General features: G+C 52.6%; 1 protein-coding gene across 1 annotated transcript; it reads left to right on the top strand.

The window, feature by feature from the left end:
• The first annotated feature begins 38,194 nt into the window (after positions 1 to 38,194).
• On the top strand, positions 38,195 to 71,775 carry LOC137537303 (uncharacterized). Its single transcript, XM_068259379.1, has 6 exons — positions 38,195 to 38,271; positions 38,358 to 38,591; positions 44,165 to 44,271; positions 44,361 to 44,480; positions 71,418 to 71,515; positions 71,626 to 71,775. The coding sequence occupies exons 1-6, from the start codon at positions 38,195 to 38,197 to the stop codon at positions 71,773 to 71,775; spliced, it is 786 nt and encodes a 261-aa protein (XP_068115480.1).
• The last annotated feature ends 314 nt before the right edge of the window (positions 71,776 to 72,089 follow it).

The following is a 72,089-nucleotide window of genomic DNA, read 5'->3' as shown; positions in this document are numbered from 1 at the left end:
GTAATCTGCTTCTTGAATGACGCTTGTCAGATCTGGACGAGTAGTATTGTGGTGGAGAAGATTTTCTTGTAGCTTTTCTTCTCTTCATCTGTCCGTCCTTGCCACTTCTCTGTGGTTCTTCTTCTGGGCTGTAAAGATAGTAGTCATATTAAGGACAACTGAGGGACACCTACCTATCAACATTTTGCTGGTCTCTCGATTGGCGCAGCAGTGTCAGAAGGATCAGCAAGTAAGACTGGGCTGAAAGTGATAGAAAAAGACAGATAGAAGAGTATAGAAAAGATAAACATTTAACCTAGTAAGCTACCCCTTATGACTTACTTTCCAACATGAGAAATGTCTGCTTCCATATCTGAAGCCAGCGAGCTATGGACGGCTGAGGCAGAGCCTGCACTGTCAGAAGCTGGGGAGTCTGACATGGTGGCAGTGCTCCACGCCGCTATGCTGGGTTTAAATAAACCTCTATGTTCCCCTGGATCTACAGATCCTTCCCCTCAGCTGCTCACAATTACTTGCCGCCAATCAGGGAAGTTAGGAGCGAGGTGGGACGTGCCAGCCAATCCTTTCAGTTAGCTGCACAAGCCCCGCCCCTCGCCATCACCACGGAAACCGCCAATGGAAGCTTACTTCCTATGTGGCCAATCGCATGCGTCCAAATGGTCGCATACTCTCCGCCCATTATGACATCATGCGCTCCACCAGCGGTCGGTGGTGGAGCGCACGCCCAACGCACGAGGAAACCCGACGGTACCTAGCAGCCTGATGCCTTCCACAGAGCAGTACAGAGGGAAGGCAGGAGGAAACCCAACCATACCTAGCAGCCTGATGCCTTCCACAGAGCAGTACAGAGGGAAGGTACGAGGAAACCCGACCGTACCTAGCAGCCTGATGCCTTCCACAGAGCAGAACAGAAGGAAGGCAGGAGGAAACCCGACCGTACCTAGCAGCCTGATGCCTTCCACAGAGCAGAACAGAGGGAAGGCAGGAGGAAACCTGACCGTACCTAGCAGCCTGATGCCTTCCACTGAGCAGTACAGAGGGAAGGCAGGAGGAAACCCAACCGTACCTAGCAGCCTGATGCCTTCCACAGAGCAGAACAGAAGGAAGGCAGGAGGAAACCCGACCGTACCTAGCAGCCTGATGCCTTCCACAGAGCAGAACAGAGGGAAGGCAGGAGGAAACCTGACCGTACCTAGCAGCCTGATGCCTTCCACTGAGCAGTACAGAGGGAAGGCAGGAGGAAACCCGACCGTACCTAGCAGCCTGATGCCTTCCACAGAGCAGAACAGAGGGAAGGCAGGAGGAAACCCGACCGTACCTAGCAGCCTGATGCCTTCCACAGAGCAGAACAGAAGGAAGGCAGGAGGAAACCCGACCGTACCTAGCAGCCTGATGCCTTCCACAGAGCAGAACAGAGGGAAGGCAGGAGGAAACCCGACCGTACCTAGCAGCCTGATGCCTTCCACAGAGCAGAACAGAAGGAAGGCAGGAGGAAACCCGACCGTACCTAGCAGCCTGATGCCTTCCACAGAGCAGAACAGAGGGAAGGCAGGAGGAAACCCGACCGTACCTAGCAGCCTGATGCCTTCCACAGAGCAGAACAGAGGGAAGGCAGGAGGAAACCCGACCGTACCTAGCAGCCTGATGCCTTCCACAGAGCAGAACAGAAGGAAGGCAGGAGGAAACCTGACCGTACCTAGCAGCCTGATGCCTTCCACAGAGCAGTACAGAGGGAAGGCACGAGGAAACCCAACCGTACCTAGCAGCCTGATGCCTTCCACAGAGCAGAACAGAGGGAAGGCAGGAGGAAACCCGACCGTACCTAGCAGCCTGATGCCCTCCACAGAGCAGAACAGAAGGAAGGCAGGAGGAAACCCGACCGTACCTAGCAGCCTGATGCCTTCCAAAGAGCAGAACAGAGGGAAGGCAGGAGGAAACCCGACCGTACCTAGCAGCCTGATGCCTTCCACAGAACAGAAGGAAGGCAGGAGGAAACCCGACCGTACCTAGCAGCCTAATGCCTTCCACAGAGCAGTACAGAAGGAAGGCAGGAGGAAACCCGACCGTACCTAGCAGCCTGAAGCCTTCCACAGAGCAGAACAGAAGGAAGGCAGGAGGAAACCCGACCGTACCTAGCAGCCTGATGCCTTCCACAGAGCAGAACAGAGGGAAGGCAGGAGGAAACCCGACTGTACCTAGCAGCCTGATGCCTTCCACAGAGCAGTACAGAGGGAAGGCAGGAGGAAACCCGACCGTACCTAGCAGCCTGATGCCTTCCACAGAGCAGAACAGAAGGAAGGCAGGAGGAAACCCGACCGTACCTAGCAGCCTGATGCCTTCCACAGAGCAGAACAGAGGGAAGGCAGGAGGAAACCCAACCGTACCTAGCAGCCTGATGCCTTCCACAGAGCAGAACAGAAGGAAGGCAGGAGGAAACCCGACCGTACCTAGCAGCCTGATGCCTTCCACAGAGCAGAACAGAGGGAAGGCAGGAGGAAACCCAACCGTACCTAGCAGCCTGATGCCTTCCACAGAGCAGAACAGAAGGAAGGCAGGAGGAAACCCGACCGTACCTAGCAGCCTGATGCCTTCCACAGAGCAGAACAGAGGAAAGGCAGGAGGAAACCTGACCGTACCTAGCAGCCTGATGCCTTCCACTGAGCAGTACAGAGGGAAGGCAGGAGGAAACCCAACCGTACCTAGCAGCCTGATGCCTTCCACAGAGCAGAACAGAAGGAAGGCAGGAGGAAACCCGACCGTACCTAGCAGCCTGATGCCTTCCACAGAGCAGAACAGAGGGAAGGCAGGAGGAAACCCGACCGTACCTAGCAGCCTGATGCCTTCCACAGAGCAGTACAGAGGGAAGGCAGGAGGAAACCCGACCGTACCTAGCAGCCTGATGCCTTCCACAGAGCAGAACAGAGGGAAAGCAGGAGGAAACCTGACCGTACTTAGCAGCCTGATGCCTTCCACTGAGCAGTACAGAGGGAAGGCAGGAGGAAACCCGACCGTACCTAGCAGCCTGATGCCTTCCACAGAGCAGAACAGAGGGAAGGCAGGAGGAAACCCGACCGTACCTAGCAGCCTGATGCCTTCCACAGAGCAGAACAGAAGGAAGGCAGGAGGAAACCCGACCGTACCTAGCAGCCTGATGCCTTCCACAGAGAAAAACAGAGGGAAGGCAGGAGGAAACCCGACCGTACCTAGCAGCCTGATGCCTTCCACAGAGCAGAACAGAGGGAAGGCAGGAGGAAACCCGACCGTACCTAGCAGCCTGATGCCTTCCACAGAGCAGAACAGAGGGAAGGCAGGAGGAAACCCGACCGTACCTAGCAGCCTGATGCCTTCCACAGAGCAGAACAGAGGGAAGGCAGGAGGAAACCCGACCGTACCTAGCAGCCTGATGCCTTCCACAGAGCAGAACAGAAGGAAGGCAGGAGGAAACCTGACCGTACCTAGCAGCCTGATGCCTTCCACAGAGCAGTACAGAGGGAAGGCACGAGGAAACCCAACCGTACCTAGCAGCCTGATGCCTTCCACAGAGCAGAACAGAGGGAAGGCAGGAGGAAACCCGACCGTACCTAGCAGCCTGATGCCCTCCACAGAGCAGAACAGAAGGAAGGCAGGAGGAAACCCGACCGTACCTAGCAGCCTGATGCCTTCCACAGAGCAGAACAGAAGGAAGGCAGGAGGAAACCCGACCGTACCTAGCAGCCTAATGCCTTCCACAGAGCAGTACAGAAGGAAGGCAGGAGGAAACCCGACCGTACCTAGCAGCCTGAAGCCTTCCACAGAGCAGAACAGAAGGAAGGCAGGAGGAAACCCGACCGTACCTAGCAGCCTGATGCCTTCCACAGAGCAGAACAGAGGGAAGGCAGGAGGAAACCCGACTGTACCTAGCAGCCTGATGCCTTCCACAGAGCAGTACAGAGGGAAGGCAGGAGGAAACCCGACCGTACCTAGCAGCCTGATGCCTTCCACAGAGCAGTACAGAGGGAAGGCAGGAGGAAACCCAACCGTACCTAGCAGCCTGATGCCTTCCACAGAGCAGAACAGAAGGAAGGCAGGAGGAAACCCGACCGTACCTAGCAGCCTGATGCCTTCCACAGAGCAGAACAGAGGGAAGGCAGGAGGAAACCTGACCGTACCTAGCAGCCTGATGCCTTCCACTGAGCAGTACAGAGGGAAGGCAGGAGGAAACCCGACCGTACCTAGCAGCCTGATGCCTTCCACAGAGCAGAACAGAGGGAAGGCAGGAGGAAACCCGACCGTACCTAGCAGCCTGATGCCTTCCACAGAGCAGAACAGAAGGAAGGCAGGAGGAAACCCGACCGTACCTAGCAGCCTGATGCCTTCCACAGAGCAGAACAGAAGGAAGGCAGGAGGAAACCCGACCGTACCTAGCAGCCTGATGCCTTCCACAGAGTAGAACAGAGGGAAGGCAGGAGGAAACCCGACCGTACCTAGCAGCCTGATGCCTTCCACAGAGCAGAACAGAAGGAAGGCAGGAGGAAACCCGACCGTACCTAGCAGCCTGATGCCTTCCACAGAGCAGAACAGAGGGAAGGCAGGAGGAAACCCGACCGTACCTAGCAGCCTGATGCCTTCCACAGAGCAGAACAGAGGGAAGGCAGGAGGAAACCCGACCGTACCTAGCAGCCTGATGCCTTCCACAGAGCAGAACAGAGGGAAGGCAGGAGGAAACCCGACCGTACCTAGCAGCCTGATGCCTTCCACAGAGCAGAACAGAGGGAAGGCAGGAGGAAACCCGACCGTACCTAGCAGCCTGATGCCTTCCACAGAGCAGAACAGAAGGAAGGCAGGAGGAAACCTGACCGTACCTAGCAGCCTGATGCCTTCCACAGAGCAGTACAGAGGGAAGGCACAAGGAAACCCAACCGTACCTAGCAGCCTGATGCCTTCCACAGAGCAGAACAGAGGGAAGGCAGGAGGAAACCCGACCGTACCTAGCAGCCTGATGCCCTCCACAGAGCAGAACAGAAGGAAGGCAGGAGGAAACCCGACCGTACCTAGCAGCCTGATGCCTTCCAAAGAGCAGAACAGAGGGAAGGCAGGAGGAAACCCGACCGTACCTAGCAGCCTGATGCCTTCCACAGAGCAGTACAGAAGGAAGGCAGGAGGAAACCCGACCGTACCTAGCAGCCTGAAGCCTTCCACAGAGCAGAACAGAAGGAAGGCAGGAGGAAACCCGACCGTACCTAGCAGCCTGATGCCTTCCACAGAGCAGAACAGAGGGAAGGCAGGAGGAAACCCGACTGTACCTAGCAGCCTGATGCCTTCCACAGAGCAGTACAGAGGGAAGGCAGGAGGAAACCCGACCGTACCTAGCAGCCTGATGCCTTCCACAGAGCAGAACAGAAGGAAGGCAGGAGGAAACCCGACCGTACCTAGCAGCCTGATGCCTTCCACAGAGCAGAACAGAGGGAAGGCAGGAGGAAACCCGACCGTACCTAGCAGCCTGATGCCTTCCACAGAGCAGTACAGAGGGAAGGCAGGAGGAAACCCGACCGTACCTAGCAGCCTGATGCCTTCCACAGAGCAGTACAGAGGGAAGGCAGGAGGAAACCCGACCGTACCTAGCAGCCTGATGCCTTCCACAGAGCAGAACAGAGGGAAGGCAGGAGGAAACCCGACCGTACCTAGCAGCCTGATGCCTTCCACAGAGCAGAACAGAGGGAAGGCAGGAGGAAACCCGACCGTACCTAGCAGCCTGATGCCTTCCACAGAGCAGTACAGAAGGAAGGCAGGAGGAAACCTGACCGTACCTAGCAGCCTGATGCCTTCCACAGAGCAGTACAGAGGGAAGGCAGGAGGAAACCCGACCGTACCTAGCAGCCTGATGCCTTCCACAGAGCAGAACAGAAGGAAGGCAGGAGAAAACCCGACCGTACCTAGCAGCCTGATGCCTTCCACAGAGCAGAACAGAAGGAGGGCAGGAGGAAACCCGACCGTACCTAGCAGCCTGATGCCTTCCACAGAGCAGAACAGAGGGAAGGCAGGAGGAAACCCGACCGTACCTAGCAGCCTGATGCCTTCCACTGAGCAGAACAGAGGGAAGGCAGGAGGAAACCTGACCGTACCTAGCAGCCTGATGCCTTCCACAGAGCAGAAAAGAGGGAAGGCAGGAGGAAACCCGACTGTACCTAGCAGCCTGATGCCTTCCACAGAGCAGAACAGAGGGAAGGCAGGAGGAAACCCGTCCGTACCTAGCAGCCTGATGCCTTCCACAGAGCAGAACAGAAGGAAGGCAGGAGGAAACCCGACCGTACCTAGCAGCCTGATGCCTTCAAAGAGCAGTACAGAAGGAAGGCACGAGGAAACCCGACCGTACCTAGCAGCCTGATGCCTTCCACAGAGCAGTACAGAGGGAAGGCAGGAGGAAACCCGACCATACCTAGCAGCCTGATGCCTTCCACAGAGCAGTACAGAGGGAAGGCACGAGGAAACCCGACCGTACCTAGCAGCCTGATGCCTTCCACAGAGCAGAACAGAAGGAAGGCAGGAGGAAACCTGACCGTACCTAGCAGCCTGATGCCTTCCACAGAGCAGAACAGAGGGAAGGCAGGAGGAAACCCGACCATACCTAGCAGCCTGATGCCTTCCACAGAGCAGTACAGAAGGAAGGCAGGAGGAAACCCGACCGTACCTAGCAGCCTGATGCCTTCCACAGAGCAGTACAGAGGGAAGGCAGGAGGAAACCCGACCGTACCTAGCAGCCTGATGCCTTCCACAGAGCAGAACAGAGGGAAGGCACAAGGAAACCCGACCGTACCTAGCAGCCTGATGCCTTCCACAGAGCAGAACAGAAGGAAGGCAGGAGAAAACCCGACCGTACCTAGCAGCCTGATGCCTTCCACAGAGCAGAACAGAGGGAAGGCAGGAGGAAACCCGACCGTACCTAGCAGCATGATGCCTTCCACAGAGCAGAACAGAGGGAAGGCAGGAGGAAACCCGACCGTACCTAGCAGCCTGATGCCTTCCACAGAGCAGAACAGAAGGAAGGCAGGAGGAAACCCGACCGTACCTAGCAGCCTGATGCCTTCCACAGAGCAGAACAGAGGGAAGGCAGGAGGAAACCCGACCGTACCTAGCAGCATGATGCCTTCCACAGAGCAGAACAGAGGGAAGGCACAAGGAAACCCGACCGTACCTAGCAGCCTGATGCCTTCCACAGAGCAGAACAGAAGGAAGGCAGGAGGAAACCCGACCGTACCTAGCAGCCTGATGCCTTCCACAGAGCAGAACAGAAGGAAGGCACGAGGAAACCCGACCGTACCTAGCAGCCTGATGCCTTCCACTGAGCAGAACAGAGGGAAGGCAGGAGGAAACCCGACCGTACCTAGCAGCCTGATGCCTTCCACAGAGCAGTACAGAGGGAAGGCAGGAGGAAACCCGACCGTACCTAGCAGCCTGATGCCTTCCACAGAGCAGAACAGAGAGAAGGCAGGAGGAAACCCGACCGTACCTAGCAGCCTGATGCCTTCCACAGAGCAGTACAGAGGGAAGGCAGGAGGAAACCCCACAGTACCTAGCAGCCTGATGCCTTCCACAGAGCAGAACAGAGGGAAGGCAGGAGGAAACCCGACCGTACCTAGCAGCCTGATGCCTTCCACAGAGCAGAACAGAGGGAAGGCAGGAGGAAACCCGACCGTACCTAGCAGCGTGATGCCTTCCACAGAGCAGTACAGAGGGAAGGCACGAGGAAACCCGACCGTACCTAGCAGCCTGATGCCTTGCACAGAGCAGTACAGAGGGAAGGCAGGAGGAAACCCGACCGTACCTAGCAGCCTGATGCCTTCCACAGAGTAGTACAGAGGGAAGGCAGGAGGAAACCCGACCGTACCTAGCAGCCTGATGCCTTCCACAGAGCAGAACAGAGGGAAGGCATGAGGAAACCCAACCGTACCTAGCAGCCTGATGCCTTCCACAGAGCAGAACAGAAGGAAGGCAGGAGGAAACCCGTCCGTACCTAGCAGCCTGATGCCTTCCACAGAGCAGTACAGAGGGAAGGCAGGAGGAAACCCGACCGTACCTAGCAGCCTGATGCCTTCCACAGAGCAGAACAGAGAGAAGGCAGGAGGAAACCCGACCGTACCTAGCAGCCTGATGCCTTCCACAGAGCAGTACAGAGGGAAGGCAGGAGGAAACCCCACAGTACCTAGCAGCCTGATGCCTTCCACAGAGCAGTACAGAAGGAAGGCAGGAGGAAACCCGACCGTACCTAGCAGCCTGATGCCTTCCACAGAGCAGAACAGAAGGAAGGCAGGAGGAAACCCGACCGTACCTAGCAGCCTGATGCCTTCCACAGAGCAGAATAGAGGGAAGGCAGGAGGAAACCCGACCGTACCTAGCAGCCTGATGCCTTCCACAGAGCAGTACAGAGGGAAGGCATGAGGAAACCCGACCGTACCTAGCAGCCTGATGCCTTCCACAGAGCAGTACAGAAGGAAGGCACGAGGAAACCCGACCGTACCTAGCAGCCTGATGCCTTCCACAGAGCAGAACAGAAGGAAGGCAGGAGGAAACCCGACCGTACCTAGCAGCCTGATGCCTTCCACAGAGCAGAAAAGAAGGAAGGCAGGAGGAAACACGACCGTACCTAGCAGCCTGATGCCTTCCACAGAGCAGTACAGAAGGAAGGCAGGAGGAAACCCGACCGTACCTAGCAGCCTGATGCCTTCCACAGAGCAGAACAGAGGGAAGGCAGGAGGAAACCCGACCGTACCTAGCAGCCTGATGCCTTCCACAGAGCAGTACAGAGGGAAGGCAGGAGGAAACCCGACCGTACCTAGCAGCCTGATGCCTTCCACAGAGAAGAACAGAGGGAAGGCACGAGGAAACCCGACCGTACCTAGCAGCATGATGCCTTCCACAGAGCAGAACAGAAGGAAGGCAGGAGGAAACCCGACCGTACCTAGCAGCCTGATGCCTTCCACAGAGCAGAACAGAGGGAAGGCAGGAGGAAACCCGACCGTACCTAGCAGCCTGATGCCTTCCACAGAGCAGAACAGAGGGAAGGCAGGAGGAAACCCGACCGTACCTAGCAGCCTGATGCCTTCCACAGAGCAGAACAGAGGGAAGGCAGGAGGAAACCCGACCGTACCTAGCAGCCTGATGCCTTCCACAGAGCAGAACAGAGGGAAGGCAGGAGGAAACCCGACTGTACCTAGCAGCCTGATGCCTTCCACAGAGCAGAACAGAGGGAAGGCAGGAGGAAACCCGTCCGTACCTAGGAGCCTGATGCCTTCCACAGAGCAGAACAGAAGGAAGGCAGGAGGAAACCCGACCGTACCTAGCAGCCTGATGCCTTCAAAGAGCAGTACAGACGGAAGGCACGAGGAAACCCGACCGTACCTAGCAGCCTGATGCCTTCCACAGAGCAGTACAGCGGGAAGGCAGGAGGAAACCCGACCATACCTAGCAGCCTGATGCCTTCCACAGAGCAGTACAGAGGGAAGGCAGGAGGAAACCCGACCGTACCTAGCAGCCTGATGCCTTCCACAGAGCAGTACAGAGGGAAGGCAGGAGGAAACCCGACCGTACCTAGCAGCCTGATGCCTTCCACAGAGCAGTACAGAGGGAAGGCAGGAGGAAACCCGACCGTACCTAGCAGCCTGATGCCTTCCACAGAGCAGTACAGAGGGAAGGCAGGAGGAAACCCGACCGTACCTAGCAGCCTGATGCCTTCCACAGAGCAGTACAGAGGGAAGGCAGGAGGAAACCCGACCGTACCTAGCAGCCTGATGCCTTCCACAGAGCAGTACAGAGGGAAGGCACGAGGAAACCCGACCGTACCTAGCAGCCTGATGCCTTCCACAGAGCAGAACAGAAGGAAGGCAGGAGGAAACCCGACCGTACCTAGCAGCCTGATGCCTTCCACACAGCAGAACAGAGGGAAGGCAGGAGGAAACCCGACCGTACCTAGCAGCCTGATGCCTTCCACAGAGCAGAACAGAGGGAAGGCACGAGGAAACCCGACCGTACCTAGCAGCCTGATGCCTTCCACAGAGCAGAACAGAGGGAAGGCAGCAGGAAACCCGACCGTACCTAGCAGCCTGATGCCTTCCACAGAGCAGTACAGAAGGAAGGCAGGAGGAAACCCGACCGTACCTAGCAGCCTGATGCCTTCCACAGAGCAGAACAGAAGGAAGGCAGGAGAAAACCCGACCGTACCTAGCAGCCTGATGCCTTCCACAGAGCAGAACAGAGGGAAGGCAGGAGGAAACCAGACCGTACCTAGCAGCCTGATGCCTTCCACAGAGCAGAACAGAGGGAAGGCAGGAGGAAACCCGACCGTACCTAGCAGCCTGATGCCTTCCACAGAGCAGTACAGAGGGAAGGCACGAGGAAACCCGACCGTACCTAGCAGCCTGATGCCTTCCACAGAGCAGAACAGAAGGAAGGCAGGAGGAAACCCGACCGTACCTAGCAGCCTGATGCCTTCCACAGAGCAGAACAGAGGGAAGGCACAAGGAAACCCGACCGTACCTAGCAGCCTGATGCCTTCCACAGAGCAGTACAGAGGGAAGGCAGGAGGAAACCCGACCGTACCTAGCAGCCTGATGCCTTCCACAGAGCAGAACAGAGGGAAGGCAGGAGGAAACCCGACCGTACCTAGCAGCCTGATGCCTTCCACAGAGCAGTACAGAGGGAAGGCAGGAGGAAACCCGACCGTACCTAGCAGCCTGATGCCTTCCACAGAGCAGAACAGAGGGAAGGCAGGAGGAAACCCGACCGTACCTAGCAGCCTGATGCCTTCCACAGAGCAGAACAGAGGGAAGGCAGGAGGAAACCCGACCGTACCTAGCAGCCTGATGCCTTCCACAGAGCAGTACAGAAGGAAGGCAGGAGGAAACCCGACCGTACCTAGCAGCCTGATGCCTTCCACAGAGCAGAACAGAGGGAAGGCAGGAGGAAACCCGACCGTACCTAGCAGCCTGATGCCTTCCACAGAGCAGAACAGAAGGAAGGCAGGAGGAAACCCGACCGTACCTAGCAGCCTGATGCCTTCCACTGAGCAGAACAGAAGGAAGGCAGGAGGAAACCCGACCGTACCTAGCAGCCTGATGCCTTCCACAGAGCAGTACAGAGGGAAGGCAGGAGGAAACCCGACCGTACCTAGCAGCCTGATGCCTTCCACAGAGCAGAACAGAGGGAAGGCAGGAGGAAACCCGACCGTACCTAGCAGCCTGATGCCTTCCACAGAGCAGTACAGAGGGAAGGCAGGAGGAAACCCCACAGTACCTAGCAGCCTGATGCCTTCCACAGAGCAGTACAGAAGGAAGGCAGGAGGAAACCCGACCGTACCTAGCAGCCTGATGCCTTCCACAGAGCAGAACAGAAGGAAGGCAGGAGGAAACCCGACCGTACCTAGCAGCCTGATGCCTTCCACAGAGCAGAACAGAGGGAAGGCAGGAGGAAACCCGACCGTACCTAGCAGCCTGATGCCTTCCACAGAGCAGTACAGAGAGAAGGCATGAGGAAACCCGACCGTACCTAGCAGCCTGATGCCTTCCACAGAGCAGTACAGAAGGAAGGCAGGAGGAAACCTGACCGTACCTAGCAGCCTGATGCCTTCCACAGAGCAGAACAGAGGGAAGGCAGGAGGAAACCCGACCGTACCTAGCAGCCTGATGCCTTCCACAGAGCAGAACAGAGGGAAGGCAGGAGGAAACCTGACCGTACCTAGCAGCCTGATGCCTTCCACAGAGCAGTACAGAAGGAAGGCAGGAGGAAACACGACCGTACCTAGCAGCCTGATGCCTTCCACAGAGCAGTACAGAAGGAAGGCACGAGGAAACCCGACCGTACCTAGCAGCCTAATGCCTTCCACAGAGCAGAACAGAGGGAAGGCAGGAGGAAACCCGACCGTACCTAGCAGCCTGATGCCTTCCACAGAGCAGAACAGAGGGAAGGCAGGAGGAAACCCGACCGTACCTAGCAGCCTGATGCCTTCCACAGAGCAGTACAGAGAGAAGGCATGAGGAAACCCGACCGTACCTAGCAGCCTGATGCCTTCCACAGAGCAGAACAGAGGGAAGGCAGGAGGAAACCCGACCGTACCTAGCAGCCTAATGCCTTCCACAGAGCAGTACAGAAGGAAGGCAGGAGGAAACCCGACCGTACCTAGCAGCCTGATGCCTTCCACAGAGCAGAACAGAGGGAAGGCAGGAGGAAACCCGACCGTACCTAGCAGCCTGATGCCTTCCACAGAGCAGAACAGAAGGAAGGCAGGAGGAAACCCGACCGTACCTAGCAGCCTGATGCCTTCCACAGAGCAGAACAGAGGGAAGGCAGGAGGAAACCCGACCGTACCTAGCAGCCTGATGCCTTCCACAGAGCATAACAGAGGGAAGGCAGGAGGAAACCCGACCTTACCTAGCAGCCTGATGCCTTCCACAGAGCAGAACAGAGGGAAGGCAGGAGGAAACCCGACCGTACCTAGCAGCCTGATGCCTTCCACAGAGCAGAACAGAGGGAAGGCAGGAGGAAACCCGACTGTACCTAGCAGCCTGATGCCTTCCACAGAGCAGAACAGAGGGAAGGCAGGAGGAAACCCGTCCGTACCTAGGAGCCTGATGCCTTCCACAGAGCAGAACAGAAGGAAGGCAGGAGGAAACCCGACCGTACCTAGCAGCCTGATGCCTTCAAAGAGCAGTACAGAAGGAAGGCACGAGGAAACCCGACCGTACCTAGCAGCCTGATGCCTTCCACAGAGCAGTACAGCGGGAAGGCAGGAGGAAACCCGACCATACCTAGCAGCCTGATGCCTTCCACAGAGCAGTACAGAGGGAAGGCAGGAGGAAACCCGACCGTACCTAGCAGCCTGATGCCTTCCACAGAGCAGTACAGAGGGAAGGCAGGAGGAAACCCGACCGTACCTAGCAGCCTGATGCCTTCCACAGAGCAGTACAGAGGGAAGGCAGGAGGAAACCCGACCGTACCTAGCAGCCTGATGCCTTCCACAGAGCAGTACAGAGGGAAGGCAGGAGGAAACCCGACCGTACCTAGCAGCCTGATGCCTTCCACAGAGCAGTACAGAGGGAAGGCAGGAGGAAACCCGACCGTACCTAGCAGCCTGATGCCTTCCACAGAGCAGTACAGAGGGAAGGCACGAGGAAACCCGACCGTACCTAGCAGCCTGATGCCTTCCACAGAGCAGAACAGAAGGAAGGCAGGAGGAAACCCGACCGTACCTAGCAGCCTGATGCCTTCCACACAGCAGAACAGAGGGAAGGCAGGAGGAAACCCGACCGTACCTAGCAGCCTGATGCCTTCCACAGAGCAGAACAGAGGGAAGGCACGAGGAAACCCGACCGTACCTAGCAGCCTGATGCCTTCCACAGAGCAGAACAGAGGGAAGGCAGCAGGAAACCCGACCGTACCTAGCAGCCTGATGCCTTCCACAGAGCAGTACAGAAGGAAGGCAGGAGGAAACCCGACCGTACCTAGCAGCCTGATGCCTTCCACAGAGCAGAACAGAAGGAAGGCAGGAGAAAACCCGACCGTACCTAGCAGCCTGATGCCTTCCACAGAGCAGAACAGAGGGAAGGCAGGAGGAAACCAGACCGTACCTAGCAGCCTGATGCCTTCCACAGAGCAGAACAGAGGGAAGGCAGGAGGAAACCCGACCGTACCTAGCAGCCTGATGCCTTCCACAGAGCAGTACAGAGGGAAGGCACGAGGAAACCCGACCGTACCTAGCAGCCTGATGCCTTCCACAGAGCAGAACAGAAGGAAGGCAGGAGGAAACCCGACCGTACCTAGCAGCCTGATGCCTTCCACAGAGCAGAACAGAGGGAAGGCACAAGGAAACCCGACCGTACCTAGCAGCCTGATGCCTTCCACAGAGCAGTACAGAGGGAAGGCAGGAGGAAACCCGACCGTACCTAGCAGCCTGATGCCTTCCACAGAGCAGAACAGAGGGAAGGCAGGAGGAAACCCGACCGTACCTAGCAGCCTGATGCCTTCCACAGAGCAGTACAGAGGGAAGGCAGGAGGAAACCCGACCGTACCTAGCAGCCTGATGCCTTCCACAGAGCAGAACAGAGGGAAGGCAGGAGGAAACCCGACCGTACCTAGCAGCCTGATGCCTTCCACAGAGCAGTACAGAAGGAAGGCAGGAGGAAACCCGACCGTACCTAGCAGCCTGATGCCTTCCACAGAGCAGAACAGAGGGAAGGCAGGAGGAAACCCGACCGTACCTAGCAGCCTGATGCCTTCCACAGAGCAGAACAGAAGGAAGGCAGGAGGAAACCCGACCGTACCTAGCAGCCTGATGCCTTCCACTGAGCAGAACAGAAGGAAGGCAGGAGGAAACCCGACCGTACCTAGCAGCCTGATGCCTTCCACAGAGCAGTACAGAGGGAAGGCAGGAGGAAACCCGACCGTACCTAGCAGCCTGATGCCTTCCACAGAGCAGAACAGAGGGAAGGCAGGAGGAAACCCGACCGTACCTAGCAGCCTGATGCCTTCCACAGAGCAGTACAGAGGGAAGGCAGGAGGAAACCCCACAGTACCTAGCAGCCTGATGCCTTCCACAGAGCAGTACAGAAGGAAGGCAGGAGGAAACCCGACCGTACCTAGCAGCCTGATGCCTTCCACAGAGCAGAACAGAAGGAAGGCAGGAGGAAACCCGACCGTACCTAGCAGCCTGATGCCTTCCACAGAGCAGAACAGAGGGAAGGCAGGAGGAAACCCGACCGTACCTAGCAGCCTGATGCCTTCCACAGAGCAGTACAGAGAGAAGGCATGAGGAAACCCGACCGTACCTAGCAGCCTGATGCCTTCCACAGAGCAGTACAGAAGGAAGGCAGGAGGAAACACGACCGTACCTAGCAGCCTGATGCCTTCCACAGAGCAGTACAGAAGGAAGGCACGAGGAAACCCGACCGTACCTAGCAGCCTAATGCCTTCCACAGAGCAGAACAGAGGGAAGGCAGGAGGAAACCCGACCGTACCTAGCAGCCTGATGCCTTCCACAGAGCAGAACAGAGGGAAGGCAGGAGGAAACCCGACCGTACCTAGCAGCCTGATGCCTTCCACAGAGCAGTACAGAGAGAAGGCATGAGGAAACCCGACCGTACCTAGCAGCCTGATGCCTTCCACAGAGCAGAACAGAGGGAAGGCAGGAGGAAACCCGACCGTACCTAGCAGCCTAATGCCTTCCACAGAGCAGTACAGAAGGAAGGCAGGAGGAAACCTGACCGTACCTAGCAGCCTGATGCCTTCCACAGAGCAGTACAGAGGGAAGGCAGGAGGAAACCCGACCGTACTTAGCAGCCTGATGCCTTCCACAGAGCAGAACAGAAGGAAGGCAGGAGGAAACCCGACCGTACCTAGCAGCCTGATGCCTTCCACAGAGCAGAACAGAAGGAAGGCAGGAGGAAACCCGACCGTACCTAGCAGCCTGATGCCTTCCACAGAGCAGAACAGAAGGAAGGCAGGAGGAAACCTGACCGTACCTAGCAGCCTGATGCCTTCCACAGAGCAGAACAGAAGGAAGGCAGGAGGAAACCCGACCGTACCTAGCAGCCTGATGCCTTCCACAGAGCAGAACAGAGGGAAGGCAGGAGGAAACCCGACCGTACCTAGCAGCCTGATGCCTTCCACAGAGCAGTACAGAGGGAAGGCAGGAGGAAACCCGACCATACCTAGCAGCCTGATGCCTTCCACAGAGCAGTACAGAGGGAAGGCACGAGGAAACCCGACCGTACCTAGCAGCCTGATGCCTTCCACAGAGCAGAACAGAAGGAAGGCAGGAGGAAACCCGACCGTACCTAGCAGCCTGATGCCTTCCACAGAGCAGAACAGAGGGAAGGCACGAGGAAACCCGACCGTACCTAGCAGCCTGATGCCTTCCACAGAGCAGAACAGAGGGAAGGCAGCAGGAAACCCGACCGTACCTAGCAGCCTGATGCCTTCCACAGAGCAGTACAGAAGGAAGGCAGGAGGAAACCCGACCGTACCTAGCAGCCTGATGCCTTCCACAGAGCAGAACAGAAGGAAGGCAGGAGAAAACCCGACCGTACCTAGCAGCCTGATGCCTTCCACAGAGCAGAACAGAGGGAAGGCAGGAGGAAACCCGACCGTACCTAGCAGCCTGATGCCTTCCACAGAGCAGAACAGAGGGAAGGCAGGAGGAAACCCGACCGTACCTAGCAGCCTGATGCCTTCCACAGAGCAGTACAGAGGGAAGGCAGGAGGAAACCCCACAGTACCTAGCAGCCTGATGCCTTCCACAGAGCAGTACAGAAGGAAGGCAGGAGGAAACCCGACCGTACCTAGCAGCCTGATGCCTTCCACAGAGCAGAACAGAAGGAAGGCAGGAGGAAACCCGACCGTACCTAGCAGCCTGATGCCTTCCACAGAGCAGAACAGAAGGAAGGCACGAGGAAACCCGACCGTACCTAGCAGCCTGATGCCTTCCACAGAGCAGAACAGAGGGAAGGCAGGAGGAAACCTGACCGTACCTAGCAGCCTGATGCCTTCCACAGAGCAGTACAGAAGGAAGGCAGGAGGAAACACGACCGTACCTAGCAGCCTGATGCCTTCCACAGAGCAGTACAGAAGGAAGGCACGAGGAAACCCGACCGTACCTAGCAGCCTGATACCTTCCACAGAGCAGTACAGAGGGAAGGCAGGAGGAAACCCGACCGTACCTAGCAGCCTGATGCCTTCCACAGAGCAGTACAGAGGGAGGCCAGGAGGAAACCCGACCGTACCTAGCAGCCTGATGCCTTCCACAGAGCAGTACAGAGGGAAGGCAGGAGGAAACCCGACCGTACCTAGCAGCCTGATGCCTTCCACAGAGCAGAACAGAGGGAAGGCAGGAGGAAACCCGACCGTACCTAGCAGCCTGATGCCTTCCACAGAGCAGAACAGAAGGAAGGCAGGAGAAAACCCGACCGTACCTAGCAGCCTGATGCCTTCCACAGAGCAGTACAGAGGGAAGGCAGGAGGAAACCCGACCGTACCTAGCAGCCTGATGCCTTCCACAGAGCAGAACAGAAGGAAGGCAGGAGGAAACCCGACCGTACCTAGCAGCCTGATGCCTTCCACAGAGCAGAACAGAGGGAAGGCAGGAGGAAACCTGACCGTACCTAGCAGCCTGATGCCTTCCACAGAGCAGAACAGAGGGAAGGCATGAGGAAACCCGACCGTACCTAGCAGCCTAATGCCTTTCACAGAGCAGTACAGAGGGAAGGCAGGAGGAAACCCGACCGTACCTAGCAGCCTGATGTCTTCCACAGAGCAGTACAGAAGGAAGGAAGGAGGAAACCCGACCGTACCTAGCAGCCTGATGCCTTCCACAGAGCAGAACAGAAGGAAGGCAGGAGGAAACCCGACCGTACCTAGCAGCCTGATGCCTTCCACAGAGCAGAACAGAAGGAAGGCAGGAGGAAACCCGACCGTACCTAGCAGCCCGATGCCTTCCACAGAGCAGAACAGAAGGAAGGCAGGAGGAAACCCGACCGTACCTAGCAGCCTGATGCCTTCCACAGAGCAGTACAGAGGGAAGGCAGGAGGAAACCCGACCGTACCTAGCAGCCTGATGCCTTCCACAGAGCAGAACAGAAGGAAGGCAGGAGGAAACCCGACCGTACCTAGCAGCCTGATGCCTTCCACAGAGCAGAACAGAGGGAAGGCACAAGGAAACCCGACCGTACCTAGCAGCCTGATGCCTTCCACAGAGCAGAACAGAAGGAAGGCAGTAGGAAACCCGACCGTACCTAGCAGCCTGATGCCTTCCACAGAGCAGTACAGAAGGAAGGCAGGAGGAAACCCGACCGCACCTAGCAGCCTGATGCCTTCCACACAGCAGAACAGAGGGAAGGCAGGAGGAAACCCGACCGTACCTAGCAGCCTGATGCCTTCCACAGAGCAGAACAGAGGGAAGGCAGGAGGAAACCCGACCGTACCTAGCAGCCTGATGCCTTCCACAGAGCAGTACAGAAGGAAAGCAGGAGGAAACCCGACCGTACCTAGCAGCCTGATGCCTTCCACAGAGCAGTACAGAAGGAAGGCAGGAGGAAACCCGACCGTACCTAGCAGCCTGATGCCTTCCACAGAGCAGTACAGAAGGAAAGCAGGAGGAAACCCGACCGTACCTAGCAGCCTGATGCCTTCCACAGAGCAGTACAGAAGGAAGGCAGGAGGAAACCCGACCGTACCTAGCAGCCTGATGCCTTCCACAGAGCAGAACAGAGGGAAGGCAGGAGGAAACCCGACCGTACCTAGCAGCCTGATGCCTTCCACAGAGCAGTACAGAGGGAAGGCAGGAGGAAACCCCACAGTACCTAGCAGCCTGATGCCTTCCACAGAGCAGTACAGAAGGAAGGCAGGAGGAAACCCGACCGTACCTAGCAGCCTGATGCCTTCCACAGAGCAGAACAGAAGGAAGGCAGGAGGAAACCCGACCGTACCTAGCAGCCTGATGCCTTCCACAGAGCAGAACAGAGGGAAGGCAGGAGGAAACCCGACCGTACCTAGCAGCCTGATGCCTTCCACAGAGCAGTACAGAGGGAAGGCATGAGGAAACCCCACAGTACCTAGCAGCCTGATGCCTTCCACAGAGCAGTACAGAAGGAAGGCAGGAGGAAACCCGACCGTACCTAGCAGCCTGATGCCTTCCACAGAGCAGTACAGAAGGAAGGCACGAGGAAACCCGACCGTACCTAGCAGCCTGATGCCTTCCACAGAGCAGAACAGAGGGAAGGCATGAGGAAACCCGACCGTACCTAGCAGCCTGATGCCTTCCACAGAGCAGTACAGAAGGAAGGCAGGAGGAAACCCGACCGTACCTAGCAGCCTGATGCCTTCCACAGAGCAGTACAGAGGGAAGGCAGGAGGAAACCCGACCGTACCTAGCAGCCTGATGCCTTCCACAGAGCAGAACAGAGGGAAGGCATGAGGAAACCCGACCGTACCTAGCAGCCTAATGCCTTCCACAGAGCAGTACAGAGGGAAGGCAGGAGGAAACCCGACCGTACCTAGCAGCCTGATGCCTTCCACAGAGCAGAACAGAAGGAAGGCAGGAGGAAACCCGACCGTACCTAGCAGCCTGATGCCTTCCACAGAGCAGAACAGAAGGAAGGCAGGAGGAAACCCGACCGTACCTAGCAGCCTGATGCCTTCCACAGAGCAGAACAGAAGGAAGGCAGGAGGAAACCCGACCGTACCTAGCAGCCTGATGCCTTCCACAGAGCAGAACAGAAGGAAGGCAGGAGGAAACCCGACCGTACCTTGCAGCCTGATGCCTTCCACAGAGCAGTACAGAGGGAAGGCAGGAGGAAACCCGACCGTACCTAGCAGCCTGATGCCTTCCACAGAGCAGAACAGAAGGAAGGCAGGAGGAATTCTGACCGTACCTAGTAGCCTGATGCCTTCCACAGAGCAGAACAGAAGGAAGGCAGGAGGAAACCCGACCGTACCTAGCAGCCTGATGCCTTCCACAGAGCAGAACAGAGGGAAGGCAGGAGGAAACCCGACCGTACCTAGCAGCCTGATGCCTTCCACAGAGCAGTACAGAGGGAAGGCACGAGGAAACCCGACCGTACCTAGCAGCCTGATGCCTTCCACAGAGAAGTACAGAGGGAAGGCAGGAGGAAACCCGACCGTACCTAGCAGCCTGATGCCTTCCACACAGCAGAACAGAGGGAAGGCAGGAGGAAACCCGACCGTACCTAGCAGCCTGATGCCTTCCACAGAGCAGAACAGAGGGAAGGCAGGAGGAAACCCGACCGTACCTAGCAGCCTGATGCCTTCCACAGAGCAGTACAGAGGGAAGGCAGGAGGAAACCCGACCGTACCTAGCAGCCTGATGCCTTCCACAGATCAGTACAGAAGGAAGGCAGGAGGAAACCCGACCGTACCTAGCAGCCTGATGCCTTCCACAGAGCAGTACAGGGGGAAGGCAGGAAGAAACCTGACCGTACCTAGCAGCCTGATGCCTTCCACAGAGCAGTACAGAGGGAAGGCAGGAGGAAACCCGACCGTACCTAGCAGCCTGATGCCTTCCACAGAGCAGAACAGAGGGAAGGCAGGAGGAAACCCGACCGTACCTAGCAGCCTGATGCCTTCCACAGAGCAGTACAGAGGGAAGGCAGGAGGAAACCCGACCGTACCTAGCAGCCTGATGCCTTCCACAGAGCAGAACAGAGGGAAGGCAGGAGGAAACCCGACCGTACCTAGCAGCCTGATGTCTTCCACAGAGCAGAACAGAGGGAAGGCAGGAGGAAACCCGACCGTACCTTGCAGCCTGATGCCTTCCACAGAGCAGAACAGAGGGAAGGCAGGAGGAAACCCGACCGTACCTAGCAGCCTGATGCCTTCCACAGAGCAGTACAGAAGGAAGGCAGGAGGAAACCCGACCGAACCTAGCAGCCTGATGCCTTCCACAGAGCAGAACAGAGGGAAGGCAGGAGGAAACCCGACCGTACCTAGCAGCCTGATGCCTTCCACAGAGCAGAACAGAGGGAAGGCAGGAGGAAACCCGACCGTACCTAGCAGCCTGATGCCTTCCACAGAGCAGAACAGAGGGAAGGCAGGAGGAAACCCGACCGTACCTAGCAGCCTGATGCCTTCCACAGAGCAGTACAGAGGGAAGGCAGGAGGAAACCCGACCGTACCTAGCAGCCTGATGCCTTCCACAGAGCAGTACAGAGGGAAGGCAGGAGGAAACCCGACCGTACCTAGCAGCCTGATGCCTTCCACAGAGCAGTACAGAGGGAAGGCAGGAGGAAACCCGACCGTACCTAGCAGCCTGATGCCTTCCACAGAGCAGTACAGAAGGAAGGCAGGAGGAAACCCGACCGTACCTAGCAGCCTGATGCCTTCCACACAGCAGAACAGAGGGAAGGCAGGAGGAAACCCGACCGTACCTAGCAGCCTGATGCCTTCCACAGAGCAGAACAGAGGGAAGGCAGGAGGAAACCCGACCGTACTTAGCAGCCTGATGCCTTCCACAGAGCAGTACAGAGGGATGGCAGGAGGAAACCCGACCGTACCTAGCAGCCTGATGCCTTCCACAGAGCAGTACAGAGGGAAGGCAGGAGGAAACCCGACTGTACCTAGCAGCCTGATGCCTTCCACACAGCAGAACAGAGGGAAGGCAGGAGGAAACCCGACCGTACCTAGCAGCCTGATGCCTTCCACAGAGCAGAACAGAGGGAAGGCAGGAGGAAACCCGACCGTACCTAGCAGCCTGATGCCTTCCACAGAGCAGAACAAAAGGAAGGCAGGAGGAAACCCGACCGTACCTAGCAGCCTGATGCCTTCCACAGAGCAGTGCAGAAGGAGGGCAGGAGGAAACCCGACCGTACCTAGCAGCCTGATGCCTTCCACAGAGCAGAACAGAGGGAAGGCAGGAGGAAACCCGACCGTACCTAGCAGCCTGATGCCTTCCACAGAGCAGAACAGAAGGAAGGCAGGAGGAAACCCGACCGTACCTAGCAGCCTGATGCTTTCCACAGAGCAGAACAAAGGGAAGGCAGGAGGAAACCCGACCGTACCTAGCAGTCTGATGCCTTTCACAGAGCAGAACAGAAGGAAGGCAGGAGGAAACCCGACCGTACCTAGCAGCCTGATGCCTTCCACAGAGCAGAACAGAGGGAAGGCACGAGGAAACCCGACCGTACCTAGCAGCCTGATGCCTTCCACAGAGCAGAACAGAGGGAAGGCAGGAGGAAACCCGACCGTACCTAGCAGCCTGATGCCTTCCACAGAGCAGAACATAAGGAAGGCAGGAGGAAACCCGACCGTACCTAGCAGCCTGATGCCTTCCACAGAGCAGAAAAGAAGGAAGGCAGGAGGAAACCCGACCGTACCTAGCAGCCTGATGCCTTCCACAGAGCAGTACAGAAGGAAGGCAGGAGGAAACCCGACCGTACCTAGCAGCCTGATGCCTTCCACAGAGCAGAACAGAGGGAAGGCAGGAGGAAACTCGACCGTACCTAGCAGCCTGATGCCTTCCACAGAGCAGAACAGAAGGAAGGCAGGAGGAAACCCGACCGTACCTAGCAGCCTGATGCCTTCCACAGAGCAGAACAAAGGGAAGGCAGGAGGAAACCCGACCGTACCTAGCAGTCTGATGCCTTCCACAGAGCAGAACAGAAGGAAGGCAGGAGGAAACCCGACCGTACCTAGCAGCCTGATGCCTTCCACAGAGCAGAACAGAGGGAAGGCAGGAGGAAACCCGACCGTACCTAGCAGCCTGATGCCTTCAAAGAGCAGAACAGAGGGAAGGCACGAGGAAACCCGACCGTACCTAGCAGCCTGATGCCTTCCACAGAGCAGAACAGAGGGAAGGCAGGAGGAAACCCGACCGTACCTAGCAGCCTGATGCCTTCCACAGAGCAGAACAGAAGGAAGGCAGGAGGAAACCCGACCGTACCTAGCAGCCTGATGCCTTCCACAGAGCAGAACAGAGGGAAGGCAGGAGGAAACCCGACCGTACCTAGCAGCCTAATGCCTTCCACAGAGCAGTACAGAGGGAAGGCAGGAGGAAACCCGACCGTACCTAGCAGCCTGATGCCTTCCACAGAGCAGTACAGAAGGAAGGCAGGAGGAAACCCGACCGTACCTAGCAGCCTGATGCCTTCCACAGAGCAGAACAGAGGGAAGGCAGGAGGAAACCCGACCGTACCTAGCAGCCTGATGCCTTCCACAGAGCAGAACAGAGGGAAGGCAGGAGGAAACCCGACCGTACCTAGCAGCCTGATGCCTTCCACAGAGCAGAACAGAAGGAAGGCAGGAGGAAAGACACTGGTGCCGACAGGTAACCCCACTTAGAGGTACATACAGGAAAAGAGGCTTTACATGGCATAGGCACGCAATTAGTGCATCATAGTTCCATAATCCTCTACAACCCCCAAGACCAGCAGAACGGGGTATCCCACTTAGCCCTAGTTTATAGGACAGACAGGGGACCATTACACAAGGGGCCTTTGTGTGGGGACTGTAAGAAGACAGTCAGGTAGGTGCCAAAAAGGTGAAAACATTTTCTGAGCTGAACCCAGAACCTGTATCCTATGAGGTGAGGACAAAGCAAAATGACAGCAAGCACTTCCTCGCAAACTCATTTAAATATTCACTTGTCCTATGAGGTAGTGGGGGCGGAGCCACTACCCAATGTGCTGCAATGAAGGCATAAGGAAACAGGAGTCAGGGAGGATATGATGTCAGCATTAGCTTGGCAAGATGGCCACTGCCTGGAATAGGATTTTCTGCTTTTCCTTTATAAAATTCTCAGGAATCATTATGTGGCTAGCACAATACATCTGTTATGTAAGTAGAAGTAGTATTATCTACTTATATATGTGTTTTTTATTTCTAGGTTAGCATGGATGTCGCTTGTTTTTTAAGTCAAAATTTGCCAGGGGTATGAATAATTATGGGCAGCACTGTTAATGCAAAATATTAATATTTATGTCACTGACTGTCCTCAGAGGAGCTCATTGCACAGCACCACAGAAGGTGAGTTTTACACAACTAAATATATTAGGAAACGCCTCCAAAATCCTGGCCACGCCCAGATGACAATATCCCTGCCCTTATACCTAGCCACACCCTCTATCTCCCGGACACTCCCTGGCTGCTCTCTCTTCCTATGACTGATAAATAAGGCTGCAGTTACCTGACTGACCACGCCCAGATGGTATTGTCCCCGCCCTCATACCTAGCCACACCCCTCTATCTCCCGGATACTCCCTGGCTGCTCTCTCTTCCTATGACTGATAAATGAGGCTGCAGTTACCTGATTGACCACGCCCAGTTGATATTGTCCCCGCCCTCATACCTAGCCACACCCCTCTATCTCTCGGATACTCCCTGGCTGCTCTCTCTTCCTATGACTGATAAATGAGCCTGCAGTTACCTGACTGACCACGCCCAGATGATATTGTCCCCGCCCCCATACCTAGCCACACCCCTCTATCTCCCGGATACTCCCTGGCTGCTCTCTCTTCCTATGACTGATAAATGAGGCTGCAGTTACCTTACTAACCACGTCCAGATGATATTGTCCCCGCCCTCATACCTGACCACACCCCTCTCTCTCCCGGACACTCCCTGGCTGCTCTCTCTTCCTATGACTGATAAATGAGGCTGCAGTTACCTGACTGACCACGCCCAGATTATACTGTCCCCGCCCTTATACCTAGCCACACCCCTCTATCTCCCGGATACTCCCTGGCTGCTCTCTCTTCCTATGACTGATAAATGAGGCTGCAGTTACCTGACTGACCACACCCAGATGATATTGTCCCCGCCCTCATACCTAGCCACACCCCTCTATCTCCTGGATACTCCCTGGCTGCTCTCCCTTCCTATGACTGATAAATGAGGCTGCAGTTACCTGACTGACCACGCCCAGATGATATTGTCCCCGCCCTCATACCTAGCCACACCCCTCTCTCTCCCGGATACTCCCTGGCTGCTCTCCCTTCCTATGACTGATAAATAAGGCTGCAGTTACCGGACTGACCACGCCCAGATGATATTGTCCCCGCCCTCATACCTAGCCACACCCCTCTATCTCCCAAATACTCCCTGGCTGCTCTCTCTTCCTATGACTGATAAATGAGGCTGCAGTTACCTGACTGACCACGCCCAGATGATATTGTCCCTACCCTCATACCTAGCCACACCCCTCTCTCTTCCGGATACTCCCTGGCTGCTCTCTCTTCCTATGACTGATAAATGAGGCTGCAGTTACCTGACTGACCACGCCCAGATGATATTGTCCCCACCCTCATACCTAGCCACACCCCTCTCTCTCCCAGATACTCCCTGGCTGCTCTTCCTATGACTGATACATGAGGCTGCAGTTACCAGACTGACCATGCCCAGATGATATTGTCCCCGCCCTCATACCTAGCCACACCCCTCTCTCTCCCGGATACTCCCTGGCTGCTCTCCCTTCCTATGACTGATAAATGAGGCTGCAGTTACCTGACTGACCACGCCCAGATGATATTGTCCCCGCCCTCATACCTAGCCACACCCCTCTATCTCCCGGATACTCCCTGGCTGCTCTCTCTTCCTATGACTGATAAATGAGGCTGCAGTTACCTGACTGACCACACCCAGATGATATTGTCCCCGCCCTCATACCTAGCCACACCCCTCTATCTCCCGGATACTCCCTGGCTGCTCTCTCTTCCTATGACTGATAAATGAGGCTGCAGTTACCTGACTGACCACGCCCAGATGATATTGTCCCCACCCTCATACCTGGCCACACCCCTCTCTCTCCCGGATACTCCCTGGCTGCTCTCTCTTCCTATGACTGATTGAATACTTACCTGCCTGTAATTTTGCTTTCCATATGTATCCATGGCATGCACAGTCAGGTTAAGCCCCGCCCACTTGACCCCTAGAGGACCAATGCTATAAATGTTTCCCATAGCCCCCCTCGCTAGTCTTCGATACTCGAATCACAGAATCCAGGGGAGGGAGCCCTGTGCTGCCATGGATACATATGGAAAGGAAAATTACCGGCAGATAAGTATTCAATTTTCCGTTTTCCATCTGTCTCCATGGCATGCACAGTCGGGAGTTAACTAGAATAAATACTCAGGGAGGGCAGAGGTGATATGCTTCAACACACAATTTTAATGTTATCTAGGTAGCCTTTAATACAGCAGAACCAAATTGTATGGTGTCTCATAAAGGTATTGATTGAGGTCCAATTGGCCGCTTGACAGATCGTTTCTGCGGAAACTTTATTCAATACGGCCCAAGATGCGGCTAATCCTCGCGTTGAACGTGCCGTTATCTGTTGTGGAGGTGTTTGATTATTAGCCCTATAGCATGTCTGCATCGTCTTGACCATCCAGCCCGCTATTGTCCTCGACGTAGCTGCTTGGCCCCTTCTGTAGCCTGAAGGTATGATGAAAAGTCTCTCTGTCTTACGCAGTTCTCTGGTCTTTTTAAAACAAGTCCTTAACGTGTTTCCCACATCTAAGGGATGTGGAGTAGAGTTAGCCTCCTCGTAGAGCGTTGGTAAAGTCCACTCCTGGTTGAAGTGATATACCGAAGATACTTTCGGTATAAAGTGTTGTATGGGACGGAGTACCACTCTGTCCGGAAAAAAAGTTATTGAAGGCTCTTCCCAGCCCAAGGCGTGTAACTCTGATATCCTCCTTGCTGAAGCTATCGCAACCTGAAAAACTGCTTTTTGTGTCAATTGTTGTAGCGTGGCCTCTTCCAGAGGAAAGTAAGGAGCTTTTGAGAGAGTCTCCAACACTAATGGTAAATTCCACTTGGGAAATATTGCCTTCACCGGTGGTCTCTCCTTCATCACCCCCTTCAAGAATTGTATAATGAGAGGTGGTAAAGCCCATCTCTGGTCGGTTAGTGCCGATAGAGCTGACACCTGTACCTTTAAAGAATGGTATCCCAATCCTTTTTCTAAGCCAGTCTGCAGGAACTGAAGGATCTGTGTTATCTGAGGTTTCAATGGGTCGAAATGTAAGTTCTCGGCAAACTCCTGGAATCTTGCCCATACTCGCTGGTATGACGCATTAGTGGTTGACTTTCGGGCCTTTAGGATAGTATCAATAACCGTAGTAGAACACCCTATTGCTTCCAACTTCCTCCTCTCAACCTCCATACTGCTAATTTTAGCGCAGCTGGATTGGGGTGATATATTGGACCCTGCGTAAGTAGATTGGCTGCTACCGGGAGTTGTTTCAGATCCTGCAATCTGAGGCTCCACAAGAGTGGAAACCAAGGTCTACTTGGCCAGAATGGAATCACCGCTATCAAGGTTACTTGTTCCTGTACCAGTCTTAGTAGTAGCTTGTGGATAAGTGGAACAGGCGGGAAGACATAGGCTACTGAAAAGTCCCAAGGAGCTGTCAATGCATCCGTCGCCACTGCCCCCTGGGACTGGTATCGCGACATGAATGTCTCGCACTTCCTGTTTTGCGACGTAGCCATTAGATCCAGTTGTGGACATCCCATCTGTCTGCAGATCTCCTGGAACATCTCTGGGTTCAGCGACCACTCGTTGTTGTCTATGGTCATTCTGCTTAAGAAGTCTGCTGTCACGTTCTCCCGGCCAGGTAAATATATGGCTGTCAGGCTGTTGAGGCACTGTTCTGCTAGCTGAAATATCGGTGCCACCTCCTGCAATAGTGCTCTTGATCTGGTTCCTCCCTGTCTCCTCACATAAGCGACTGCTGTCCGATTGTCCATCTGTAACGTAACGTCCTTCTGTAGTAGTTGGGTTCTGAAGGTACACAATGTCAGAAATGCCGCCCTGATTTCTAATATGTTGGCTGACTCCTGGACATGTTGCTGGTTCAACAGGCCCTGAATTGTCTGAGTCTGTAGGCAGGCGCCTCAACCTCTCTAACTGGCATCGGTTGTAACTATGATCCTGGAGCGTTGCTGAATGTTCAACGGTGTCGATAGATTTCGCCTTTCTGTCCACCAATACAGACTGTCTCTCATCAGCCTTGTGATCACTATTATTTGTTTCGTATCCTTGCTGACCCACTGAGACAGGAATCCCAGTTGCCAAGGTCTTGTATGCCACTGGGCCCACCTTACCATAGGTATAGTAGATGTCATGGAACCCAACAAACTGAGGCATTGTCTTGCTGTGGCAGTTGAAGAGCAGATCATGTTCCTTGCTAGTGCTTGAATCCTCAACTATTTGTCCTCGGGTAGGCTTACCGTGTTGAGGATGGTCTGCAATCGTGCTCCTAGATATATGATATCTGTGGTCGGTGTTAACTGAATCTTGGTATAGTTTATTATCCAGCCAAACCTCTGCAATTCCGTAACCAGAATCTGTCTGTGTTGAAGAATCGTTTCTCTGTTCTGATGTAGAAGTAGCATATCGTCTAGATAGTGGTATAGTCTCAAACTTTGAGTCTCATTACTTCCACCACTGCCAGCAAAATCTTTGTAAAGGTTCTTGGGGCCGTGCATATGCCGAATGGGAGGCATTGGAACTGGAAATGACGATCTCCTACTGTGAACCTGAGGAATTTCCAAAACCAAGGGTCTATGGTAATTTGAAGGTAGGCGTCCTCCAAATCTATAGAGAGTGCCCAATCTCCCACCAATATGACCTTTAGAATAGTCTGAGGTGTCTCCATTTTGAAGTGCTCTAGCTTTATGAAGGAATTTAGTCTCCTCAGGTCCATTACTGGTCTGAGGTCTCCCGTCTTTTTCCTGACAAAAAAATAGGGATGGATATATTCCTGATCCTCTCTCCTCCTGTGGAACCTCCACTATGCCTTGTTTGCTGATTAGCTCGTCTACATACTTGGTTACAGTGTCCCTCTTGTCCTGAGCAACCGGAATGCTTGTTGCCCTGAAGATATCGGGGGGTTGTTCTGAAAAAGTTCATCGATGGCCCCGTGAAATAGTCTGGATTACCCATCTGTCCTGTATTGCTTCTGCCCAGACTGCCCTGAAAGCCTGGAGTCTCCCTCCTACTGGGACTACCTGAGCGGGCTGTATATCAAAAAGACTTTTGATTGGTAGATGTCTGCGCTACCTTCTTCTGTCTATTAAGCTTCATCAAAGTCGATTGGGAGCTCTGCCAGCCTCTCCTGAAATCTCTCCCCGGACGGTATGACCCCGTATTTCTAAATCTAGAAGGGTACGTATTTCTCTGGAATGCACCTCTCTTTGCCTTGCGGTCTTGCGGGATGAGACCCGACTTGCCTCCGGTGACACGACGGATAGCCGTGTCCATCTCGTCGCCAAACAGGTTCTTTCCATCATATGGTATCTGGCACCAATCTTGTTTAGATGAAGAATCAGCTGACCATGCCTTCAGCCATAAGGCTCTTTTGGCTATCACAGAATGTAACATCGATCTAGTAGAATTCCTTATGACGTCCACGGCCGCCTCTCCCACAAAGTCTGCCGTAAGTTTGATGTCGTCTACCTGTTTCGTTGGTGGCTAGAAAAGGCCTCTTACCTAACAATCTCAACCTGATCTTCAATAGGCACGTCCTGCTCCATTCTGCCAGCACCTGCTGCAGAGCAAACACAATTAATCAAAATAAACAAAGGGTATACAGCCCTACAGCCTGCTATGCCATGACCAACTCTGTTTACCTACCCTTTAGTTAAGAAAGAAAGATTCAAATTCGCTGGAGACCTTGCTGGAAGAGCTCCTGCTCGCGCTGACACAAAGTCAGAATGACCAGCGCTGAGCACTAGCTCTTCGAACCTAAATAGCCGCCTGCCAGCCCAGCACCAATCCCCAGTCAGCTCAGAGCCCTCCAATCAGCGCCTGTCTCACAAGGAAGGAAGCGCCGACCGGAAGTGATGACACAAAGGGGCGGAACGTACAGTGGAGCGCACGCCGCCCAGGCTTCCGGACAGAGAGCAGGATGCCAGTGACGTTTAGTCACAGAGAGGCGCAGCAGACGGCAATGGAGGGTTTACCTCACTGGCGGTCGCTCAATCCGTGACCAGCAACTGATTCTCCCGGGCTCCGTGTCGTTTAGACTCCTGTGCCCGGGATTTACACTGGCTAGGCAGATCAGTGTGGCAGGTAAGAGGCCCCTTCCAGCATAGCACCTTGGTCCCCATGGATGAGGTGGTGAGAGGACAAAAAAGACTAGCGAGGGGGGGGGGGGGGACTATGGGGTAACATTTATAGCATTGGTCCTCTAAGGGTCAAGTGGGCGGGGCTTAACCCGACTGTGCATGCCATGGAGACAGATGGAAAAATGAGGCTGCAGTTACCTCACTGACCACGCCCAGATGATATTGTCCCCGCCCCCATACCTAGCCACACCCCTCTCTCCCCCGGATACTCCCTGGCTGCTCTCTCTTCCTATGACTGATCAATGAGGCTGCAGTTACCTGACTAACCACGCCTAGATGATATTGTCCCCGCCCTCATACCTAGCCACACCCCTCTATCTCTCGGATACTCCCTGGCTGCTCTCTCTTCCTATGACTGATAAATGAGGCTGCAGTTACCTGACTGACCACACCCTGATGATATTGTCCCTGCCCTCATACCTAGCCACACCCCTCTATCTCCCGGACACTCCCTGGCTGCTCTCCCGTCCTATGACTGATAAATGAGGCTGCAGTTACCTGACCACGCCCAGATGATATTGTCCCCGCCCTCATACCTAGCCACACCCCTCTCTCTCCCGGATACTCCCTAGCTGCTCTCTCTTCCTATGACTGATAAATGAGGCTGCAGTTACCTGACTGACAACACCCAGATGATATTGTCCCCGCCCTCATACCTAGCCACACCCCTCTATATCCCGGATACTCCCTGGCTGCTCTCCCTTCCTATGACTGATAAATGAGGCTGCAGTTACCTGACTGACCACACCCAGATGATATTGTCCCCGCCCTCATACCTAGCCACACCCCTCTCTCTCCTGGATACTCCCTGGCTGCTCTCCCTTTCTATGACTGATAAATGAGGCTGCAGTTACCTGACTGACCACACCCAGATGATATTGTCCCCGCCCTTATACCTAGCCACACCCCTCTCTCTCCCGGATACTCCCTGGCTGTTCTCTCTTCCTATGACTAATAAATGAGGCTGCAGTTACCTGACTGACCATGCCCAGACTATATTGTCCCCACCCTCATACCTGGCCACACCCCTCTCTCTCCCAGATACTCCCCGGCTGCTCTCCCTTCCTATGACTGATAAATGAGGCTGCAGTTACCTGACTGACCACGCCCAGATGATATTGTCCCCGCCCTCATACCTAGCCACACCCCTCTATCTCCTGGATACTCCCCGGCTGCTCTCCCTTCGTATGACTGATAAATGAGGCTGCAGTTACCTGACTGACCACGCCCAGATGATATTGTCCCCGCCCTCATACCTAGCCACCAGGCCCGGATTTCTGGGAAGGTCACAGAGGCCATGGCCTAGGGCGATAAAAATTAGCAGGGCGCAGGACTTGGAGAGATAAGAGGTCACATGTCAAAGTAAATCACCTCTCCTGCTTTGCTCTGGTCTGCTTGAATTCCAGTGATCCCTGCATCTCTCTTACTTGTGCAAAGTGTGTGTTATGACAGTCAGCATCTGCTGTCACCTGTATAATGAGAGGGGACAAACAATCTGCTGTGAGAAGAAAAATATATGGTCTCAAGTAGCAGAACTCTTGAGTTCCGATTAGTTTTTTTCATGCAGCACGCATTCACGGGCAGAAATTAGCAGCTCTCCCCCTCGCTGACTGATGTTAGTTTATTACTAGTAGGTCAGTGCTGTTAAAGACTTCAGATCTGTTGAATTTATGGCTTTTTTTTCCTCCTAGAGAATGACAACAACATTCTTTCTTCTACAGTTTAACTCTTTCCTGGCTTGTTTTTGGCAGCAAAGTATTGTGTTGACCATCAGTGAAAGCAGGATGTTTTGAAACAGAATGACAACTGTGTTACATTTATTTATATTTACAAAACAATCAATGCATCTCCTGCTGACTGTATGTATAGCTGTGTGCCTAACATCTTGTATACAGTAACAAAGTCTGAAGACGGCTCATTAACCAAAGGCTCACTGTTTTTCTTTGGATTAGCCAATAAAAAGTGTTATTTTGTTACAAAACTTCCTGCTGACTGATTTTAAAATCTGTCTTAAGTAGAGTTGGGCCGAACGGTTCGCCTGCGAATGGTTCCATGCGAACTTCAGTGGTTCACATTTGCTTCCCGCAGGCGAACTTTTGCGGAAGTTCGGTTCGCCCCATAATGCACCATGAGGGTCAACTTTGACCCTCTACATCACAGTCAGCAGGCCCAGTGTAGCCAATTAGGCTACACTAGCCGCTGGAGCCACTCCCCCCCCTAATAAAAGGCAGGCAGCGGCGGCCATTACGCTCACTCGTGTGCCTGCGTTAGTGAGAGTAGGGCGAGCTGCTGCAGACTGTCTCTCATAGGGAAAGATTAGTTAGGCTTAGCTTGTTCCTGGCTGCATACGTGTTCTGTTCAGTGAGCCCACCATACCTGTTCTGTTCAGTGAGCCCACTGGATACCTGCATACCTGTTCAGTGAACCCACCACTGCATACCTGTTCAGTGAACCCACCACTGCATACCTGTTCAGTGAACCCACCACTGCATACCTGTTCAGTGAACCTGCCACTGCATACCTGTACTGTTCAGCGAACCCGCCACTGTATACCTGTTCTGTTCAGTGAACCCGCCACTGTATACCTGTTCTGTTCAGTGAACCCGCCACTGTATACCTGTTCTGTTCAGTGAACCCGCCACTGTATACCTGTTCTGTTCAGTGAACCCGCCACTGTATACCTGTTCTGTTCAGTGAACCCGCCACTGTATACCGGTTCAGTGAACCTGCCACTGCATACCTGTTCTGTGAACATACCACTGCATACCTGTTCTGTTCAGTGAACCCGCCACTGCATACCTGTTCTGTTCAGTGAACCCGCCACTGTATTCCTGTTCAGTGAACCCGCCACTGCATACCTGTTGTGTTCAGTGAACCCGCCACTGTATACCTGTTGTGTTCAGTGAACCTGCCACTGCATACCTGTTCAGTGAACCTGCCACTGTATTCCTGTTCTGTGAACCCACCACTGCATACCTGTTCAGTGAACCCGCCACTGCATACCTGTTCAGTGAACCCGCCACTGCATACCTGTTCTGTGAACCCACCACTGCATACCTGTTCAGTGAACCCGCCACTGCATACCTGTTCTGTGAACCCACCACTGCATACCTGTTCTGTGAACCCACCACTGCATACCTGTTCAGTGAACCCACCACTGCATACCTGTTCAGTGAACCTGCCACTGCATACCTGTACTGTTCAGTGAACCCGCCACTGCATACCTGTTCTGTTCAGTGAACCCGCCACTGTATACCTGTTCTGTTCAGTGAACCCGCCACTGTATACCTGTTCAGTGAACCTGCCACTGCATACCTGTTCAGTGAACCTGCCACTGTATTCCTGTTCTGTGAACCCACCACTGCATACCTGTTGTGTTCAGTGAACCCGCCACTGTATACCTGTTCAGTGAACCTGCCACTGCATACCTGTACTGTTCAGTGAACCCGCCACTGCATACCTGTTCTGTTGAGTGAACCCGCCACTGTATACCTGTTCTGTTGAGTGAACCCGCCACTGTATACCTGTTCTGTTCAGTGAACCCGCCACTGTATACCTGTTCTGTTCAGTGAACCCGCCACTGTATACCTGTTCAGTGAACCTGCCACTGCATACCTGTTCTGTGAACCCACCACTGCATACCTGTTCTGTTCAGTGAACCCGCCACTGCATACCTGTTCTGTTCAGTGAACCCGCAACTGTATTCCTGTTCAGTGAACCCGCCACTGCATACCTGTTGTGTTCAGTGAACCCGCCACTGTATACCTGTTCAGTGAACCTGCCACTGCATACCTGTTCAGTGAACCCGCCACTGTATTCCTGTTCAGTGAACCCGCCACTGCATACCTGTTCTCGCCATGGTGCGCACCAGTCCAGCACGGCCGTCACTACACAAACAGCTGTTTGCGGTGCGTTACACGGTGAGTTTGGTGTGTCAGTGTGAAGCAGTACCTTAATTACACTACCTGATTGATGTATACACATGCAAGATGTTTTAAAGCACTTTAGGCCTGTCATTTAGCATTCAATGTGATTTCTGCCCTTAAAACGCTGCTTTGCGTCAAATCCAGATTTTTCCTGGGGACTTTTGGCATGTATCCCACTCCTCCACCTGGGGGTCCAGGTGTTAGACCCCTTGAAACATCTTTTCCATCACTTTTGTGGCCAGCATAATTTTTTTTTTCAAAGTTCGCATCCCCATTGAAGTCTATTGCGGTTCGCGAACTTTTACGCGAACCAAACCTTACGCGGAAGTTCGCGAACCTAAAATCGGAGGTTCGGCCCCACTCTAGTCTTAAGTGCTAAATTGTCACTGTGTAAAGTACACCTGAGCTTATGCTGAGTACACACAATGCAATTTTCTGACAGCTTTAATGTCAAATCGACTATTTCCAACATGTCCGATCTGCTTTCCAATCAATTTTCTGAATGATTTTTCATAGAAGTGAACAGCAAATTGATCGAAAAATTGAAATTAGATCAGACATGATGGAAATAATCGACCTGACAGTAAATATGTCAGAAAATTGCATCATGTGTACCTAGCATTACACTACATCTATGCCAGTGTGTGTAGTGTCGGATCCTTCTACTTACCTGTCTTCTGTTTTGGATGGGCTTCTCTGCATTGTGCTGCACTGTCCCCTATTTGTGCCTCTGATGGCAGCAAGTAGCACAGAGGACAAAGAAGCAGCGATGTCCACTGGGGCTCCCTGTGATTTTGCACTCCTGTATGCATGTGCACAGGAGCTGATGGAGTGTTATGGGTATGTGTACTTGACAAGTGCTGCTCATACATGAGCATCATTTCTGAAGTATGCAAGCCCAGAACACTATCGCCTGCTGTGCATGCAGACAGGAGAGCAAAATTACATGGAGTGGATAGAACATGCACTGCTTCTTTGTTGAACAGGGCAAAGCAGCAAAACAGAGGGGGTCCGTTCAAACTAGTCAGAGTTGGACAGAATGGGGGGGGGGGGGGGGAGGGGGGTTGGTGACAGCTGGCCTAGGGCGCTGGAAAGTACAAATCCGGCCCTGGTAGCCACACCCCCCTATCTCCCGGATACTCCCTGGCTGCTCTCTTCCTATGACTGATAAATGAGGCTGCAGTTACCTGACTGACCACGCCCAGATGATATTGTCCCCGCCCTCATACCTAGCCACACCCCTCTATCTCCCGGCTACTCCCTGGCTGCTCTCTCCCTATAACTGATAAATGAGGCTGCAGTTACCTGACTGACCACGCCCAGATGATATTGTCCCCGCCCTCATACCTAGCCACACCCCTCTATCTCCCGGATACTCCCTGGCTGCTCTCTCTTCCTATGACTGATAAATGAGGCTGCAGTTACCTGACTGACCACGCCCAGATGATATTGTCCCCGCCCTCATACCTAGCCACACCCCTCTATCTCCCGGATACTCCCTGGCTGCTCTCTCCCTATAACTGATAAATGAGGCTGCAGTTACCTGACTGACCACGCCCAGATGATATTTTCCCCGCCCTCATATCTAGCCACACCCATCTATCTCCCGAATACTCCCTGGCTGCTCTCTCTTCCTATGACTGATAAATGAGGCTGCAGTTACCTGACTGACCACACCCAGATGATATTGTCCCCGCCCTCATATCTAGCCACACCCATCTATCTCCCGGATACTCCTTGGCTGCCAGGGCCGGCCTTTGACCTGAGCGACCGGAGCGATCGCTCAGGGCGCCGGCTTCAGGGGGGGCGCTCCTGCCTCTGGCAATAACAAGTAGGCGGACAACTAGGGCACAAACTGCGAGCAGAGCAGGCTGTTGTCCAGTGCAGAAGCGGGCACTAGGACCTGGAGGAGACATACTTCTCCAACGCTCGGACTTACTTATCAGCCCCCCTCCCCGCCCCTTCAAGCACGCTGGATGGATAGAGGAGCAGTCCGAGGTGGCGAGGTAATCCTCTTGTGGGCTGTTAGAATTTGTGTCGTTTTCTTTCTGGAGCAAGCTCCTACAAACTGTCTTGTCCTGTCTGCCGCTGCTAGAATGTAGTGTGTGTAGCTGTGTGTATATAGACTGTGTGTGTGTGTATATAGACTGTGTGTGTGTGTATATAGACTGTGTGTGTGTGTATATAGACTGTGTAGCTGTGTGTATATAGACTGTGTGTAGCTGTGTGTGCATATAGACTGTGTGTAGCTGTGTATATAGACTGTGTGTGTGTAGCTGGCTGTGTATATAGACTGTGTGTAGTGTGTGTGCAGCTGTGTATATAGACTGTGTGTAGTGTAGTGTAGTGTAGTGTGTATGTAGCTGTGTGTATATAGACTGTGTGTGTGTGGCTGTGTATATAGACTGTGTGTGTAGCTGTTTATATAGACTGAGTGTAGTGTAGTGTGTGTGTGTGTGTGTGTGTGTGTGTGTGTATATAGACTGTGTCTAGCTGTGTATGTGTAGTGTGTGGCCGTGTATATAGATTGTGTGCGTGTGGCCGTGTATGTAGATTGTGTGCGTGTGTAGCGCGTGGCCGTGTATGTAGATTGTGTGCGTGTGTAGCGCGTGGCCGTGTATGTAGATTGTGTGCGTGTGTAGCGCGTGGCCGTGTATGTAGATTGTGTGCGTGTGTAGCGCGTGGCCGTGTATGTAGATTGTGTGCGTGTGTAGCGCGTGGCCGTGTATGTAGATTGTGTGCGAGTGTGTAGCGCGTGGCCGTGTATGTAGATTGTGCGAGTGTGTAGCGCGTGGCCATGTATATAGATTGTGCGAGTGTGTAGCGCGTGGCCATGTATATAGATTGTGCGAGTGTGTAGCGCGTGGCCATGTATATAGATTGTGCGAGTGTGTAGCGCGTGGCCATGTATATAGATTGTGCGAGTGTGTAGCGCGTGGCCATGTATATAGATTGTGCGAGTGTGTAGCGCGTGGCCATGTATATAGATTGTGCGAGTGTGTAGCGCGTGGCCATGTATATAGATTGTGCGAGTGTGTAGCGCGTGGCCATGTATATAGATTGTGCGAGTGTGTAGCGCGTGGCCATGTATATAGATTGTGCGAGTGTGTAGCGCGTGGCCATGTATATAGATTGTGCGAGTGTGTAGCGCGTGGCCATGTATATAGATTGTGCGAGTGTGTAGCGCGTGGCCATGTATATAGATTGTGCGAGTGTGTAGCGCGTGGCCATGTATATAGATTGTGCGAGTGTGTAGCGCGTGGCCATGTATATAGATTGTGCGAGTGTGTAGCGCGTGGCCATGTATATAGATTGTGCGAGTGTGTAGCGCGTGGCCGTGTATATAGATTGTGCGAGTGTGTAGCGCGTGGCCGTGTATATAGATTGTGCGAGTGTGTAGCGCGTGGCCATGTATATAGATTGTGCGAGTGTGTAGCGCGTGGCCATGTATATAGATTGTGCGAGTGTGTAGCGCGTGGCCATGTATATAGATTGTGCGAGTGTGTAGCGCGTGGCCATGTATATAGATTGTGCGAGTGTGTAGCGCGTGGCCATGTATATAGATTGTGCGAGTGTGTAGCGCGTGGCCGTGTATGTAGATTGTGCGAGTGTGTAGCGCGTGGCCGTGTATGTAGATTGTGCGAGTGTGTAGCGCGTGGCCGTGTATATAGATTGTGCGAGTGTGTAGCGCGTGGCCGTGTATATAGATTGTGCGAGTGTGTAGCGCGTGGCCGTGTATGTAGATTGTGCGAGTGTGTAGCGCGTGGCCGTGTATGTAGATTGTGCGAGTGTGTAGCGCGTGGCCGTGTATATAGATTGTGCGAGTGTGTAGCGCGTGGCCGTGTATATAGATTGTGCGAGTGTGTAGCGCGTGGCCATGTATATAGATTGTGCGAGTGTGTAGCGTGTGGCCATGTATATAGATTGTGCGAGTGTGTAGCGTGTGGCCATGTATATAGATTGTGCGAGTGTGTAGCGTGTGGCCATGTATATAGATTGTGTGCGTGTGTAGCGTGTGGCCATGTATATAGATTGTGCGAGTGTGTAGCGTGTGGCCATGTATATAGATTGTGTGCGTGTGGCCGTGTGTATAGATTGTGTGCGTGATTGTGTAGTGTGTGTGTGTATAGTGTGAGTGTGTAGTGTGTGTGTGCGCGCATACGTGCATGGATCTGCTGTCTGCCTGTTTTCTGTTTTGTGGCTGGGGGTGCCTGCATTATGCTGGGCATACACGGCTCGTTTTTGCCACTCGATCGTTTCGCCGCTTGATTCTGCAGTCGGTTCTCTTATCTTCCGCTCGTTTTTCTTATCTTTTCCATTCAGTGCTGTCACAAATCGAGCAGCGAAACGATCGAGCGGGAGATCGGACATGTCGGAAATTATCTATCAAGCCATCTAAATGGCTCAAAAACAAGCCGTGTATTCCCAGCATTGTTTGTGGTGGATTGCCCAGTGGAGGGGATGGGGGGCAGATAGATGGGGAACATCCCAAAGTGTGTGCGTACGCGCAACCGCACGTGCAAAGAGGATGAAACGGGGGGGGGGGGGGGGGCACCAAAATCAGGTTTCGCTCAGGGCGCTGTGAAACCTAAGGCCGGCCCTGCTGGCTGCTCTCCCTTTCTATGACTGATAAATGAGGCTGCAGTTACCTCACTGACCACAAGATGGCGAGCTCTCCTCCTCCAGCTGGAACGCAGAAATACAGAATCACAGAGGAAGTGAGGAGAGAAGCCGGAAGTTGGTGGGTGGAGCATATTGTTCTGCAGCTACAATCACACGGAGGAGGTCACGTGGCAGAGTTACGTCAATATTAATCCTCTCCACCAGCTGGAACGTAGAAACCGGATACAGAGAACCACAGAGAGGAAGTGAGGAGAGAGTCCGGACATTGGTGGGTGGAGCATATTGTCCTGTAGCCAATGATAGAGCTACAAATCACACAGAACGTCACGTGGGCACTGACGTCATGCTAATTTCTGCCCTCTCCTCGGAACTGCGGAAGAAGGAGACCGGAAGTGGGGAGAGCAGAGCTCGCGCTGCCTGCAGAGGAGGAGAGAAAAGGTTACTTTATTTATATTTTATTTCCATTATTTGCCGCCTGTAACTATAATTTTTAATAATAAGTGTAACATTTGTAAAGGGCTTTCCTCCTGTCACACCCAGTGCCTGAGAGCTGCAGCCACCAGGGGGAGGGGCACATAGTGGGGGGGGGGAGGACAGGTATTGGGGTGAGGGGAGGAGCACATAGTGGGGGAGGGGAGGAGCACATAGTGGCGGAGGGGAGGACAAGTATTGGGGTGAGGGAGGACAGGTATTGGGGTGAGGGAGGAGCACATAGTGGGGGAGGGAAGGACAGGTACTGGGGTGAGGGAGGAGCACATAGTGGGGGAGGGGAGGACAGGTATTGGGGTGAGGGAGGAGCACATAGTGGGGGAGGGGAGGGGAGGACAGGTATTAGGGTGGGGAGGAGCACATAGTGGGGAGGGGTGGACAGGTATTGGGGGGAGGGAGGAGCACGTTGTGGGGTAGGGGAGGACAGGTATTGGGGTGGGGAGGAGCACATAGTAGGGGAGGGGAGGACAGGTATTGGGGTGAGGGAGGAGCACATAGTAGGGGAGGGGAGGACAGGTATTGGGGTGAGGGAGGAGCACATAGTAGGGGAGGGGAGGACAGGTATTGGGGTGAGGGAGGAGCACATAGTGGGGGAGGGGAGGACAGGTATTGGGGTGAGGGAGGAGCACATAGTGGGGGAGGGGAGGACAGGTATTGGGGTGAGGGAGGACAGGTATTGGGGTGGGGAAGGAGCACATAGTGGGGGAGGGGAGGACAGGTATTGGGGTGAGGGAGGAGCACATAGTGGGGGTGGGGAGGAGCACATAGTGGGGGAGGGGAGGACAGGTATTGGGGTGAGGGAGGAGCACATAGTGGGGGAGGGGGGGACAGGTATTGGGGTGGGGGAGGGAGGACAGGTGTTGGGTTGGGGGAGGAGCACATAGTGGCGGAGGGCAGGACAGGTATTGGGGTGGGGGAGGGTACGTCAGGTATTGGGGTGAAGGAGGAGGTTATAGCAGGGAGGGACGGATTTAGGCCTAGATTCATAAAAGTTCTGTCGGTAAATTAAATCTGTGTGGGAAAACACCGCTGTCGTTATTTCAGCCTTCTGGGTGGTCTTTCATAAAAATGTTGCCAGTTGCGATACAAGCGCAGAGATTTTCCGCTCTAGGCTGTCGGTAGGCATGCGGAAGCGCGAGAAGCTGGCCGAGTCCCTCCGTGCGGTGTTCTCTCTGCTGCTGCTTGGGAGGTCTGTCCCATTGACTTACATGTACTCCGCACGCTTATCGCTACATCCAAGCAAGCGGTATTTCCCGTCCGGATACCACTTGATCTAATTTTTAGGAATGGACATTTTGTTACTTTTCCGCCTAGAATCACTGCATAAGGCGGTGATTTATCATTCTGCTCTGGAATGTCAGCATCGCATGCGGAAACAGCCTTTATGAATATACATTTTGTCAGTGTTCAGGTAAAGTCGGCTGTTTTCAGCATTTCCACATGCGGGAACGCTTTAAGAATCGAGGCCATAGTGGGGGATGAGGTATTTGTGTAGATGGGATTTCAGCAGATCACTTGTAAGGAAGTGTATAACATAGAGAGATTGTCGTCATGGAGGAGTCCGCACACAGACTTATCGGAGCAATCACCGCAATTTTATTGTCCCATCACATGTACAGAAATACATAGTCAGACCTGCATAGGCCGACGATCGTTTCGGGGCCACTCAGGGTCCCCTTTATCAAGGCAAGTAGCAGAAAAGACATATACACCTAGTCAGTGCAAAACAATCACAATAAGTACCCCCAAGCACAAATCCCTATCTACGCCCATGGGCGTGTGCAACAATCAAAAAACCGTTTCATATTTGAATTGCAGACTGTGTCATCTCATTAGATCTTCTCACCTGTCAGTCCTGCCCTGCTCACCGCCTCCACCGGCCCACATCAGAGCTAACATCACACCGTTCGTATCCATGCATGGCGTGGGCGTGGCTACTGGTCACTCCAAGGACCAACCAACCCTCAGCCAATCAGCATGTCAGCGCGTTCCGCATCACGAGTACGCCCGTACGCATCGTCACATGGCGTGCGCAAGCACGTCCATCTCAATGTCGTGGCGTCATGCGTCATGCGTACGTATAGACGCATAGTCACGTACCATCAACGCGTACGTCACAGCATGCGCATGCGTCCTACCCTGCTGCACTAGGCAGTCTCAAAAAGGGGCGTATGACTGAGACGTCATACGCAACCATCTTTTGGGCATGTAAACAATAGATATAAGGACTGCGCATGTTATTGAATTAGCATACCGTTGCCATAACACCACAACATCACAACATTAGGTGCAGTCCCATACTATAACAATATGGGACCGCACAAAAAACAAATGTCACTCTAGTGGGCATGTAGAGCCATAGGACAGGCGGACTGTGTACCACACAGGTGAGACAAAGCAATATTGCAAAGACACATATCTGCATATATTCACATTTTTAGGAATTAAAGGATATGTTGAAGGGGGCTTCCGGCAACCCTCGAAGTGCATGTGACAACCCCTATGAAACATAAAACATAAGTAATCATAAAAACACTTAAAAACAACCTGTTGCAAACAAAAACATTGATAGTACACATGTATACCCAACCAGGAGGGACTTGTTGCCGTTAGACATTTTTTGACTAAGGGCTTAGAACTTGATGTTCAACACAAATGTCTGCCCACTGAGTTTGTTTTGAATTGTCTGGAGGTAATTCTGGAAAACAATTGCTTTAGATTTGAAAATATGTGGTTCAGACAATGCAGGGGGACTGCCATGGGCAGCTCGGCAGCTCCTGCATTCGCAAACCTATTTGTGGGTTTCCTGGAGGAAACCATGATTTTTACCAGTGTACCATTCCAGGAGGGTGTCGTCAAGTGGCTGAGGTTTATTGACGACATCTTCCTGGTCTGGAGGGGTGATGAGAATGCCCTTCTGGCGTTCATTGAGTTTTTGAACGGTCTCATTGAGGGCATTGTGTTCAATCCTGAGTGGTCCCCGACAAGTGTTACATTTCTGGACGTGCGTGTCATCATTGAGGACTGGGGTTTTCGCACGACTTTGTATCAAAAGCCCACTGATCGCAACAGTTTGCTGAGGTATGAAAGCTTTCATCCCGAGCATCTGAAAAACTCATTGCCGGTGTCTCAGTACCTTAGGGTGCTGAGGATCTGCAATGATGCGTCCGATCGGGCATCCCAGATTTCTCTGATGACTAGTAGGTTCAAGGAGAGGGGCTACCCTGGGGATGTTCTTGAGATGGCCTTGAGGAAAGCAGAGGATAGATGGCTAGGAGTGGATCGACGCGACCGCAACAGGGAGACGGGAATTCCCTTCGTGCAGACATATAGTCGTGCAGCCAAGGGAATACAGCGTATCGTGGAGGCACATTTGCCCATACTGGCGGCGGATAAATCCCTCCCGAATTTGGTTAAGAAAAAACCTCTGCATTCCTACAGGTCATGTCCTAGTCTTAGAACTAGATTGGTTGAGGCCGATCCCTGGCAAAAATATGCTAAACCCCAAATGATGTTGTCTCAGAAAACTGGGTGCTTTAAGTGCTTTAGGTGTAATGTATGCACAGCACTTAACACTGGAAGTTACTTTGTACACCCCCATACTTGCCAGAAGTACAGTATCAAACAATATCTGAACTGCGACTCGGACTTCGTTGTATATCTCTTGAAGTGTCCCTGTGGCCTGGCCTATGTGGGTAAGACCACGGGGCCATTCAAGAAACGATTCCAGAAGCATCGCAGTGACATTAAAATGGCACTTGAGGCAGAGGAGAAGGGTAGGAAACCAGATGCCACCAAACCAGTGGCAGTACATTTTCTTGAGGCAGGACATAGTATGCACAGTTTAAGGGGGATGGCTATCGAACAGGTATTGGCCCCTAGAAGAGGGGGCGATCGGAAAAGGCGTTTGCTACAAAGGGAAGCGTTCTGGATTTTTACATTGAATACTGTGAAACCCAATGGTCTTAACAGCAATAATGGATTAGCATGTTTTCTGGGTGAGCGATAATGTGTCATATACTATCAATGTTTTTGTTTGCAACAGGTTGTTTTTAAGTGTTTTTATGATTACTTATGTTTTATGTTTCATAGGGGTTGTCACATGCACTTCGAGGGTTGCCGGAAGCCCCCTTCAACATATCCTTTAATTCCTAAAAATGTGAATATATGCAGATATGTGTCTTTGCAATATTGCTTTGTCTCACCTGTGTGGTACACAGTCCGCCTGTCCTATGGCTCTACATGCCCACTAGAGTGACATTTGTTTTTTGTGCGGTCCCATATTGTTATAGTATGGGACTGCACCTAATGTTGTGATGTTGTGGTGTTATGGCAACGGTATGCTAATTCAATAACATGCGCAGTCCTTATATCTATTGTTTACATGCCCAAAAGATGGTTGCGTATGACGTCTCAGTCATACGCCCCTTTTTGAGACTGCCTAGTGCAGCAGGGTAGGACGCATGCGCATGCTGTGACGTACGCGTTGATGGTACGTGACTATGCGTCTATACGTACGCATGACGCATGACGCCACGACATTGAGATGGACGTGCTTGCGCACGCCATGTGACGATGCGTACGGGCGTACTCGTGATGCGGAACGCGCTGACATGCTGATTGGCTGAGGGTTGGTTGGTCCTTGGAGTGACCAGTAGCCACGCCCACGCCATGCATGGATACGAACGGTGTGATGTTAGCTCTGATGTGGGCCGGTGGAGGCGGTAAGCAGGGCAGGACTGACAGGTGAGAAGATCTAATGAGATGACACAGTCTGCAATTCAAATATGAAACGGTTTTTTGATTGTTGCACACGCCCATGGGCGTAGATAGGGATTTGTGCTTGGGGGTACTTATTGTGATTGTTTTGCACTGACTAGGTGTATATGTCTTTTCTGCTACTTGCCTTGATAAAGGGGACCCTGAGTGGCCCCGAAACGATCGTCGGCCTATGCAGGTCTGACTATGTATTTCTGTACATGTGATGGGACAATAAAATTGCGGTGATTGCTCCGATAAGTCTGTGTGCGGACTCCTCCATGACGACAGTGTTTGATAGAAGCCTTGGGGCCCGGCACCAGCCTACCCACTGACGTGACTGCGGTCTTTGTTTCATTTAATTTAACATAGAGAGATGTCTGTGCATTTCCTGTCTGTGACACCAAAGCGGATAGATACCTCCTGCTTTAACGACAGCAGACTTAGAGAGGTGAGGAGGATTCTGGGAGTATCACATGACTGGAGAGGTGGGGTGGATACTGGGAGTGTCACATGACTGGAGAGGTGAGGAGGATTCTGGGAGTGCCACATGACTGGAGAGTGTGTGAGGATTCTGGGAGTGTCACATCACTGGAGAGGTGGGGAGGATTGTGGGAGTGTCGCATGACTGGAGAGGTGGGGAGGATTGTGGGAGTGTCGCATGACTAGAGAGATGAGGAGGATTCTGGGAGTGTCACATGACTGGAGAGGTGAGGAGGATTCTGGGAGTGTCACATGACCTTACCTTCAGTCTCTCCATACAGAGTTTTTCTTCTGGGAAGTCTGCTGACCATCGCTGTGCCCCCACCTCACCCCCTGATATCTGAGAGACACGAGAAGCCCACAACATCCTCACTGATCTGCTGTCGGGGTGAGTTGAGCATTAGCAGGAATTATGGGACAGTATCCAGTGACAGCCAGTGATTTGTATGGTGGTGACTGTATCATTCTGTGTGTCAGGTTCCAATAAGGAGGCTCATTGTCTCATCTATTTCTCCATGGAGGAAGGGCAGTATATAGAACACCAGGACCTCTACAAGGACGCCATGATGGAGAGTCAGCCGCCCCTCACATCACTGGGTAAGAGATAATTATATCTGCTGAAAATCCCTGGATCGCTTCGCACTCCCACTGTCAGCAATGCCACTTACATCGCTCCTTCTAACATCTCCTCTTCTCTCTAGTCATGATTTGCTCTTATTTCTCAGATCGCACATTCCCTCCACTACTTCATACAGGGCTGATCCGCACTGCAGGAGCTTTTTCTAAGTACTTGTGATGTGAAAAGCTCTTGGAAATGTAAACTTATGTTTGTGTCCTTACTTGAGCCACGTGATTTTATAAAAATCACTCATACCATTAGCAAGAGCTTTTCATATCCATAGCACTAAAATAAGCTCTTGCAGTGTGAACCAGGCCTTAAGCACTTCAGCCTTCAGGGTTGTTGTTACCTTATGCATCCGAGCAATTTTCACATTTCAGCGCTTCTCCCATTCATTCGCCAATAACTTTATCACTACTTAAAGCAAGTGTCCAAGGAAAAAAACAAGATCCACTTACCTGGGGCTTCCGCCAGCACGTGGCAGGCGTCCTGTGTCCTTGCCGCAGCTCCTGGTCTTCTCTGTTGCAGAACCAAACCTCGCTGGGTCGGCATATCCTGCGCTCCACCGGTGTCATCAGGACGGTACTGCGCAGTATTAGTAGTAATTCTGCTTCTGCCCAGCACAGTCCTGATGATGTCGGCTGGACCACGTGACTCACGCGGTGGAGCACAGAAGACGCCAACTCGGAACCCGACCTGGTGAGGTCGGGTTCTGCAGCGGAGAAGACCGGGAGCCTCCGGAGCTGCGGCGAGGGCACAGGACGGCTGCCACGGCCTGGAGGAAGCCCCAGGTAAGTGGATCTTTTTTTTTCCCCCATGGATGTTTCCTTTAAGAATACCTAAATAATCCATATCTTGTTTATTGAAAAAAAAAAGCTTTTTGTGGGTCTTTTTTTTTTTTTTTTTTTTTTTTTTTTGTAATTATTTTTTTCTCTATGCATTTTAATGGAAAAAAAGAGAAACAATACACTATTTCTCCAGAAGTACTGCGCAGATGCAGATCGCTCCCAGGCATAGGAGCATGCGTGGCCAGGCCATGCATGTGTGACTCAGCACGACTTGGCCAGGCTTTTGGGGACAATTGCAGGTGACAGGAATCACCCAGGGAGACGGAAAGGGACGAGCCAGGTAAGTATTGTACCAGAGACGAGAAGCACCACACTTATACTACTGCAGATAAAAAACACACGATTTATTTGCCCCTTTGCCCTGGTTATCCTGACATTTAAGTCATGTCCCTTGTGCAGTGCTGGGCAATCTGATTTGACCCTTGACCGACGGCCCCCCGGCAACAAAGGGCAGGATTCAGCTCCCCTCCCCTTCTTCCTCCCGACCGTCTTTAAATAAATACATGAAGTGCACGTACAAGAGAAACGGCTTACCCGATCACACTTCTCAGCGCCGATCCATGGCAATGGCGGCATCATGTGACTTGCTTTATTTCTTTGCTTTTGGTTTAATTTGTCACTAAAAATAATTTGCAAGACATAGGCCTCAACCCTAAAACTCCCAAAAATCTATTATACAACTTATCATGGTTAAAATTATACTACATATCTCTGTTTGGGCATTTAGCCAGCCATTAACTCCGAAATTTACATGTGGCTTTGTACAGGTCAATTTTTTCCACAAAGTATTGTAGCACCATACTGTTTGCATAGTCCCAGAAGAGCAGTCAAAGGTGCTGGAGTAGCCACTACCAGGTTAAATACACCTGGTCTGAGGTGCACGATCCCTCTGTGGGTCAGCAATCCATGTAAAGATGCACAATATCTGTATGAAGGAGGCACTCAAAAAGCGTAAATAAACTTGCCTTCATTTTATAGATTGCTAACACAACATGTTTTGGGGATTGCCCCTTCCTCAGGTGTAACCACACAGCACAGCAACTTATACCAAAAGATGCACAGTAACTCACTGCCCTAGGGACACAGCAGCCCATGGAACACGCCTTGTTCCAATATTCCTCCACCCACCAACCGAGGAATCAATCATCAGGGCCTGTAGGGAGAAACACAGGAAACCGTATACATTATCTACAGAAAGCATTTGAGGCTATACATTTCATTCAAACCTCTTGAGTTAATTGAATCTAACCTCATCCATCTGGCCTCTTTCTGTAGCAGCCTCTCTCTGTCTCCTCTCTGCTAAGTGGTGGCACATGGTCCAATATCATCCACCTGAGCTGCCACACACCATGGCCACAGACATGATGTTCCACGGCTGCTGTGTCCCTAGGGCAGTGAGTCACTATGTGTCTCCTGGCAACTGGCTAAACTGCTGGTATTTTACCTGTGAGGATGCTTAATACTTCTATATTTTGGGTGTATTCAGTCGGTAGATATCCAGTATGTAGAGCCCAGAAAGAATTGGACTGACCCTGAAGGGTTAATATGGACCGTGAGGTCCAAGCGGATCCGAGATAAACAACTATAAAAAATATATAAAAATGTATTCTGAAGCTCTCCCGGTGGTCCTCTACCTCCAGCCACAAAGATGGCTGCACTAAGGACTTAGGCTTTACTTTACGCTCATTTAACCCTCAGTAACTCCCCAATTACCCTCCCCCTCACAGCGCAGGGGTGCTCTCTCCCTTGCAAAGCAGTCATACTCCTCTTCACGCCGTTCTTCTCGGCCCCATAATCCTAAACAACTTTTTAACACCTTCTCTGTCCCCCGAATCATCCTCCAACGACATGCTTCTGCAGAAGACTGTGCATCATACTGTGTGAAGAAGAATTAAACAATGCAGAATAGCTTTAACCACTTCAGCACCACAGGTTTTTTCCCCTTCAAAACCAGAGCAATTTTCACATTGTGCTCCTCCCATTTATTCGCCAACAGATTAATTGCTGCTTTACACATATCTTTGCCCCTGAGCGTGAAGTGTACAGGGGCATAGATATGGGTAGCAAAGAAGCTGAAGTGGTTAAAAGGCAACACTTCTCACCAGTCCAATCGCCTCCTTCTTCTTTCTCCTCTCTGCCCTGTTGCTCACCAACCGGAAACGCCCCCTCCCTACATCGCCAGTCACTCCCTCTAACCTCCTCCCTACTAACACCTTTATCTGCCTTATCTGAATAGCATTTTTTTATCCATTAATCTCTAAAGCTCATCTCATCACCTGTGCCCTGGACCCTATTCCCTCTCATCCCTCAGCTCTCCTCACTACCTGTGCCCTGGACCCTATTCCCTCTCATCTTATCCCTCAGCTCTCCTCACTACCTGTGCCCTGGACCCTATTCCCTCTCATCTTATCCCTCAGCTCTCCTCACTACCTGTGCCCTGGACCCTATTCCCTCTCATCGTATCCCTCAGCTCTCCTCACTACCTGTGCCCTGGACCCTATTCCCTCTCATCCCTCAGCTCTCCTCACTACCTGTGCCCTGGACCCTATTCCCTCTCATCTTATCCCTCAGCTCTCCTCACTACCTGTGCCCTGGACCCAATTCCCTCTCATCTTATCCCTCAGCTCTCCTCACTACCTGTGCCCTGGACCCTATTCCCTCTCATCTTATCCCTCAGCTCTCCTCACTACCTGTGCCCTGGACCCTATTCCCTCTCATCTTATCCCTCAGCTCTCCTCACTACCTGTGCCCTGGACCCTATTCCCTCTAATCCCTCAGCTCTCCTCACTACCTGTGCCCTGGACCCTATTCCCTCTCATCTTATCCCCCTGCTCTCCTCACTGCCTGTGCCCTGGACCCTATTCCCTCTCATCTTATCCCTCAGCTCTCCTCACTACCTGTGCCCTGGACCCTATTCCCTCTAATCCCCCTGCTCTCCTCACTGCCTGTGCCCTGGACCCTATTCCCTCTCATCTTATCCCTCAGCTCTCCTCACTCCCTGTGCCCTGGACCCTATTCCCTCTCATCTTATCCCTCAGCTCTCCTCACTCCCTGTGCCCTGGACCCTATTCCCTCTCATCTTATCCCTCAGCTCTCCTCACTACCTGTGCCCTGGACCCTATTCCCTCTCATCCTATCCCCCAGCTCTCCTCACTAACTGTGCCCTGGACCCTATTCCCTCTCATCTTATCCCTCAGCTCTCCTCACTACCTGTGCCCTGGACCCTATTCCCTCTCATCTTATCCCTCAGCTCTCCTCACTACCTGTGCCCTGGACCCTATTCCCTCTCATCTTATCCCTCAGCTCTCCTCACTACCTGTGCCCTGGACCCTATTACCTCTCATCTTATCCCTCAGCTCTCCTCACTACCTGTGCCCTGGACCCTATTCCCTCTTATCCCTCAGCTCTCCTCACTACCTGTGCCCTGAACCCTATTCCCTCTAATCTCTCAGCTCTCCTCACTACCTGTGCCCTGGACCCTATTCCCTCTTATCCCTCAGCTCTCCTCACTACCTGTGCCCTGGACCCTATTCCCTCTCATCTTATCCCTCAGCTCTCCTCACTACCTGTGCCCTGGACCCTATTCCCTCTCATCTTATCCCTCAGCTCTCCTCACTACCTGTGCCCTGGACCCTATTCCCTCTCATCTTATCCCTCAGCTCTCCTCACTACCTGTGCCCTGGACCCTATTCCCTCTCATCTTATCCCTCAGCTCTCCTCACTACCTGTGCCCTGGACCCTATTCCCTCTCATCTTATCCCCAGCTCTCCTCACTACCTGTGCCCTGGACCCTATTCCCTCTAATCCCTTAGCTCTCCTCACTACCTGTGCCCTGGACCCTATTCCCTCTAATCCCTCAACTCTCTTCACTACCTGTGCCCTGGACCTTATTCCCTCGAATCCCTCAACTCTCCTCACTACCTGTGCCCTGGTCCCTATTCCCTCTCATCTTATCCCTCAGCTCTTCTCACTACCTGTGCCCTGGACTCTATTCCCTCTCATCTTATCTCTGAGCTCTCCTCACTGCCTGTGCCCTGGACCCTATTTCCTCTCATCTTATCCCTCAGCTCTCCTCACTCCCTGTGCCCTGGACCCTATTCCCTCTCCTCTTATCCCTCAGCTCTCCTCACTACCTGTACCCTGGACCCTATTCCCTCTCATCTTATCCCTCAGCTCCCCTCACTACCTGTGCCCTGGACCCTATTCGCTCTCATCTTATCCCTCAGCTCTCCTCACTACCTGTGCCCTGGACCCTATTCCCTCTCATCTTATCCCTCAGCTCTCCTCACTACCTGTACCCTGGACCCTATTCCCTCTCATCTTATCCCTCAGCTCTCCTCACTACCTGTGCCCTGGACCCTATTCCCTCTCATCTTATCCCTCAGCTCTCCTCACTACCTGTGCCCTGGACCCTATTCCCTCTCATCGTATCCCTCAGCTCTCCTCACTACCTGTGCCCTGGACCCTATTCCCTCTCATCTTATCCCTCAGCTCTCCTCACTACCTGTGCCCTGGACCCTATTCCCTCTCATCTTATCCCTCAGCTCTCCTCACTACCTGTGCCCTGGACCCTATTCCCTCTCATCTTATCCCTCAGCTCTCCTCACTACCTGTGCCCTGGACCCTATTCCCTCTCATCTTATCCCTCAGCTCTCCTCACTACCTGTGCCCTGGACCCTATTCCCTCTCATCTTATCCCTTAGCTCTCCTCACTACCTGTGCCCTGCACCCTATTCCCTCTAATCCCTCAGCTCTCCTCACTACCTGTGCCCTGGACCCTATTCCCTCTCATCTTATCCCCCTGCTCTCCTCACTGCCTGTGCCCTGGACCCTATTCCCTCTCATCTTATCCCTCAGCTCTCCTCACTACCTGTGCCCTGGACCCTATTCCCTCTAATCCCTCAGCTCTCCTCACTACCTGTGCCCTGGACCCTATTCCCTCTCATCTTATCCCCCTGCTCTCCTCACTGCCTTTGCCCTGGACCCTATTCCCTCTCATCTTATCCCTCAGCTCTCCTCACTACCTGTGCCCTGGACCCTATTCCCTCTCATCTTATCCCCCTGCTCTCCTCACTGCCTGTGCCCTGGACCCTATTCCCTCTCATCTTATCCCTCAGCTCTCCTCACTACCTGTGCCCTGGACCCTATTCCCTCTAATCCCCCTGCTCTCCTCACTGCCTGTGCCCTGGACCCTATTCCCTCTCATCTTATCCCTCAGCTCTCCTCACTACCTGTGCCCTGGACCCTATTCCCTCTCATCTTATCCCTCAGCTCTCCTCACTACCTGTGCCCTGGACCCTATTCCCTCTCATCTTATCCCTCAGCTCTCCTCACTCCCTGTGCCCTGGACCCTATTCCCTCTCATCTTATCCCTCAGCTCTCCTCACTACCTGTGCCCTGGACCCTATTACCTCTCATCTTATCCCTCAGCTCTCCTCACTACCTGTGCCCTGGACCCTATTCCCTCTCATCTTATCCCTCAGCTCTCCTCACTACCTGTGCCCTGGACCCTATTCCCTCTTATCCCTCAGCTCTCCTCACTACCTGTGCCCTGGACCCTATTCCCTCTTATCCCTCAGCTCTCCTCACTACCTGTGCCCTGGACTCTATTCCCTCTCATCTTATCCCCCAGCTCTCCTCACTACCTGTGCCCTGGACTCTATTCCCTCTCATCTTATCCCCCAGCTCTCCTCACTACCTGTGCCCTGGACCCTATTCCCTCTCATCCTATCCCCCAGCTCTCCTCGCTACCTGTGCCCTGGACCCTATTCCCTCTCATCTTATCCCTCAGCTCTCCTCACTCCCTGTGCCCTGGACCCTATTCCCTCTCATCTTATCCCTCAGCTCTCCTCACTACCTGTGCCCTGGACCCTATTACCTCTCATCTTATCCCTCAGCTCTCCTCACTACCTGTGCCCTGGACCCTATTCCCTCTCATCTTATCCCTCAGCTCTCCTCACTACCTGTGCCCTGGACCCTATTCCCTCTTATCCCTCAGCTCTCCTCACTACCTGTGCCCTGGACCCTATTCCCTCTTATCCCTCAGCTCTCCTCACTACCTGTGCCCTGGACCCTATTCCCTCTCATCTTATCCCCCAGCTCTCCTCACTACCTGTGCCCTGGACCCTATTCCCTCTAATCCCTTAGCTCTCCTCACTACCTGTGCCCTGGACCCTATTCCCTCTCATCTTATCACTCAGCTCTCCTCACTACCTGTGCCCTGGACCCTATTCCCTCTCATCCTATCCCCCAGCTCTCCTCACTACCTGTGCCCTTGACCCTATTCCCTCTCATCTTATCCCCCAGCTCTCCTCACTACCTGTGCCCTGGACCCTATTCCCTCTCATCTTATCCCTCAGCTCTCCTCACTACCTGTGCCCTGGACCCTATTCCCTCTCATCTTATCCCTCAGCTCTCCTCACTACCTGTGCCCTGGACCCTATTCCCTCTAATCCCTCAGCTCTCCTCACTACCTGTGCCCTGGACCCTATTCCCTCTCATCTTATCCCCCTGCTCTCCTCACTGCCTGTGCCCTGGACCCTATTCCCTCTCATCTTATCCCTCAGCTCTCCTCACTACCTGTGCCCTGGACCCTAATCCCTCTAATCCCCCTGCTCTCCTCACTACCTGTGCCCTGGACCCTATTCCCTCTCATCTTATCCCTCAGCTCTCCTCACTCCCTGTGCCCTGGACCCTATTCCCTCTCATCTTATCCCTCAGCTCTCCTCACTACCTGTGCCCTGGACCCTATTCCCTCTCATCCTATCCCCCAGCTCTCCTCACTAACTGTGCCCTGGACCCTATTCCCTCTCATCTTATCCCTCAGCTCTCCTCACTACCTGTGCCCTGGACCCTATTCCCTCTCATCTTATCCCTCAGCTCTCCTCACTACCTGTGCCCTGGACCCTATTCCCTCTCATCTTATCCCTCAGCTCTCCTCACTACCTGTGCCCTGGACCCTATTACCTCTCATCTTATCCCTCAGCTCTCCTCACTACCTGTGCCCTGGACCCTATTCCCTCTCATCTTATCCCTCAGCTCTCCTCACTACCTGTGCCCTGGACCCTATTCCCTCTTATCCCTCAGCTCTCCTCACTACCTGTGCCCTGAACCCTATTCCCTCTAATCTCTCAGCTCTCCTCACTACCTGTGCCCTGGACCCTATTCCCTCTTATCCCTCAGCTCTCCTCACTACCTGTGCCCTGGACCCTATTCCCTCTCATCTTATCCCCCAGCTCTCCTCACTACCTGTGCCCTGGACCCTATTCCCTCTCATCCTATCCCCCAGCTCTCCTCACTACCTGTGCCCTGGACCCTATTCCCTCTCATCTTATCCCCCAGCTCTCCTCACTACCTGTGCCCTGGACCCTATTCCCTCTCATCTTATCCCTCAGCTCTCCTCACTCCCTGTGCCCTGGACCCTATTCCCTCTCATCTTATCCCTCAGCTCTCCTCACTACCTGTGCCCTGGACCCTATTCCCTCTCATCCTATCCCCCAGCTCTCCTCACTAACTGTGCCCTGGACCCTATTCCCTCTCATCTTATCCCTCAGCTCTCCTCACTACCTGTGCCCTGGACCCTATTCCCTCTCATCTTATCCCTCAGCTCTCCTCACTACCTGTGCCCTGGACCCTATTCCCTCTCATCTTATCCCTCAGCTCTCCTCACTACCTGTGCCCTGGACCCTATTACCTCTCATCTTATCCCTCAGCTCTCCTCACTACCTGTGCCCTGGACCCTATTCCCTCTTATCCCTCAGCTCTCCTCACTACCTGTGCCCTGAACCCTATTCCCTCTAATCTCTCAGCTCTCCTCACTACCTGTGCCCTGGACCCTATTCCCTCTTATCCCTCAGCTCTCCTCACTACCTGTGCCCTGGACCCTATTCCCTCTCATCTTATCCCTCAGCTCTCCTCACTACCTGTGCCCTGGACCCTATTCCCTCTCATCTTATCCCTCAGCTCTCCTCACTACCTGTGCCCTGGACCCTATTCCCTCTCATCTTATCCCTCAGCTCTCCTCACTACCTGTGCCCTGGACCCTATTCCCTCTCATCTTATCCCTCAGCTCTCCTCACTACCTGTGGCCTGGACCCTATTCCCTCTTATCCCTCAGCTCTCCTCACTACCTGTGCCCTGGACCCTATTCCCTCTCATCTTATCCCTCAGCTCTCCTCACTACCTGTGCCCTGGACCCTATTCCCTCTCATCTTATCCCTCAGCTCTCCTCACTACCTGTGCCCTGGACCCTATTCCCTCTCATCTTATCCCTCAGCTCTCCTCACTACCTGTGCCCTGGACCCTATTCCCTCTCATCTTATCCCCCAGCTCTCCTCACTACCTGTGCCCTGGACCCTATTCCCTCTAATCCCTTAGCTCTCCTCACTACCTGTGCCCTGGACCCTATTCCCTCTCATCTTATCACTCAGCTCTCCTCACTACCTGTGCCCTGGACCCTATTCCCTCTCATCCTATCCCTCAGCTCATCTCATCACCTGTGCCCTGGACCCTATTCCCTCTCATCCCTCAGCTCTCCTCACTACCTGTGCCCTGGACCCTATTCCCTCTCATCTTATCCCTCAGCTCTCCTCACTACCTGTGCCCTGGACCCTATTCCCTCTCATCTTATCCCTCAGCTCTCCTCACTACCTGCGCCCTGGACCATATTCCCTCTCATCCCTCAGCTCTCCTCACTACCTGTGCCCTGGACCCTATTCCCTCTAATCCCTCAACTCTCTTTACTACCTGTGCCCTGGACCTTATTCCCTCGAATCCCTCAACTCTCCTCACTACCTGTGCCCTGGTCCCTATTCCCTCTCATCTTATCCCTCAGCTCTTCTCACTACCTGTGCCCTGGACTCTATTCCCTCTCATCTTATCTCTGAGCTCTCCTCACTGCCTGTGCCCTGGACCCTATTTCCTCTCATCTTATCTCTGAGCTCTCCTCACTGCCTGTGCCCTGGACCCTATTTCCTCTCATCTTATCCCTCAGCTCTCCTCACTTCCTGTGCCCTGGACCCTATTCCCTCTCCTCTTATCCCTCAGCTCTCCTCACTACCTGTACCCTGGACCCTATTCCCTCTCATCTTATCCCTCAGCTCCCCTCACTACCTGTGCCCTGGACCCTATTCGCTCTCATCTTATCCCTCAGCTCTCCTCACTACCTCTGCCCTGGACCCTATTCCCTCTCATCTTATCCCTCAGCTCTCCTTACTACCTGTACCCTGGACCCTATTCCCTCTCATCTTATTCCTCAGCTCTCCTCACTACCTGTGCCCTGGACCCTATTCCCTCTCATCTTATCCCTCAGCTCTCCTCACTACCTGTGCCCTGGACCCTATTCCCTCTCATCTTATCCCTTAGCTCTCCTCACTACCTGTGCCCTGGACCCTATTCCCTCTAATCCCTCAGCTCTCCTCACTACCTGTGCCCTGGACCCTATTCCCTCTCATCTTATCCCCCTGCTCTCCTCACTGCCTGTGCCCTGGACCCTATTCCCTCTCATCTTATCCCTCAGCTCTCCTCACTACCTGTGCCCTGGACCCTATTCCCTCTAATCCCCCTGCTCTCCTCACTGCCTGTGCCCTGGACCCTATTCCCTCTCATCTTATCCCTCAGCTCTCCTCACTACCTGTGCCCTGGACCCTATTCCCTCTCATCTTATCCCTCAGCTCTCCTCACTACCTGTGCCCTGGACCCTATTCCCTCTCATCTTATCCCTCAGCTCTCCTCACTCCCTGTGCCCTGGACCCTATTCCCTCTCATCTTATCCCTCAGCTCTCCTCACTACCTGTGCCCTGGACCCTATTACCTCTCATCTTATCCCTCAGCTCTCCTCACTACCTGTGCCCTGGACCCTATTCCCTCTCATCTTATCCCTCAGCTCTCCTCACTACCTGTGCCCTGGACCCTATTCCCTCTTATCCCTCAGCTCTCCTCACTACCTGTGCCCTGAACCCTATTCCCTCTAATCTCTCAGCTCTCCTCACTACCTGTGCCCTGGACCCTATTCCCTCTTATCCCTCAGCTCTCCTCACTACCTGTGCCCTGGACTCTATTCCCTCTCATCTTATCCCCCAGCTCTCCTCACTACCTGTGCCCTGGACTCTATTCCCTCTCATCTTATCCCCCAGCTCTCCTCACTACCTGTGCCCTGGACCCTATTCCCTCTCATCCTATCCCCCAGCTCTCCTCGCTACCTGTGCCCTGGACCCTATTCCCTCTCATCCTATCTCCCAGCTATCCTCACTACCTGTGCCCTGGACTCTATTCCCTCTCATCTTATCCCTCAGTTCTCCTCACTACCTGTGCCCTGGACCCTATTCCCTCTCATCTTATCCCTCAGCTCTCCTCACTACCTGTGCCCTGGACCCTATTCCCTCTCATCTTATCCCTCAGCTCTCCTCACTACCTGTGCCCTGGACCCTATTCCCTCTCATCTTATCCCTCAGCTCTCCTTACTACCTGTGCCCTGGACCCTATTCCCTCTCATCTTATCCCTCATCTCTCCTCACTACCTGTGCCCTGGACCCTATTCCCTCTCATCTTATCCCCCAGCTCTCCTCACTACCTGTGCCCTGGACCCTATTCCCTCTAATCCCTTAGCTCTCCTCACTACCTGTGCCCTGGACCCTATTCCCTCTCATCCTATCCCCCAGCTCTCCTCACTACCTGTGCCCTTGACCCTATTCCCTCTCATCTTATCCCCCAGCTCTCCTCACTACCTGTGCCCTGGACCCTATTCCCTCTCATCTTATCCCTCAGCTCTCCTCACTACCTTTGCCCTGGACCCTATTCCCTCTCATCTTATCCCTCAGCTCTCCTCACTACCTGTGCCCTGGACCCTATTCCCTCTCATCTTATCCCCCTGCTCTCCTCACTGCCTGTGCCCTGGACCCTATTCCCTCTCATCTTATCCCTCAGCTCTCCTCACTACCTGTGCCCTGGACCCTAATCCCTCTAATCCCCCTGCTCTCCTCACTACCTGTGCCCTGGACCCTATTCCCTCTCATCTTATCCCTCAGCTCTCCTCACTCCCTGTGCCCTGGACCCTATTCCCTCTCATCTTATCCCTCAGCTCTCCTCACTCCCTGTGCCCTGGACCCTATTCCCTCTCATCTTATCCCTCAGCTCTCCTCACTCCCTGTGCCCTGGACCCTATTCCCTCTCATCTTATCCCTCAGCTCTCCTCACTACCTGTGCCCTGGACCCTATTCCCTCTCATCCTATCCCCCAGCTCTCCTCACTAACTGTGCCCTGGACCCTATTCCCTCTCATCTTATCCCTCAGCTCTCCTGACTACCTGTGCCCTGGACCCTATTCCCTCTCATCTTATCCCTCAGCTCTCCTCACTACCTGTGCCCTGGACCCTATTCCCTCTCATCTTATCCCTCAGCTCTCCTCACTACCTGTGCCCTGGACCCTATTACCTCTCATCTTATCCCTCAGCTCTCCTCACTACCTGTGCCCTGGACCCTATTCCCTCTCATCTTATCCCTCAGCTCTCCTCACTACCTGTGCCCTGGACCCTATTCCCTCTCATCTTATCCCTCAGCTCTCCTCACTACCTGTGCCCTGGACCCTATTCCCTCTCATCTTATCCCTCAGCTCTCCTCACTACCTGTGCCCTGGACCCTATTCCCTCTCATCTTATCCCCCAGCTCTCCTCACTACCTGTGCCCTGGACCCTATTCCCTCTAATCCCTTAGCTCTCCTCACTACCTGTGCCCTGGACCCTATTCCCTCTCATCTTATTACTCAGCTCTCCTCACTACCTGTGCCCTGGACCCTATTCCCTCTCATCCTATCCCCCAGCTCTCCTCACTACCTGTGCCCTGGACCCTATTCCCTCTCATCTTATCCCTCAGCTCTCCTCACTACCTGTGCCCTGGACCCTATTCCCTCTCATCTTATCCCTCAGCTCTCCTCACTACCTGTGCCCTGGACCCTATTCCCTCTCATCTTATCCCCCAGCTCTCCTCACTACCTGTGCCCTGGACCCTATTCCCTCTCATCTTATCCCTCAGCTCTCCTCACTACCTGTGCACTGGACCCTATTCCCTCTCATCTTATCCCCCAGCTCTCCTCACTACCTGTGCCCTGGACCCTATTCCCTCTCATCTTATCCCTCAGCTCTCATCACTACCTGTGCCCTGGACCCTATTCCCTCTCATCTTATCCCTCAGATCTCCTCACTACCTGTGCACTGGACCCTATTCCCTCTCATCTTATCCCTCAGCTCTCCTCACTACCTGTGCCCTGGACCCTATTCCCTCTAATCCCTTAGCTCTCCTCACTACCTGTGCCCTGGACCCTATTCCCTCTCATCTTATCCCTCAGCTCTCCTCACTACCTGTGCCCTGGACTCTAATCCCTCTCATCTTATCCCCCAGCTCTCCTCACTACCTGTGCCCTGGACCCTATTCCCTCTCATCTGATCCCTCAGCTCTCCTCACTACCTGTGCCCTGGACTCTATCCCCTCTCATCTTATCCCTCAGCTCTCCTCACTACCTGTGCCCTGGACCCTATTCCCTCTCATCTTATCCCTCAGCTCTCCTCACTACCTGTGCCCTGGACTCTATTCCCTCTCATCTTATCCCTCAGCTCTCCTCACTACCTGTGCCCTGGGCCCTATTCCCTCTAATCGCTCAGCTCTCCTCACTATCTGTGCCCTGGACCCTATTCCCTCTCATCTTATCCCTCAGCTCTCCTCACTACCTGTGCCCTGGACCCTATTCCCTCTCATCCCTCAGCTCTCCTCACTACCTGTGCCCTGGACCCTATTCCCTCTCATCTTATCCCCCAGCTCTCCTCACTACCTGTGCCCTGGACCCTATTCCCTCTCATCTTATCCCTCAGCTCTCCTCACTACCTGTGCCCTGGACTCTATTCCCTCTCATCTTATCCCTCAGCTCTCCTCACTACCTGTGCCCTGGGCCCTATTCCCTCTAATCTCTCAGCTCTCCTCACTATCTGTGCCCTGGACCCTATTCCCTCTCATCTTATCCCTCAGCTCTCCTCACTACCTGTGCCCTGGACCCTATTCCCTCTCATCCCTCAGCTCTCCTCACTACCTGTGCCCTGGACCCTATTCCCTCTCATCTTATCCCCCAGCTCTCCTCACTACCTGTGCCCTGGACCCTATTCCCTCTCATCTTATCACTCAGCTCTCCTCACTACCTGTTCCCTGGACTCTATTCCCTCTCATCCTATCCCCCAGCTCTCCTCACTACCTGTGCCCTGGACCCTATTCCCTCTCAACTTATCCCTCAGCTCTCCTCACTACCTGTTCCCTGGACTCTATTCCCTCTCATCTTATCCCTCAGCTCTCCTCACTACCTGTTCCCTGGACTCTATTCCCTCTCATCTTATCCCCCAGCTCTCCTCACTACCTTTGCCCTGGACTCTATTCCCTCTCATCTTATCCCCCAGCTCTCCTCACTACCTGTGCCCTTGACCCTATTCCCTCTCATCCCTCAGCTCTCCTCTCTACCTGTGCCCTGGACCCTATTCCCTCTCATCCCTCAGCTCTCCTCACTACCTGTGCCCTGGACCCTATTCCCTCTCATCTGTTCCCTTTAGCTCTCCTCACTACCTGTGCCCTGGACCCTATTCCCTCTCATCTTATCCCTCAGCTCTCCTCACTACCTGTGCCCTGGACTCTATTCCCTCTCATCTTATCCCTCAGCTCTCCTCACTACCTGTGCCCTGGGCCCTATTCCCTCTAATCGCTCAGCTCTCCTCACTATCTGTGCCCTGGACCCTTTTCCCTCTCATCTTATCCCTCAGCTCTCCTCACTACCTGTGCCCTGGACCCTATTCCCTCTCATCCCTCAGCTCTCCTCACTACCTGTGCCCTGGACCCTATTCCCTCTCATCTTATCCCCCAGCTCTCCTCACTACCTGTGCCCTGGACCCTATTCCCTCTCATCTTATCACTCAGCTATCCTCACTACCTGTTCCCTGGACTCTATTCCCTCTCATCCTATCCCCCAGCTCTCCTCACTACCTGTGCCCTGGACCCTATTCCCTCTCATCTTATCCCTCAGCTCTCCTCACTACCTGTTCCCTGTACTTTATTCCCTCTCATCTTATCCCTCAGCTCTCCTCACTACCTGTTCCCTGGACTCTATTCCCTCTCATCTTATCCCCCAGCTCTCCTCACTACCTGTGCCCTGGACTCTATTCCCTCTCATCTTATCCCCCAGCTCTCCTCACTATCTGTGCCCTGGACCCTATTCCCTCTCATCCTATCCCCCAGCTCTTCTCACTACCTGTGCCCTGGACCCTATTCCCTCTCATCCTATCCCCCAGCTCTCCTCACTACCTGTGCCCTGGACTCTATTCCCTCTCATCTTATCCCTCAGCTCTCCTCACTACCTGTGCCCTGGACACTATTCCCTCTCATTTTATCCCTCAGCTCTCCTCACTACCTGTGCCCTGGACCCTATTCCCTCTCACCTTATCCCTCAGCTCTCCTCACTACCTGTGCCCTGGACCCTATTCCCTCTCATCTTATCCCCCAGCTCTCCTCACTACCTGTGCCCTGGACCCTATTCCCTCTCATCTTATCCCTCAGCTCTCCTCACTACCTGTGCCCTGGACCCTATTCCCTCTCATCTTATCCCCAGCTCTCCTCACTACCTTTGCCCTGGACCCTATTCCCTCTCATCTTATCCCTCAGCTCTCCTAACTACCTGTGCCCTGGACTCTATTCCCTCTCATCTTATCCCCCAGCTCTCCTCACTACATGTGCCCTGGACTCTATTCCCTCTCATCTTATCCCTCAGCTCTCCTCACTACCTGTGCCCTGGACCCTATTCCCTCTCATCTTATCACTCAGCTCTCCTCACTACCTGTGCCCTGGACCCTATTCCCTCTCATCTTATCCCTCAGCTCTCCTCACTACCTGTTCCCTGGACTCTATTCCCTCTCATCTTATCCCCCAGCTCTCCTCACTACCTGTGCCCTGGACTCTATTCCCTCTCATCTTATCCCCCAGCTCTCCTCACTACCTGTGCCCTGGACCCTATTCCCTCTCATCCTATCCCCCAGCTCTTCTCACTACCTGGACCCTATTCCCTCTCATCTTATCCCTCAGCTCTCCTCACTACCTGTGCCCTGGACCCTATTCCCTCTCATCTTATCCCTCAGCTCTCCTCACTACCTGTGGCCTAGACCCTATTCCCTCTCATCCTATCCCCCAGCTCTCCTCACTACCTGTGCCCTGGACCCTATTCCCTCTCATCCTATCCCCCAGCTCTCCTCACTACCTGTGCCCTGGACCCTATTCCCTCTCATCTTATCCCCCAGCTCTCCTCACTACCTGTGCCCTGGACCCTATTCCCTCTCATCTTATCCCTCAGCTCTCCTCACTACCTGTGCCCTGGACCCTATTCCCTCTCATCTTATCCCTCAGCTCTCCTCACTACCTGTGCCCTGGACCCTATTCCCTCTCATCTTATCCCTCAGCTCTCCTCACTACCTGTACCCGGGACCCTATTCCCTCTCATCTTATCCCTCAGCTCTCCTCACTACCTGTGCCCTGGACCCTATTCCCTCTCATCCCTCAGCTCTCCTCACTACCAGTGCCCTGGACCCTATTCCTTTTCATCTTATCCCTCAGCTCTCCTCACTACCTGTGCCCTGGACCCTATTCCCTCTCATCCCTCAGCTCTCCTCACTACCTGTGCCCTGGACCCTATTCCCTCTCATCTTATCCCCCAGCTCTCCTCACTACCTGTGCCCTGGACCCTATTCCCTCTCATCTTATCCCCCAGCTCTCCTCACTACCTGTGCCCTGGACCCTATTCCCTCTCATCTGATCCCTCAGCTCTCCTCACTACCTGTGCCCTGGACTCTATCCCCTCTCATCTTATCCCTCAGCTCTCCTCACTACCTGTGCCCTGGACCCTATTCCCTCTCATCTTATCCCTCAGCTCTCCTCACTACCTGTGCCCTGGACCCTATTCCCTCTCATCTTATCCCTCAGCTCTCCTCACTACCTGTGCCCTGGACTCTATTCCCTCTCATCTTATCCCTCAGCTCTTCTCACTACCTGTGCCCTGGACCCTATTCCCTCTCATCTTATCCCTCAGCTCTCCTCACTACCTGTGCCCTGGACCCTATTCGCTCTCATCCCTCAGCTCTCCTCACTACCTGTGCCCTGGGCCCTATTCCCTCTCATCCCTCAGCTCTCCTCACTACCTGTGCCCTGGACCCTATTCCCTCTCATCTTATCCCCCAGTTCTCCTCACTACCTGTGCCCTGGACCCTATTCCCTCTCATCTGATCCCTCAGCTCTCCTCACTACCTGTGCCCTGGACTCTATCCCCTCTCATCTTATCCCTCAGCTCTCCTCACTACCTGTGCCCTGGACCCTATTCCCTCTCATCTTATCCCTCAGCTCTCCTCACTACCTGTGCCCTGGACCCTATTCCCTCTCATCTTATCCCTCAGCTCTCCTCACTACCTGTGCCCTGGACTCTATTCCCTCTCATCCCTCAGCTCTCCTCACTACCTGTACCCTGGGCCCTATTCCCTCTCATCTTATCACTCAGCTCTCCTCACTACCTGTGCCCTGGGCCCTATTCCCTCTAATCCCTCAGCTCTCCTCACTATCTGTGCCCTGGACCCTATTCCCTCTCATCTTATCCCTCAGCTCTCCTCACTACCTGTGCCCTGGACCCTATTCCCTCTCATCTTATCCCTTAGCTCTCCTCATTACCTGTGCCCTGGACCCCATTCCCTCTTATCCCTCAGCTCTCCTCACTACCTGTGCCCTGGACCCTATTCCCTCTCATCTTATCCCTCAGCTCTCCTCACTACCTGTGCCCTGGGCCCTACTCCCTCTCATCTTATCCCTCAGCTCTCCTCACTACCTGTGCCCTGGACCCTATTCCCTCTCATCTTATCCCTCCGCTCTCCTCACTACCTGTGCCCTGGGCCCTACTCCCTCTCATCTTATCCCTCAGCTCTCCTCACTACCTGTGCCCTGGACCCTATTCCCTCTCATCTTATCCCTCAGCTCTCCTCACTACCTGTGCCCTGGACCCTATTCCCTCTCATCTTATCCCTCAGCTCTCCTCACTACCTGTGCCCTGGACCCTATTCCCTCTCATCTTATCCCTCAGCTGTCCTCACTACCTGTGCCCTGTACCCTATTCCCTCTCATCTTATCCCTCAGCTCTCCTCACTACCTGTGCCCTGGACCCTATTCCCTCTCATCTTATCCCTCAGCTCTCCTCACTACCTGTGCCCTGGACCCTTTTCCCTCTCATCTTATCCCTCAGCTCTCCCCACTACCTGTGCCCTGGACCCTATTCCCTCTCATCTTATCCCTCAGCTCGCCTCACTACCTGTGCCCTGGACCCTATTCCCTTTCATCTTATCCCCCAGCCCTCCTCACTACCTGTGCCCTGGACCCTATTCCCTCTCATCTTATCCCTCAGCTCTCCCCACTACCTGTGCCCTGGACCCTTTTCCCTCTCATCTTATCCCTCAGCTCTCCTCACTACCTGTGCCCTGGACCTTATTCCCTCTCATCTTATCCCTCAGCTCTCCTCACTACCTGTGCCCTTGTCCCTATTCTACTCATCTCATCCCTCAGCTCTCCTCACTACCTGTGCCCTGTACCCTATTCCCTCTTATCCCTCAGCTCTCCTCACTATCTGTGCCCTGGACCCTATTCCCTCTCATCTTATCCCTCAGCTCTCCTCACTACCTGTGCCCTGGACCCTATTCCCTCTCATCTTATCCCCCAGCCCTCCTCACTACCTGTGCCCTGGACCCTATTCCCTCTCATCTTATCCCTCAGCTCTCCTCACTACCTGTGCCCTGGACCCTATTCCCTCTCATCTTATCCCTCAGCTCTCCTCACTACCTGTGCCCTGGACCCTATTCCCTCTCATCTTATCCCTCAGCTCTCCTCACTACCTGTGCCCTGGACCCTATTCCCTCTCATCTTATCCCTTAGTTCTCCTCACTACCTGTGCCCTGGACCCTATTCCCTCTCATCCCTCAGCTCTCCCCACTACCTGTGCCCTGGACCCTATTCCCTCTCATCTTATCCCTCAGCTCGCCTCACTACCTGTGCCCTGGACCCTATTCCCTTTCATCTTATCCCCCAGCCCTCCTCACTACCTGTGCCCTGGACCCTATTCCCTCTCATCTTATCCCTCAGCTCTCCCCACTACCTGTGCCCTGGACCCTTTTCCCTCTCATCTTATCCCTCAGCTCTCCTCACTACCTGTGCCCTGGACCTTATTCCCTCTCATCTTATCCCTCAGCTCTCCTCACTACCTGTGCCCTGGTCCCTATTCTACTCATCTCATCCCTCAGCTCTCCTCACTACCTGTGCCCTGTACCCTATTCCCTCTTATCCCTCAGGTCTCCTCACTATCTGTGCCCTGGACCCTATTCCCTCTCATCTTATCCCTCAGCTCTCCTCACTACCTGTGCCCTGGACCCTATTCCCTCTCATCCCTCAGCTCTCCTCACTACCTGTGCCCTGGACCCTATTCCCCCTCATCCCTCAGCTCTCCTCACTACCTGTGCCCTGGACCCTATTCCCTCTCCACTTATCCCTCAGCACTACTCACTACCTGTGCCCTGGACCCTATTCCCTTTAATCTTATCCTTCAGCTCTCCTCAGCATTCATAACACCACTGATCAAAGAACGTTTATTGGACCCTACAGCCCTCTCTAACTGCCATCCAGTCTCACTACTTCCAATCTGCTGTTCAGAACTCTGAGTGTCTGCTAACTCTCTGTTGGACCCCCTCCAGTCTGTCTTCTGCCCTCAGCATTCCACAGAAATGGTCCTCACTAAGGTTGCTAATGACCTCCTAGTGGCAAAATCCAAATGCGAGTTTTCTGTTGTAGTGTTCCCCAATCTATCTTCTGTGTTTGACACTGTTCATCATCCTTTGCTTCTCCAGACCCTCTGGACACTGGATGTCAGAACATTTCTGGATCCACTCTTGCCTGTCTGGAAGTTCCTTCACCGTTTCCTACCCCAATACTAACTCCTCTTTGTAACGTCACCCGCCAACCCCATCTTATCATGATACAGTTGCCATTCAGTTCTCATCCACTAGGAGGCTGCTGAAGGCAATTGCACTGTGAGTGAAGTTCACGTTTAAGATTGGATGATGTGCCCATATATGTGACAATCTTCTTTGTGTATACAATCAGTAAAAATTATTGATTGTGAGTTGGAAATCAGGTATATTGCTTCCACCACTCTACAGATTGAAATGAGGCGGAAATATGTCAGAACTATCTATTCTTAAGAGGAAGAAAACCGTTATTTGTAACCTTACTAGCAGACCAAACAGTTTATAAAGATAAAGAATGCGGTAGTGCTTCTCTTCTGAGCACCGAGATCTGGCATGGATAAGGAATAATCCGGCAACAAGGGCAAAAACTGCAACAATTACATTGTTAATGTATTAGAAAATAATACACGGGAATACACATTAAAATTCCAAAAAGTATACCTAGCGGTTGAACAGAGGATGTGGTTGAAAGAAATAAGCAGAGAAGAGAAAATTAGGATCATTGTCTGAAAAGTTTAAAATACCGTAGTAGGCTGAATCCAATAAGTGGTGACGTCTTTGTTCGTAATAATCCAAAGTGTTGCATTTGGCCAGTGTCCTGCCGGTCTGTTGGTTGAAGGAATGCGACAAACGGGTGATGGACTAAGGACCATGGGCAGAGTAGATCAATGGATTTTACGCCCTTTGTAGCTGGGAGTGACTATGAGAAGCAAAGTGCAGCCTTGCTGTAATTGGAGCTGGAGGGCAGGAGAGAAATCTGGCAGAATATCTGTTGGGGCAATTTCTCAGTGCACCTAAGTCCTATCCATAAATGGATTGCATATTTACATTCAGTAAGGCATTATGAATCCACACATCTGAAACATGAGTGTTCTACCATAAAATATTAATGAGAACGTTCATTTTTCAGTGGCTCGTTGTGTGATTTGCATGAGAAACCCCTCCGAGTTTGTGTCAGACTCAGAAAACCATGAAATACAGGTGAAACCTGAGAAATTACAATATCATTCAACAACAACAACAACAACAAATAACATTTGTAAAGCGCTTTTCTCCCGTGGGACTCAAAGCGCATAAGCATGGCTCAGACCATCGTGGTACAGAGGAAGAAATTTTATAAATCTGGAAATGCCAGGCTAAACAGGTGGCTTTTCAGTCTGGATTTGAATAGCTCCAGGGATGGTGCTGTCTTTACTGGGTGTGGTAGGGAGTTCCAGAGAGTAGGGGCAGCATGGCAGAAGGCTCTATCTCCAGATTTTTTGAGGTGCACTCTGGGAGTGACCAAGTTTATAGAACTTGCTGATCTGAGGTTGTGAGAGGTGTGGTGCAGCTTCAGCAAGTCCTTCATGTATCCAGGGCCTAGACTGTGCAGGGATTTGAATGTCAGCAGTCCAATCTTGAAGAGTATTCTCCATTCTACTGGTAGCCAGTGCAGTGAGCGAAGGATCGGTGTAATATGACAGTGGCGAGGCTGGTTTGTTAGCAATCTGGCAGCAGAATTCTGCACTAATTGCAGGCGGCGCAGGTCCTTTTTGGGGAGGCCAACATAAAGGGCATTGCAGTAGTCCAGACGTGATGTGATGAAGGCGTGGACTAGGGTTGGAAGATCCTCTGGGGGAATCAGATGTTTAATCTTTGCAATGTTCTTCAGATGAAAGAAGGAGGATTTAACTACAGATGAAATTTGGTTTCTGAAACTCAATTCCCCATCGATTAGTACGCCAAGGCTGCGCACAAAGTTGGAGCTGTTTATGTCTGAATTCCCAATCCTGATTGGTGTTGCTTTAGGATAGAGCTGTTTTGATGGCGGGCACTGGCTTTGGACAAACAGGACCTCAGTTTTGTCAGCATTCAGTTTCAACCAGTTATCATTCATCCATGCCTGTAGCTCAGCTAAGCAAGAGTTTATTTTTGGGGTAGGGTCTGTTCCACCAGGTTTGAAGGACAGGTATAGCTGTGTGTCATCGGCGTAGCAGTGGTACGTCAGGCCATGTCGTTGGATAAGTGTGCCGAGTGGCAACATGTAGATTGCAAACAGCAGAGGGGATAGGATTGATCCTTGTGGCACTCCGAATTGTAGAGGTGCAGGTTTGGACATTATGGGTCCTAGGGATACTCTCTGTGTTCTGTCAGTCAGGAATGATCTGAACCACTGGAGGACTGATCCACTGATGCCACAGTACTCCTGCAGTCTGTTAAGCAGGATTTCATGGTCAACTGTATCAAAAGCCGCTGAGAGATCCAACAGGATTAGGATGGAGCATTCCCCTCTGTCCCTTGCCATGAGCAGATCGTTGCAGACTTGGATGAGGGCTGTTTCACAGCTGTGGTGTTTCTTAAAGCCAGATTGTAGAGGGTCCAGGATGTTGTTTACTGACAGCCAGGTTTCAAGTTGCAGATAGACAGCCTTTTCAATAACTTTACCTAAGAAGGGGAGGTTGGAGACAGGTCTGTAGCTGCTCATAGCATCTGGATCCATGGAAGGTTTTTTAAGAAGGGGCTTGATGATTCCTTCTTTTAGAGAGGTAGGAAACCTCCCTGCTTGTAGAGAGCAATTTACTATTTTGTGAAATGCTGGACCAAGCAGGTCAGGGCATTTCAGCATATGTTTAGTTGGTCCAGGGTCCAGGTCGCAGGTTGTCTGGCGGAGGCGACGGAGGATGTCTGAGATCTCTTCCACACTAATACTTTTGAAGTCAGTCCAGGGTGTTAGGTTGTTTTTGCAGCTATTTCCAGGAGTTGCATGAGTCTTGGGTGCTGTGGATTGAATGAGAGACCGAATGGAGGATACTTTGTCAGCAAAGTAGCACGCAAATTTCTCACATAGCTCCTTTGAGGGAGTTATAGTAGGTTTTAGACAGGATGGGTTACATAGTCTATCAACTGTGCGGAATAGTTGGGCTGGTCTGTTGGCGGCCTTTGCGATCTCCTGTGATAGGTAGAAGGATTTTTTCTTGGTGATCGCATTTTGGTAGTTTTCCAGGTGAGAGACAAGGGTGTGTTTATCTTTTGAATTCTGGGATTTTCGCCACTTCCTTTCTAGTCTGCGCACTTCTTTCTTCATGTCCTTTAGTGAGCTGTCAAACCACCGTGCATGGTGAAGTGGTGTAGATCGTTTGATGCGAACTGGAGCGAGGGCGTCATAGGCAGATGACACTGCATGGTTGTAAATCAGGACCATGGAGTCTGGGTCTGCGCAATGATTGGTTAATGCGTCGAAGTTGAGGATATTCTGAACGTGCTGGGGTGAGACATCTTTCAGTGAACGGTATTTTATGAGTTCTTTCCCTCTGTGTTTTATCGCTGGTGCTGTCAGAGAGAAGTGGATGGTGTGGTGGTCTGACCATACCACTGGGTTTATATCCATGTGTGATATTAAAAGTCCGGAATGAAATATAAGATCCAGGGTGTGCCCTTTCGTATGGGTGGGGAGGTTGACAGCTTGAGAGAGACCCAGTTCATTCATTATGAGAAGTAGTTCACTTCCTAGGTGGGAGTCGTGATCATCCACCCATGCATTGAAGTCTCCCATTTCTTTCAATAATTCAGCTTAAAAGGGGAAACTAATAGGAACCCTTTGCAGGTGTTTTGGATGAATTTGCTGATTAGAGTCGGACACTTTGAGCCGAGAATATGGAACATTTTCACAACATTGTAATAGTCTGAGATTTTGATTATTATTTTTATTATTATTATTATTATTATTATTTTTTTTTTTTTGTGGTGGGAGGGGGGTCCTATTTCCCCCCCCCCCCCCCCTCTTACTCCACAGCTAGCCTCATCCCTGTACTAACATCACTATTTAACCTAGCCCTCCCCACTGGCATTTTTCCATCCTCACTCAAAAAAAGGCTGTTGTAACACCACTACTTAAAGGATACCCGAGGTGACATGAGACAGACATGGGTGAGGCACACAAATAACTAGGCTGTGTTCCTTTTTTTCTTTATCTGCCTGAAAGAGTTAAATATCAGGTATGTAAGTGGCTGACTCAGTCCTGACTCAGACAGGAAGTGACTACAGTGTGACCCTCACTGATAAGACATTCCAACTATAAAACACTTTCCTAGCAGAAAATGGCTTCTGGGAGCAGGAAAGAGATAAAAAGGGTCAATCGTTCATAGATTTTAGCTCTGGCATACTTCAATGAATGTGTCATTGAGCAAAAACAAAAAAACAGTTAACATTTAAAAAGTAGATTTAAACAGAAAATAAAACTGTGGACTATCTTAAAGAACAAGTGACACTCATGCTAACCTAGAAATAAAAAACACATATATAAGTAAATACTACTTCTACTTACATAACAGATGTATTGTGCTATCCACGTACTGATTCCTGTGAATTTTATAAAGGAAAAGCAGAAAATTCTATTCAAGGCAGTGGCCATCTTGCCAAGCTAATGCTGACGTCATATCCTCCCTGACTTTTGTTTTCCCCCCTCCCTTCTCTTGCTCATTGTGTATTCATTAGCTGCCCTCCTCCCAGAGTCTTCAGACACTCCCACTGAGGTGTATTCTAGGAACTGCAAAGTCAAAAGCGGAAGAGAGGTCTAGGAGGTTAAGAATAAGCATAGATTCAGATTTTACTATAACAAGATTATACTGTATCATTGTATCATTATATGTGCCATGTTTATTTTTCTTATTGTGCAGCGTGCTTAGCTGTTACGCTTGGTGGTATATCCTCTACAGTCAGTACGTAGCGTATTTCCTGACGAGGAGGAGGTACACACGCTAGCACAAGGGACCAGGATATCCCCAGTTTAGTGGAGGAGAGGACTGGCTCCAACAGGAGTTGTGGCGCACAGAGCAGGCGTAGATCCGAACAGCCACAAACAATACTTTCACTGTAATGGCTCAGCGCAGGGTAGCGCTGAGCACATAAACCACAACTCAGAAGGTCAGGACAGGTAACGGAATGAACGTTTGATAACTAGTCACTGCATAAGTGACAGCAAACGTCCAAGACAAGACAGACTGGAATGGGGCAGCCAATGCGAATGCAGCGGTGGCGTGCCTCACAAGAACCGGACAGAATAGTCAGGAAATAGGATCAAAGAAGACAGACGTAATACACACAAATATAATATAGGTATGATTTCCTAGCGTATTACGATTACAGCTATCAATGAACTACAAACGACTGCCGCGTACATTTGAAATCGGCGCCGGTAGACTTGGGCGCAGGATACAGCGGTATATAGCTGATCCTGCTTCTGCACAAGTCCGGGCCGATTTAATTCCTATTCCCCCTCCAGGCCGACATCGATAGTGGGGGAATGAAATAATTCGGCTTCCAGCGATTGCTAGAGGCCGAATTATTATGTTTTTAAGCAACTTCGGCTCCGTCTTCTGACGGAGCCGACGTTACTCACTGAGCGCTTCAATAGGAATGATTCCTATTGAAGTCTATGGAGGCGCCGGCTGCGCCCAAATCTAGCAGCGCTGAAAAGCACTGCTCCGCGACTGACTGACATATGTATATATCGGCAATAAACCGATATATGACATAAGCAAGGAACACTGACTAAGAACTGAAGCAGGACTGAACTGAGCTAGCACGGGTGATCACGATACGCGCAACCTACCAAAACGTGCTGAAAACTAACTAACTGACTGAAACACAGGATATAACAGTTCGTGTACGTATATATCAGCGATACTGATGTATTAACGTAACACGAATACAAGGAAAATAACAAACGTGCTAGTATGCGTATATATCGGCGATGAACCAATATATGACACAAGACAAGCAAAGCAACAACTTCTGGTAACAAGAGCAGGACTAGGAGGACTCGCTGACCCCTTCGCAGGAGTCAGTGCAGTCCACACGGACTACGAACGAGGTGGGAGCCGCACAGAGTAACAGACAGAATCTGAGACTATGGTAGCCCAGGGAGCCCTGCAGGAAGCAGTTCTTTATACTGAGGTCATCCAATGGGAGCAGACATGCAGATTCCCACACAAGTGAATGGTAATTAATCACAGGCTGACAGCAGGAAAAGGCAGACAATGATATGCAGCCTGCAAGAAAGGGATTGCCACTCCATTGCAGCAGACAATATTTGTCCTCACCAAAGCATATTAAACCGTCATTAACCTCAGAGCGACTGCAGATGGAATCAATGCTCAGTGTGCACGCAAGCAAAACTATGCGAGCAAATGCACGCAAAGAAATCAAAAACGGCTTGTCTTCAGTGAAACTGCAGCCAGCAGTACATACTGCAGAAGTGATCATAACATTAGAAATATGTTTGAGTTTTACAGGTTCTCCATCATCTGATAATCACATAGAGACAATGTATTCAGTCAGTGTGTGTGTTTCCTACAGATGTATCCAGTACCAGAAACTCACCAGAGAGATGTACAGGTCCTCTTTATTCCCAGGATTGTCCACCTAGATCCCCCATCATCTGATAATCACATAGAGACAATGTATTCAGTCAGAGTGTGTGTTTTTTCAGATGTATCCAGTAACAGAAGCCCACCAGAGAGATGTACAGGTCCTCTTTATTCCCAGGATTGTCCACCTAGATCCCCCATCATCTGATAATCACATAGAGACAATGTATTCAGTCAGTGTGTGTGTTTCCTACAGATGTATCCAGTACCAGAAACCCACCAGAGAGATGTACAGGTCCTCTTTATTCCCAGGATTGTCCACCTAGATCCCCCATCATCTGATAATCACATAGAGACAATGTATTCAGTCAGTGTGTGTGTTTCCTACAGATGTATCCAGTAACAGAAGCCCACCAGAAAGATGTACAGGTCCTCTTTATTCCCAGGATTGCCCACCTAGATCCCCCATCATCTGATAATCACATAGAGACAATGTATTCAGTCAGTGTGTGTGTGTTTCCTACAGATGTATCCAGTAACAGAAACCCACCAGAGAGATGTACAGGTCCTCTTTATTCCAAGGATTGTCCACCTAGATCCCCCATCATCTGATAATCACATAGAGACAATGTATTCAGTCAGTGTGTGTGTTTCCTACAGATGTATCCGGTAACAGAAACCCACCAGAGAGATGTACAGGTCCTCTTTATTCCCAGGATTGTCCACAGGGAGGTCACACCAGCCCCCACTATTATCAGGTAGGTGGGACTGAGGGTCCCCAGAGATTGCAAACTGTGCTACATTCTTTTCCTTCTGCATATGTTATGTGGGTTCACAATTCAACTTGGCTTTCACTTTGTAAACTTAGGATGAAAAACCGATACATGTAAGTGCTGTGGATAAAGAGGAAGAAGAAGAGACGTATGTGAGGAGTGATCAGCAGTCTATGGAGGAGGGTGACATGATGAGGACAAGTAAAGAGGAGGACAATGTTACAGAGGGCAGAACAGGTGAGTAATCAGCAGTAATATAGAATAAATGTGTATGTATATTGCTGGTGTGGCTGTATTGCTGCTCACAGACTGGCCATGTTAGGAGCTGTTATTTGAACTCATTAGATATGGTGATTGTGTTTGGTGACAGCTTACTAACAATAACAGTACAGACACCCTGATTGGAGTTCCCTGTTCTGATCTGTGGAGAGGGGAGGGGATGATGGAGGGAGAAGCATCCGGCTACATCTCACAGCAGCAATACAATGCTGATCAGCCGAGGACTTTCCAACTGTGACAGCCACTAAATTGTCACATGTAGCTATAATCACCGATCATT

This window comes from Hyperolius riggenbachi, chromosome 10, assembly GCF_040937935.1.
Source record: "Hyperolius riggenbachi isolate aHypRig1 chromosome 10, aHypRig1.pri, whole genome shotgun sequence".
NCBI classification, from domain to species: Eukaryota; Metazoa; Chordata; class Amphibia; order Anura; family Hyperoliidae; genus Hyperolius; species Hyperolius riggenbachi.
Note: the sequence above shows the minus strand (reverse complement) of the source record. Positions and strands in the feature narration are given on the sequence as shown.

Coding starts and splice junctions, on each gene's coding strand:
- LOC137537303 (XM_068259379.1), top strand. CDS start 38,195: ATGGCGAGCTCTCCTCCTCCAGCTGGAACGCAGAAATACAGAATCACA. Junction 38,592..44,164: donor TGCAGAGGAGGAGAGAAAAG/GTTACTTTATTT, acceptor CTCTCCATACAG/AGTTTTTCTTCTGGGAAGTC. Junction 44,481..71,417: donor GCCGCCCCTCACATCACTGG/GTAAGAGATAAT, acceptor TGTTTCCTACAG/ATGTATCCGGTAACAGAAAC.